General features: G+C 46.6%; 1 protein-coding gene and 1 long non-coding RNA gene across 6 annotated transcripts; one reads left to right on the plus strand and one right to left on the minus strand.

The window, feature by feature from the left end:
* Positions 1–15,372: 15,372 nt before the first annotated feature.
* LOC120247879 lies at positions 15,373–16,932 on the minus strand. Its single transcript, XR_005532436.1, has 3 exons — positions 16,763–16,932; positions 15,922–16,197; positions 15,373–15,814 (listed from the first exon to the last, which is right to left on the minus strand). It is a non-coding gene; the product is annotated as an uncharacterized LOC120247879 (long non-coding RNA).
* Positions 16,933–17,064: 132 nt separating this feature from the next.
* On the plus strand, positions 17,065–32,563 carry MFSD2A (major facilitator superfamily domain containing 2A). 5 transcript variants are annotated; one of them, XR_005532443.1, is made up of 15 exons: positions 17,065–17,293; positions 18,797–18,928; positions 20,384–20,508; positions 24,305–24,428; positions 24,562–24,640; positions 24,999–25,156; positions 25,576–25,666; positions 25,759–25,880; positions 26,124–26,207; positions 26,639–26,722; positions 26,818–26,930; positions 27,341–27,484; positions 27,577–27,753; positions 28,574–28,768; positions 32,333–32,563. XR_005532443.1 is itself a non-coding variant. In XM_039255968.1 (14 exons), exons 1-14 carry the CDS (start codon positions 17,201–17,203, stop codon positions 28,635–28,637), a joined length of 1,590 nt encoding a protein of 529 aa, XP_039111899.1. In that variant the 5' UTR covers positions 17,065–17,200; the 3' UTR covers positions 28,638–29,047. The 5 variants fall into 5 exon arrangements, 4 of the variants coding, with proteins under 4 accessions (XP_039111899.1, XP_039111901.1, XP_039111900.1 ...); XM_039255968.1 differs by lacking the exon at positions 32,333–32,563 and having other exon boundaries at positions 28,574–29,047; XM_039255970.1 differs by lacking the exon at positions 32,333–32,563 and having other exon boundaries at positions 27,678–27,753; positions 28,574–29,047.
* The last annotated feature ends 38,289 nt before the right edge of the window (positions 32,564–70,852 follow it).

Raw genomic sequence — 70,852 nt, forward strand, 5'->3', positions numbered from 1 at the left:
CAGGCTAAGTCACCCCTTGTGACCAGGAAGTATTGTGACTGTCACTGATAGAGGCCAGTGATCTTTCTTGGGAGACAGAAATCCGGGCTGGGGCATGGCTGAGCTTTGAAATATGGATTGACTCTTACCATATGCCAAATACCATCCTACATGTTCAAAAAACTCTATGAGGGAAATAAAAATCTCCCCCTTCTACAGAAGAGAAAACAGAGGCTCAGAAGGCGTAAATAACACGCAAGGACATGTAACTGGCGAGAGGCTGAGTTGGGAGGACAAGGCTGGAGCTCAGGCTCTGTCCCTACAGTCTCTCCCGGGGCGACCCCACTTCTGCAATTGCCCTCTCAGTCTCCCCGGCATTTGAGCTCTGCCCTGAGGGTCCCCCTGGGCTCATCCTCTCCCTCATAATCAAAAAGCCAACACCAAATCCCGTCAATCATGCCCCCTCTGCAGATCTTGCATCTGTCGCCTTCCCTCCAGCCCTAGAGTGACGGCCCCAGCTTGGGCCTCACAGTCTCCTGCCCTGACTATGACATTGGCCTCTTCCTTGGTCTCCCTGCCTTTCAGCTCTCCCATTCCCACCCCCAGGCCCTCATCCACACCAGCCGCCAAAGGGCTCTGCTCAAACACAAGTCTGACCCAGTCATCGTCCTTAACACCTGCCCGTGATGTCCTGTTGCACTCTGAATCAAGATCCAAATTCCCAAGCGGGCCATCAGGCCCTGTGGACTCTGGTCACCAGCCTTGCCAGCCTCTTCCTCACTGCTCCCCCCTATTCCAGCCAAATAGGATATTAGCTCCCTCTCCTCTGAACAGGCCCTGGGCTAGGCTTTGTCGTCTCTGGGCCTCTGTTTCCAATGCCAACTTGGCCTACCATAATCTCCCTCGTCCGTCCCTGGTGACTCAAGTTCTGGCTGCCCTTGAAAGCCTCACTGCAAGGAGGGTCCTTTTGCCAGAGCCTAGTGTGCCTTGGATTAAAGTTCTTTGTGTCCCCTGTCTCTCTTTCCTACTGAGTGGCATGAGCCTCTGTGCATCCTTCCCTTGGTGCCCAGCATAGTACCTGACCTAGTGGGGAGGCTCTGAAAGTGTGCAGTGGGAGCGCCTTCGTCTCCATCTCCCTTCCCTCTGCTCTGGCTCTGGCCTGGCCTGGAGTCACTGCAGAGCCAGCAGCAGCTGCAGGTCCAGCTTCTGGCTCGGACCCCGCTCTGGTTCCAGCTTGAAGCAGGTCGGAGATCTAGCTCCAGGGCTAGCATCAGCTTTGGTTTAATATCCAGGACTCACATGGGCTTAGTCCGTGGCATTGGGTCCACACTCTCAACCCATTCATCTGTTGCCTGCCTTCCCTTTTTATTTGTCTTCTTTTTTAAAGTAAACTCTACTCCCAATGTGGAGCTTAAGCCCACTGCCCCGAGATCAAGGATCGGATGCTCCAGCGAGCGAGGCAGCCGGGCACCCCGTGTTTCCTACCCACAATCCCTAGGTCCAGCTTCCCGGGCTGACGTTTTCCCCTCGGTTCCAGGTTTTCCCTGGATTCCAATGAAGCTTTTCTTAAGCTGAAATGGCGTAAAGAAGCAATTGCCATTAATTTATCTGGAAAAATCCTTCAGCATTCCCACTGTTAGGCTTTTCTGATACTTTAGGACACACCTTGCTAATGTATGTGCAAAATAAATTGAGATAAAGCATACATGCTTACAGACACAGTTCAGATCTCTAGGGACTTGATGCTGAGATGCTGAGGAGCGTACTTCCTGGGGAAGGAGCTCAGCGGGGCCACTCTGGCTGTCAGGGGTGCGCACTGCTACTGTGACAGCTTGATGCCAAACACTGAGCGCTGTTGTCACTATTTACCTTTTTTTTCTTTTCTTTTAGAGTGAGAGAGTGTGCGAATAGGGAGAGGGGCAGAGGGAGAGAGAGGATCTTGTGCAGGCTCCACGCTCAGCATGGAGCTCAATGTGGGGCTCCATCCCATGACCCTGGGACCATGACCTGAGCTGATATTAAGAGTTGGAGGCTCAACCAACTGAGCCACCCAGGTGTCCCGTTTTTTGTTTTTGGGTGTTTGTTTGTTTTCATCTTTTATAGAAGTGAAAATCCTCTTTGAATTTCTTCGTTTACCAAAAACAGGTCCTAATGTAGGTCTTTTGTAAAAGCAAAATGGCATTTCATGCAAATGTTTGAAAAGCATGGATGTCTGTATGCTCCAGTTAGAAGGAGGGAGAGAGACTAGGAAAAGACCGAAACAGGGCCCCGTGTGGCCTGTCTGCTTCTGGGATTACTCCTGCCCTAGAGCTGCCTTCTCGCAGCACCCTAGCCCAACCTCAGGGGCCTGGTGCCATAGGGACAAATAGTCCCAGATTTAAAGCAAGACCCTCCCACTTACTGGCTGTGAGGCTTTGAGTACCTCCTTGGGGCCCGATTCTCTCTCTCTCCCTTTTTTTAATGTTTTATTTCTGAGAGAGAGAGAGAGAGCGCAAGCAAGGGAGGGTCAGAGAGAGAGGGAGATACAGAATCTGAAACAGGCTCCAGGCTCTGAGCTAGCTGTCAGCACAGAGTCCAACGTGGGGCTCGAACTCACAAACCGTGAGATCATGACCTGAGCCGAAGTCGGGCGCTTAACCGACTGAGCCACCCAGGCGCCCCCCAATTCTCTTGTCTATAAAATAGGGTAACAGATGACATGAGACTGATAGGAGACAATGCTGTGGAGGTCTGGACGTGGCACCTGGCACACAGTAGATGTCAATAACCGCAATGGCCTTCCCTCCTCACTATTTCCCCAGATTCACCGGGTCAGCTCCTGTGGGTGCCCTGCACATTCCACAGTGCTCATTGCATAAGCAGTGAGTGTCCTGCCACTGTGACATTAGTGGGCCCGACACAGCCTTGCTTCTAGGCTTCTGGCTGTGACTGTTGTCCCTAGGGCATCTTGGGCAGAGTGGGCAGAGCCAAGGCACCACACTGGATCCCCTGCCTAGAACTCCATGTCCCTGACGTCAGGGGGCAAACATGGGTACATAGGGTACTGGGGGAAAGGCTGGTCTTCCTTCTTTGCTGTGGGCTGAGTATATGTATTTGGGTTGAGGAGGTAGGGGTACTTCCCTCTCCCCTCTGACTGCCTCCTGAGTTCTATCCATCAAAGCTTGGAAGACGAGGGCTCCTACGCATAAGGGAACTTGGGGGGCCCTGTACCTTAAACACAGGAACCAGTATCAATGGGGGTCTGGGTGTGATGTGTACCTGGGTAAGTGAATATGTAGGTATGGATGTATTTGTGCATGGTGTATGGTTAAATACAGGCATGTTAGACTGTCACGCATAACATGTATATGTGTGTGTGCAATGTACATGGGTCTGTAAGTGATGTGGGTAGTTGGAGGGCCACGTCTACTTGTAGCACGTATGTAGTGTGTGTAGGTGACTTTTGCGTGTGCGTACCTGGATGTGGGGTGACAGATGTAGATCGGGGTACGTGGTCTAAGCGATGTGTGTTGGTGTGTCTGTATGTGATGTATGTGTCTTGTGAGTGCTGGACCAGAGGGAGAGCATGAACTAGAGAGCTCTTGTAGGCAGGGTTGGTATATTTAGGATTCCTTGCTGAACTCCCTGAGGTGGTCCGGCCATTGTCTACTTGTTGCAAGAGCAGAGAAGGGCAGTAGGGGCTCAGTCAAGGGGGTTGGGTCTATTCTCCAAAGAGCCAAATGCTTCACACCCAGCTTATATCTTGCCCTGATGTCTGGGAAAGAAAAAAAAAAAAACCAGGGAAATAAACATAACCTTTGGAAGTCCTGGTGATGTGTCTGGGGAGGATGCCATGGCTGGCAGCTCATATGGGCAATGCCCTGCCTTTGACCAGCCGTTGAGGCTCGTGAGGCCAATGGCCTGGCTGCCACTAACTGTTCCTAGATGATTACCTAAGTACTGCAGCCCCATTCCAGACTTTCTCGAGTATTCCTGCCGAATCTCTGGTTCATCAAAGCTCACAAGGCACAGGTTCCTATGAATAAGAGAACTGGGGAACCCTGCTTCCCAAACACAGGAACCAACATCAATGGTTGGGGGGGGGGGTTCTGGTTGTGACATGTAGGCAAGCGAATGCGTAGGTATGGATGTATTTGGGGCATGGTTGTGTTGCACTTGCAAACTGGCGTCTCTTGGACCCCCAGGCTCAAGAAGGAACGTTAAGGGACTTCTAAGGCCATGCCACACCAAGGCTGGTTATCTCTGGAGAAACCTAATTATAACACAGGTTGGCTCCTCCCTGCCCCGCCTCTTGGTGTGCCTCTTTCCTCAGAATGGGCCGCTGTGACTCTCCCTCTCAAAATGACTCCTTAGATGATGTGATCTTGTCTGTATTTTCCATTACTCCCTAAGATGTGCTCCATGCTGGAGGCAGCTTGAACCACTTGCATTTCCAAGAATGCATGCTGCTGCCCACTACCTAAAACGTGCTACTCTGCCTGGCTGACTCTGATTTGTCCCTCAAAAACTCAAGTTGAGTGTCAGCTCCTCAGGGTAATTTCTGAGATTGAAACTGCTAGTTGTCCCCTAATAGCCAATTATTTTGCTTGCCCTTAGTCATAAAACTCTGATTTTTAGCTGGGCATCTGGCTGGCCTGGAGTAAAAACCCTATTTCCTAGAATTCCTTGTGGTGGGTATGACTTTGTGACTAAATGTTGGTCAAGAGCTTGTGGGCAGGACTGTTCTGTGCAACTTTCAGGAACTGATTTTTATCTTAGGTTTCATTAAAAAATTTTTTTAAGTTTTATTTTTGCTTATTTTTTGAGACAGATAGAGAGCAGACAGGGGAGGGACAGAGAGAGAGGGAGACAAAATCCTAAGCAGGCTCTGTGCCGTCAGCGCAGAGCCCGATGCAGGGCTCAAACTCACAAACCATGAGGTCATGACCTGAGCTGAAATCGAGAGTTGGAGGCTTAACCCACTGAGCCACCCAGGCGCCCCAGGAGCTGTTTTTTAAAGGGAGAGTGTGCTGTTTTTCACACCTTCCTCCTTCCGACTGACTTGGAAACCACGCTGGCCAACGAGACAGAAATGTGGTTAAGGACACCAGAGGATGATGGAGCAATAGAACATAAAGAACAGGGCCGTGATGATCACAGAGCCACCATAGTAGCTCGTGATGTGGCTGTGATTGGGAATTTTTGTCACCTACAGCCAAACTCAAGCCTAGCTGATACACTTCCCTGGTGTCAGCTGCCTCTTCTGTCCCTCAGCTCTCTCTGACAACACACTCCATTCCAGCTGCCTGGTTCTATCTGCTCATCCAACTGCGAGCTCACAAGGGCAGGGTGTGGACCATCTGTCAAGCGCGGTGCCTAACAGACCCAAAAATGTTAGTTGAATTAACAACTGTGTGAAATGCACGTTCAGGCATCCAGATTGGGTGAGGCTGTAGTTAGAGGAGTTATTGGTGTAAATATGGTCACTGATGGGGTGGAAGAGGATGGGGTAAAGAGGAAAGTGGGTTGAAGGAAGAGGTTCTCAGAGCTCTAACATCTAAGGTTGAGGAGGAAAAGCCCTCCTGGGTCTGTGCTGAGGCCGCCTCTGCCCAAAGTTAAGGGCACTAGCATTGAGGAAAGCAGTGGTCAAGGGTTCGGGGTTCTAGAGTCCAGGATATCTGGGTTCCCATCCACTCACTAGCTCTCTGACCTTGAGCAAGGTAACTAACTTCTCAGCCTCAGTCTCTTCATCTGCAGAGGGGAAAATAATAAAGAACTTACCTCACGGAGTTGTTGTGAAGTTAAAATTTGAGAATTCACGCACATCACTTAGCACAGTGCTTGGCATAGAGTGAGTGGTTAACAAATGTTGGCCATTATAATTCTTGTTACTATAGTCTTTCTTGCATTCATTAACTCACTTAACAAACAAGCTCTAGTCATTCTTCTACACGTGCCCAATGCTGCAGCCAAAATGTATTTCCTGAGATTTCCTAACACCATACTCCCTCACCCCCTTTGGCTTTGCACATGCTGTTTGCTCTGCCTGACATGCCCTTCACTCTCCTCATCTGCCTGGCAAACTTGCTCTTTGAGCCTCAGCTAACAATTCATATCCTTAAGGACTTGCCGAGACCTCCTGGGCTTGGAGGTTAGGAGCCTCTGGGCTTGCACATGACCAGGGCCAGCTCATTGCACAACTCCAGCGGGGGGCCAGTCATATAGACCCCTCTACTTGTGCAACGTGGCAACCTTGCCCGTATCCCTCCTCTGTTTACCTTTATCATAATTTTTTATCAGCCTTTTACTGTAATGACTTATTTACCTGTTGATCTCTCTAGACTCTGAACTCTGTAAGGACTCTGCCTGACACCGAGGCAGGGCTCAGAGAATTTTCATCTGAACAAAGGGATCCTGGCCTCATCCCTGCATCCTGGGGTTCCCAGTCTAGCTGGGGAGACAGAATGGACAAACGAAACATCTCAGGAACTGAGTATGACCAGGAGGTTCACAGCCTTGTGTGTTTCAGCTAGAGGCTTTCCCAGGCTGGAAAACAGAGCTCTAAGAGAGGATGCAGTGGTCAGAGCTGGGAACTGGAGTGGAGATGTAAAGAGTGAGTACATACTAGAAGACTCAGTGCCCCATCTGGATTGTTCTTCTCAGATGTGGGAAGATTTCCAGCCTTCCACTGCTCCTGATTTTCATTCGGCCCCAAAATGAGAATGCCATCTTTTCAAAGCTCTTACAAGGACAATTTATACCCAAGAGGGACTAGCATAGGTTGATGGTCTTTGCCAGGCCAATTGTTATGCTGGGCCACAGCTTGGAGCAAGAGGAGGTGCCCAGAGAATCTGACATTGCTCTAAAACTTAATTTGAGTTCATTATACCACGAGCAGGGGACCAGATTATGGGGCTCTTAGGAAAGCATTTCTCCTCTTCAACATGGATTTAGACTATATTGTTGCTGAGAATAAACAGTTGTGTTTTGTAGGAGAGAGAGAGAGAGAGAGACAGTGTGTGTGTAATTGATCTGCATTTAACTACTCTCCTGCCATTCCCACTCACCCCAAAAGGCCAAATCTGAACAATGAGGAGGAGGCATAGCTTGTCATTTCTCATTGGTGGAAAGACTTTAAAGAGACAGGACACTGAGACTCAAAATTTCCAGGCCCATCCTAGGCTGTTTGGTGAAGGCTATTTGCCTGTACCCCTCCATGCATCTGCTGGGATAGTCTTATAGACTGAATAATGTAGACTTTGGGAACTATTTTGTGAAGTGTTTTTTATCCTGCTGATCCTATCCCACGTGGCTTAGGGGGTGAGGCTTCCTGAACAGAGCGTGATGTAGATTTTGCCCAGGGGAGAACTGAAAAGGTGGTCTCTTTCAGTGGGTGTAAGGGAAGGAAGATCTGAGACAGGAGAATAAAGTTAGGAACTGAGTGTACTCGCAAGGGGACATCCTGTTAACAGGTTTGGGTTGTTTTCCCTTGGGGAGTCACATGACATGCACAGTTTAATGTTTGTTTATTTTTGAGAGAGAGAGAATCAGAGCATGAGTGGGAGAAGGGCAGAGAAAGAGGGAGACACAGAATCCAAAGCAGGCTGCAGGCTCCAAGCTATCAGCACAGAGCCTGACATGGGGCTCAAACTCTTGAGCCGCGAGATCATGACCTGAGCCGAAGTCGGATGCCCAACTGACTGAGTCACCCAGGTGCTCTGACATGCACAATTTAAAATGATTTCTTTTTTTTTAAACATATTTTTTTAAAATTTTTTTTATTTATTTCTAGGGGAGAGAGAGAGAGAGAGAGAGACAGCGTGAGCAGGGGAGGGTCAGAGAGAGAGGGAGACACAGATGCTGAAACAGGCTCCAGGCTCTGAGCTGGCAGTCAGCACAGAGCCCGACGTGGGGCTCGAACCCACGAACCGCGAGATCATGACCCAAGCGAAAGTCGGACGCTTAACCGACTAAGCCACCCAGGCACCCCTAAAATGATTTCTTCTAGTTGTATTTCCCTACAGGAATTCTTGTTCCTTGAGTGAAGTCAGTCACATGCATGGGGGCCTTGCCTTCATGGTTGTCTCATGGCGTGAGCATATCCAGCGGTGGGGTTGGGGAAGAGTCCATCTGGGTGGAAGGCTCCTGAGAAGGCATGGGAGGAAGACGACCTGACCTGAGGGGGAATCAAATGTGGAGCAGTCCATTGTAAGGGGCAAAGCAGTCAGGTTAAGGGTCAGGGTGCAAGTAAAGCTTAGGGTGAGCCCTGGGAATGACCTTTTCCAGGGACGGAAAGCTTCAAGCCCAACTTTTGGCTGGAACAGAGGGTGGGGTGAAGTTTCAGGAATGAGGTGGGAAATGTGGGGGTGGGAACCCCTCCGTCCCAGCTCCTGGTTGTGGCTTGCCTTCCCACAGGGAGCCAGGCTGTGGGCTGTATCTGTGTGTCCTCACTGTCCTTTGCTCTGTGGGGAAGGTCCTTGATAGCAAGCAGAATGGATCATGGCCACCTAAGGACACTTTCACGTGCCACCGGCCCTACCCTTCACCTTTCATTTCTTCCTGATTGCCAGGAAGTCTTTGGGTAGCTCAAGGAAGGCTACTATCACCTTCGCTTTGGCCCTGTCGCTCAGGAGTGAGTAAAGCCAAAAGTCTCCAGAAAGAAGCGGGGTGGTAAAGGGAGAGGCTTAAGAATTTGCTACTTTCAGTTCTGTGGTCTCCTGTTCCCACCCAACACAAGCCCAGAGCCTGGAGTTCAGAGGAGAGATCATAGGTTACCACTGAAGGTTTAGAATCTAGCCCAGCCCAGCCCCAAAGTCCAGCCCAAAGCCTAGAATGTGGAACCCAAACAAGCCCAGCCTGGGTCAAAAGTCCAGCTCAGAATCCAACGCTAAAGCCCAGAACCCAGGGGAGCTTGGGTGGCTCAATCAGTTGAGTGTCTGACTCTTGATGTGGGCTCAGGTCATGATCCCAGAGCTGTGGGATCGAGCACTGCACTGGGCTCTGTGCTGAGCATGGAGCCTACTTGGAATTTGCTTTCTCTCTCCCTCTGCCCCCCTCCCTAGGCCCAAAGACCAGAGCTCAGGACTTAGAAACAAGTTCTGGGCCTATAATCCAGTTCATAGCCTAGAACCCAGAGCCAGAGGGCCAGAACCTCAGAGCCCAGAATTCAGCTGAAAGCGAAGTGCAGAGCCCAGAGCGGCGCAGAAGCTACTCAAAAGCCTAGAACACAATACGGACCCATCTTAGCTCCAGGACACAGAGTCCAGCCTAATAGATATGGGGGCCTGGAACTGCACACCCAGCCCAGAGCCTAGCAGACCCTGGGTGTTCCTCCTAGTGGCAGCTAGGGATAGATCAAGGCTACAAGATAAAGAGGAGGAATTCCAGATTTCAACCCTACTCCTAGCAGGAGGGGTCAAGGAGCTGGTGTTTGTGGGGTGGCAATGGGAGTGTCCTGTGGTCCTCCTAGCTCTGGTCTGGAGGGTCCATACTGGGGGCTCAGATATCAGGCCAAACATGGCCTGGGGCTTTCTTTGTAAGGACTGCCCTTTGGTATCCCAATGGGATGGGAAGCAGTCCCACCGCTGCTGACTTGCTGTGTGACTTTGAGAAAGTCCCTTCCCTTCTCTGGTCTTACTTTTCCCAAAAGGGAAATCAGAAAGTGTTTTATGTAGACTCATAGACCCAGAAACCCAGAAGGGCTTATTACAGATAGCCCCTTCATTCATTTAATCTTTCACTCATCAAATATTTATTGAACATATATCATAGGTAGACTTTAAACAGGAGGATGAAATGGTCAGATTTTTTTTTTTTAATTCATCTGTTGTTGAAGATTGGATTAGAGGAGCCCATTAGAGCATTGTTGCAATAGTTCAGGACAGACAGAATGAGAGTCTAAGGACTGCAAATGCCATGTCATCTTTATAAAGTACAGATGTGGTCATGGTGCCTGGGTGGCTCAGTCAGTTAAGTGTCTGACTTTGGCTCAGGTCATGAACTTGCGGTTTGTGAGTTCGAGTCCCACATTGGGCTCTCTGCTGTCAGCACAGAGCCCATTTTGGATCCTTTGTCCCCCTCTCTCTGCCTCTTTCTTACTCGTTCTCTCTCTCTCTCTTTCTCTAAATAAATGAACTTAAAAAAAAAGTGGTAGCGGGGCGCCTGGGTGGCTTAGTCGGTTAAGCGTCCGACTTTCGCTTGGGTCATGATCTCGCGGTTCGTGGGTTCGAGCCCCGCGTCGGGCTCTGTGCTGACTGCCAGCTCAGAGCCTGGAGCCTGTTTCAGTCTGTGACTCCCTCTCTCTCTGACCCTCCCCTGCTCACGCTGTCTCTCTCCTAGAAATAAATAAAAAACATTAAAAAAAATTAAAAAATTAAAAAAAAAGTGGTAGGTAATTATTTAAAAAAATAATAAAAAAGATAAATTACAGATGTGGTCATTTTACTCTTTTGCTTAGAAACCTTATAATGGATTCTGCTTAGAATCCTCCCCACTGTCTTCAGCGTGAGGATACAAGGCCTCTTTCCATCTTCTCAGTCTCAGGGCTTATCAATTTCCCATCCAGCAAATGCCCAGTTCCCACCAAGATACTCACTGTTTCTACACCCACCGTGCTCCATCACTCTTCCATCGGTGGTGTTTCTTTTGGTTCACCTGCCCTTTCCTATCTCAGGAATTCTTACTCAGGGTTTGGGTTCAGGGTTTGGCTCTATCATCACCTCCTCTGTGAAGCCTTCCCAAACTTCCATCTCTCAAACAGAATCTGGTATTCTCAAGTCTGTAGACTCAGACAGATCTCCATTAGGCCTTTGCTACGTTTTGTAGCTTAGTCTGCTTATGTTTGTTTCCATGATTAGATGTGACTCCCTCAAGGGTGTCTGGATGGCTTAGTGGGTTAAGCATCCGACTCTGGATTTTGGCTTAGGTCATGATCTCAAGCCCTGCATCAGGTTCCAACTGACATTGCAGAGCCTGCTTGAGATTCTCTCTCTCTCCTCTCTCTGTCTCTCCCTCTCTTCCACCTCCTCCTCCCCCTCCCCCTTCCTTCTCTCTGTCTCTTTTTTCTCACATGCAGGTATGTGCACACACACTCACACTCTCAAAATAATTAAATAAAACTATTAAAAAAATGTGATCCCCTCAAAGGACAGGATTATCCATACCTTACTCACCTTTGTGTTGCTGGGTGGGTCCAGAGTAGGCTCAGTGAATGACTGACAAGGCCACCTTTATACCTCTTCCAAGTAGATTTTATTAAAAAAACAAAAAAAAATTTAAGTAAACTCTATGCCACACATGGGGCTTGAACTCAGAACCCTCAGATCAAGAGTTGCATGCTTTACCAACTGAGCTAGTCAGGTGTCCCTAAATTAAAAAAAAAAAAGTTTAAGGCCCCCATGTTTTAAGTTTATTCTAATTATTTATTTTAAAAAATTTCTTTAAAGATTTTACTTTTAAGTCATCTCTAATGCCCAATGTGGGGCTCGAACTCCTAACTCCGAGACCAAGAGTTGCACACTCCAACTGAGCCAGCCAGGTGCCCCTCTACTGCCTCCTCATCAGAGACATCCTGCCAATCAGAGAGGATGCACAAAGGAGAGAAATTAACATATGGTAACAGCCATCTGTAAGGTTAGATTTGCACATCTATATCTCATCTCACCTGATCCTCAGGAAAACACTAGGAGCTATTACTACTGATCAAAAAAATGAAGTTCAGGGAAGTAAATGATCTGCCTAAAGTCGCAGACGTAGCTAGAAACAGATATATTCAAAACCTGACAAGACTCACTCCAGGCCACATGCTTCAAGGGCCCCAGTGATGCTCTTCTCTTGTTCCTTATGAGCATGAGACCACAGGGTTGCAAGTCTGAGTCTGAAGGTGGCCACCAAAAGCCAGGTCTCCACATGCCAGTGAAAGGGAAAGAAGCCAATACTTGGTGCTAGGCTGTCCGGCCTGATTTTTTGTGCAGATGGGTAAAAGGAGGCCTAGAAGTGGGGCGGAACTCAGGGCTTCCCGGGGCAGGCCCTGCTTCTGCCATGCTGGCCTTAGTCCAGCAAGTCACTTACTCTGAAAATCTTACTCTGAGAGGGTCAAGGCCAGCAAGCCGAGGCAGGGCCTCCACGTGGGAACATGGGGTGAGCATAAGGAGAGCAGGGCAGAGTCCTGGCCAACCAGGAAGGGAGGGGTACTGTTCAGGCTTCAGCCTCCACTCACCCCTTCTTCTTCTTTATTTTTTTTTTCAAAGTTTACTTATTTATTTTGAGAGAGACAGAGAGAGAGAGACAGAGAGAGAGAGAAAGAGAGAGAGAGAAAGAGAGAGAGAGATGCAGGAGGGGTAGAAAGAGAGGGGGAGAGTGAGAATCCCAAACAGGCTCCACACTGTCAGCAGAGAGCCCGATTTTGGGCTCCAACTCCCAAACTGTGAGATTACAATTTGAGCTGAAACCAAGAGTCAGATGCTTAACCAACTGAGCCACTGAAGCGCCCCTCCCCCTTCTTCTGAGGCCAGACTCTAAGCTCCTGTCCAGAAAGCACCTCACCTGATTTTGTGGACCTTGAGGATGCCTGGCAGTTTGGTCCAATCCCTAGGGCTGTTTCAGATGGGGTGGCTCTCTGAGCCAAAGCTGGCCTACTCAGCTTCTTCTCCTGCATCGTTCTTACAACTCCTCTGCAGAGTCTTCCTGGAGGGTAGGGATGTCTCTCTCTTCTGGGAAGAAACTTGAACTTGGGGGAACCCAGAATAAGAAGATACAGGGATAGTGGCTGGCTGATTAGGGGAGGCACCAGGTATCCCAGGGAATCTCTGGGCACTCTCCATGCCCCTGACACCTGAGGCTCAGAAGTCAGACCTATCACCTAGCCTCATCCCAAAGCCCATGATAGGGAGCCTCCCCCTGGAGGGGTCTATAGCCTCTTGTGATCAGATGGATCAGCCTTGGGGATTCTCCTACCTTACAATTTCCCAACCACCATACGGGCAGGAACTAGCAGCCTCCCTGTAACTTCAAGGGCCCTCAGATACTTCCTCCCCAAAGAGCCTCTCTTTGGGACCCTCAAGAGTCCCTCCTGCCTACTTTCTGTCCTGCCTCCTTCCCACAGGACAAACAATAGAGGCTCCAGGGAGAGTGGCTCTGGCATCCCCATCAGAGCAGCTACTCCAGGAAACCCTTGCGCCAGGGCCTGCCCAGGCCTTAACTCTGGCCATTTCCTGGCCTCAGAGCACCACCACCCAGAATGTAAACTTACTAGTGACTCTTGAGCTAAGTATACTTTAAGGTATGGGCTGGTGCCTTTTTTTCAGAAGTCACGGTGGTGAGTCTGCCAGTTAGGCACTGAAGAAGCCTTCCACTGGATAACAAACTAGAAGCAATCACACTTAGCTCTGAAGCCTCAAGAGCTCCACCTGATAAGCATGCCCTGACCCGACAGCATCCGATTGTGCTTGAAATACCACCTCGTGGAACCAGACCTAAATCTAGCCCCTAGCAATTTACATGAAATTTTCTCCCCTCTGACTTAAGCAGCCTACCTACCTTGGTGAGGTTTTACCCAGGGTACTAATAAGGATAATAACAATAATAATCCTTTTAGTTTTTCTTAATGGTTATTTATTCTGAGAGAGAAAGAGCAGGGGAGGGAGAGAGAGAATCCCAAGCAGATCCATGCTGCCAGCACAGAGCCCAGTGAAGGGCTTGATCTCACAAAACGGTGAGATCATGACCTGAGCCGAAAGCAAGAGCCAGATGCTTAACCAACTGAGCCACCCGGGTGCCCCTAATAATCCTTTTAAAGTGCTCACTCTGTGCCAAGCATTGTTTTAAGCACCCCACTTAATCCTCATGCCAACCCAAAAGATAGGTACAATTATTATCCTCATTTGACAAGTGGGGAAAGTGAGGCTCAAAGAGATTTGGTAATTTGCCCAAGAGTACACTGTAATGGGAGAGAGAGGCTATGCGGCCAGGTAACCTGTTTCTGAGATCTTTGCACTTAACTCTGCTGCTCTGCCTCCCAGGAAGCTCTAGGGACTGCTGGCCTTCCTGAAGGGCTCTCAGGGATTATGCTAGGGCATACAAAGGAGCCCACCAGGTTTGGGCAAGGTGGAGAGCAACAAGGGGGGCAGGGAGAGAGCTCTGAAGTCCATTTGCCCTAGGCTGTGAACTTGAGCTAGACCCAGAAAAGGTCAAGGATGGGTCGTCAGAGCACAGAGTGGGGAGGTATCTGTCTACCCTTTAGGGAGAAGCCCTTGTCCTCGCTGCTGTCCGAGATGGAAAGAATGTTACTCTGAAGAATGGGCCCAGGCCCCTGCTCCAGGCTTTTCAGGCTAATAGAGCCCTCTGCCCATTGTGGACTGGAGCCTCAGGACAGCCCCCTTGGACTCCAGGCCTGGTGGTGTGGGGGTAAAGGGGCAGTAGGAAGGACAGTTGTCAAGGCCAGCGGAGACACGTGGGGACTGGAGGACATCTCTTAGTGACAAGTCTACAACCACACCCATCACCAGAAAAAGGGGCCTGACTCTGAGTTTATAAAACTAGTCCCTGCTTCCCCTCTATTAGCCTCAGGTTCATCCTCTATTAAATGGAGTAATAAAAATGACCCTTGCCAGTGGTGCTGTGAGGAGTAAATGAGATGGTATACACCAAAGCACTTAGCACAGTGCTTGCCTAGCATACAATGAGTGCTCAATCATTGGGAGCTTCTGTATGAGCAGTGCTGTTTCTGTTGCTGGTGAATGAGTGTCTCTGGAGGTATATTCCAGGGGCTCTGTCCTCAGCAACGCCATGGATGGTGGAGTTGAAGTTGCAAGGAGCAGCCCGGATCTAAACTTAGACAGGGAGAGAAAACAGTGGGCAACAGTACGGCATTCAAAAACAATTTCTACAGGCTGGAATAAGCAAGATGACATTGTCCTTCTGTGAGCTCGAAGACATTCACACAAAGCAGAGGGTGGGGGAGAGACCTGACTTGACCCCGGCTCTGGTGAAAAGGATCTGAATGATTTAGTTGATCACAACCTGATGGGAACTAATCATGGGAGAGAAGGGCTCTGGAGCCCGGCAGTCTTAGGCTGCATTAACAGTGCGTCGCGTCCAGACTGGGGAAAATAATAGGTCTATTGTGCTGGCGTGGTCAGGCCATATCTGGAATCTTGCATTGCTACACTGACAGGCTGGAATCAGGCCAAGAGGGGGACCAGTCCAGCTTCAGCTCCCAGGTACTTGTGCTAAGCAGTTCCTGTGCATTTTCTTGTTTCATACCCAAAGGAACGCTACCGGGGAGTCACTTTACATACAGGGAGGGTAACTGAGTTAACTGCGCAGGACCAGCCACTCAGTTAGTAAATGGAGGAGCCCGAGGCTTTCCCAAATGGGCTCTTCTTGTACTTGTACCGGAAGAAGACTGAGCACGCATCACTGAACACATATTTATTAGGTTCCTTCTAGGAGTCAGGTCCCAGCTAGTCTGTGGGGGCACAGCAGTGAAAAAGATGTGATTCCCGACTTCCTGGAGCTCATGGTCTGGGGGCGGGGGTCTAAATCACTTGTGATGTGGCATGATGCTACAGGAGAGAAGATTTTAGGGGGCTGGAAGCGATCAGAGGCCACCACAGCCAACTCAAGCCTGGGGAAGGGAAGAGACAGAACAGTGTCACATAGCTCCTGGTGAAACCAAGTGGGGGGTGGTCAGCCCGTGCCCTTTTCACAGCATCAACAGCCTCACTTTGGCTCTCTCTGCTCAGCAGGGACCGAGAGCTGTGTGCCAAGACAGGAGCTGCTGGGGCACAGGAGGAAGCTTGGTGTGGGGCCATCCTGGGTAGCCAGACCTCATCTCTCCTCCCTGCAATCAGAGATCCTAAGAAAGAAAACAGGAGCTGGAGGCTGAGCAATCGCAGGCACAGGAGTAAGTGGCCTTTGAGATCCCAGCATCCCCTTCACTAATTAGAGCAAACGGGCCCCCACCTGGCCTCTTGAGTGTCCAGGGGGCCTGGGGGTGATGCTGGCATAAGGGACCCAGAGGTGGTAGAAAAGCATGTTTTCTGGATCTGAGTCTGGCGTCTGTTCCAGACGAATGTCCTCCTGAAGACATCTTCTTTCAAGGACCAGATTATACAGTGCTGTCTTTTTCAAATCCTTCCTTGACTGTCGTCAACCCAGAGTGCCACTGCAGTTTTAAAACATCTCCCAGGGCTTTTTGTTGGAGAAACATATATACCCTGTTCAGCGTTCTGTTAATTTCTGCTGAGAGAGACAGAGCAGGGCTGTTAAGAGAGAAGACTCTGGAAAGGGACAAAACCTGCCAGGCCTGGCTTTGCCACATACCAGCTGTTTCACTTCTCTGAGTTTCCATTTCCTCACTATAAAGTGGGGATGATAGTACGTGCTCATGTCGTTGCCTGAGGACTGGATGAAATCATTTTAAGCACGGAAGAAGCTCTCCATAAAAGGCCACAGTTACTATCATAGTGTGCTAGTGGCTATGGTCTTGTTCCCCTCTGCACAACTTGGGCGCTCCCTGCCAGCAGGGGCAGCGACTGCCATACGTCATCTTTGTCCCCCACTGCCCGGGGTCCCAGAGGAGCCAGTGTTGGGAAGAGGGAATGGTGGGTTTTGGGAGATGAAAGAGGGACACCGATACTGGAGGGTGCCAGCGCTACATCATCCAGGTTTGGAGGACAGGGAGACTCGACCTGACTCGCGATTTTAAAGAGGGGCGGGGCGCAGTGGGCTTCCCAGCCCCTACCGTTTCTAGCCGTGGGGGTCAGAAGTCACGGGCTGTGGGCCCGACTCAGGGGGAACTCACTCTGGGGCATCTCGGGCAGGTCCCTTCCAGCCTTAGGCTTCAGTTTCCTCGTGCGTGTCAGGTGGGTCTCCCGGTCTTCTCCGGGGTTTGCGAGGAGCACGCGCAGCCGGATGCCGGCTTTAGAGAACGTGGCTCAGTGGCAGAGAGGCTGGGAGGCTCAGGCAGGCGGGAGGACCGGCCGCGGGGGAGAAGATTGGCTGCAGGCAGGGCAGCGGGCTCGGCGATTGGATCCGAGTGGGCAGGGCCAAGCCTTTAAGAGGCGCGAGGGGGCGTGCAGGGGAGTGTGCGCCTAGCCCGCCCGCCGGGTTTACGAGCGAGAGGCGACCGTGGAGGCGGCGGCGGCGGCGGCGGCCACGGCGGGACCCCGGGCAGAGAGGAGCCCCGCGGAGCAGAGGAGCATCCCGGCTTCCCGGTCCCAGGCGGCGTGGCCCGCGGGTCATGGCCAAGGGAGAGGGCTCCGAGAGCGGTTCCGCGGCGGGGCTGCTGCCCACCAGCATCCTCCAAGGCGCTGAACGGCCCGCCCAGGTGAAGGTGAGACCCCTTCCCCCCCGGGCGGAGGGCTGGGGGGTTGAGGGCAAGCTGAGATGGGGACGTCGAGGAAGAGGCTTGGTTCTGGACGCCTGGGACTAGCCGGGGACAGGCGGGCCCAGCGGCAGGGGAGGGCCCCGGGGGTACCGGCCTTGGGGACGGGGGGTGATGGAGAGGGTTTGGAGGCACCGGCGCCCCCTTTTGCTCATCCCCACCCCGCCTCTCTGCCGAGCGGCCGCGCCGGCAGCTTTACGTGGTGCCTGGCTGTGTTCAGCCGGTTTCTGTTCTTCTGTGACGAGCGGCTTAGGTTTGCCGCCCTGGAAGCCAGAGACCCCAGAAATCCGGGAAACCCCCCTTAATTCCCCAGCTCTCAGCCCCAACTCTCCACCCCCACATGCCCGCGCTGGCGCCTCAACCCTGCGGTGAGGGCCGCTCAAGTTCATTCATAAGAACAAGGGCTCCCTCCTCTTAAAAGAGCAGCACTTCCGAGGCCTCCGCCGTTGTGTGAGTGTGGGTGTTGATGAGCGCCGAGCGCGCCTTGCTTTGCGTGACTTGACCTTCGACCCTGTCCCCAGCTCTCTGGACCTAGTGAAGGACCCCTTTGAATCAGGCGGCTGGTGGGGGGTGTGGGGGGGGGTGAGATCCCAGGCAATAGATATCTGCCTGGGAGGTGACTGTTTTTCCTTTAGTTTTATTAACTGATCCTTGCAACAAGCAGAGTGGGGGGTGGGGTGGAGGGAAATGAGCAGTTATGCTCTACTACCTATGAGTAATCTTCACTTTCCTGGGCAAACTTAATCTCTCTAGTAGTGCCCCACCCAGATAGGGCCCAGCCCTGTGCCTAGAGGCCTTCTCCAAGGTTCCCTAGGAGCTGGGGATGGCGAAGGGCAAGACAGAGGGTAGGACAGCTCCCAGGTCTGCCTGAAGCTCTGGCTGACTACAGGGGCCAGGGTCGCTCTGGGACAGATGGAAGGAACAGCTGTGCCCGCAGCCAGCTGGGCTGGGCCCCTCACCCAGGCGCAGGTGGGTCCTGGCCTCTGAACTTAGGCGGGAGCAGGGGCTGGGCTTAGGCGGCTCTTGGCAGCCAGAGGATTTTCAGGTTGTGGCGGTTGGTGGTGCCTGGTGGGGACAAGTCCACAGGTCGGCTGCTGGAGCATGCTCCCTCTCCAACTTGAACGGAGCATGGTTGAGGCCCTACGCGAAGTTTTTTTTTGTTTTTTGTTTTTTTTTGTTTTTAGGGACCGTGGGCTGCTAAATTAACTCAGAATCTGGGGGTAGGGTGGTTTAGGGGCAACTTCCTCGGTATGGATTCCCCCTTTCCAGCTTCCTAAGATAGACAATACCTTTCTTTTCTTGTAGGAAGCGAGATCTCCCTGGGTGGGAACAGGGCAAGGCAGACTTGTTCCTCCTGGCAGAGTGGGCCAGAAAGATGGTCCTTCCTCTGGAACCTTCTAGGATGGAGGCCAGGAACTTGGGTCTCTTTTCATCCTTTCCTCTTCTTCCCAGAAGGAGCCAAAGAAGAAACAACAGTTGTCCATTTGCAACAAGCTTTGCTATGCGGTGGGGGGAGCCCCTTACCAGGTGACGGGCTGTGCCCTGGGGTTCTTCCTGCAGATCTACCTGTTGGATGTGGCTCAGGTAAGTGGGCTGAGGCTGCTAGGGCTCCTCTAGCATCCTGAGGCAGGAGGGTAGATTGGTTCAGTTCTTCCCATCTGTGAAATGGGACCAGGAATCCCTACTTTGCTGCCTCTCAGAGTCAGCAGTAGATAAGAAATTAGAAGGCTTGTTTTGGAACGTATCCAGCAGCGGAGTCTATCTGCCTTAGGAGTCTTACTTAGCAAGGTCAGGCCACTTCGACTTGCCTGGCAAGAGTAATAGAGCCTGGAGGGGTAGATGGTGGTGTGAAGAAGAATGGAGCCTGTTGCTGACCCTGTTCTTAGAAGAGCCTGGCACACCATGTCCCCAGCTGGACAAGAGTCAGCTGGCCCCGCTCAGGGGCTGGTAGATGTTGCCAGGCTTGTAGACAAGACGTTTACCACCTTCACCTGAAAGGCTGAGGCATGTCTGTGGGCAGAGAGGCCCCCCAGTGCTGGGCTACGTTAAGGCACCCTGTGCATGGGGTCTTTGACTGAGAGAAGTTCTTAGGGTGAAGCAGGGTTCTTCTCTGTTCTGGGAAGCTATGGCCAGCAGCCTGGCATCCTGAGAATTCACCTTGTCTGGATGGGAGAGTGGGAGGCTCAGAGCCATGGCTCTCAGGGCTCACCCACTGCAGGCAAACATCTTCTTTGTATCCATATCTAGGTGGGGAACACTGAGCCCCAGAAAGGACAAATAACTTCATTCAAGCAGCTAGTTTTCCCATGGGCTGGGTCCTGAGTGGGGTGCAAATACGAGGAACCTGCAATCAAAGTGTAGAATTGTCCTCATGAGTGTGAGGTTAGGGAGAGTCAGTTTGGGGAAACTACAGTGTGATAGAGGCTACCCGTTTCCCTATTTCCTGGAGCAAAAGCAACCTAGTAGAGCCTTGACAGATATAAGGAAGAGTCCAGAGAAACTGTCTATTTAGGCCTAAAAGGTTTGCGGGGAGGGGGACAGCTTCAGTGAATAGTGACAGGCCACTTTTTAAAAGCATCTAAAGATTCCTTTTCCACATCCAAGATAGAACTTGACCTGTAAGACAGGGATCTTAAACTCCAGTCCTGGAAGATAGGGATCATAATTCCCATTATACAGATGGGGAAATTGAGGCCCATGTGGTCACCCAGCAAAGGCTCATTCTGGTATTAGGTGGCTGGAGTTCAGTGATTCAGTATTTATTCTAGTCGACGGGAGTGTTTTCAAGGGCAGTGGAAGGGAGTACGTAAGGGAGCAGATCTGGGAAAATTTCTAAGGCACACCCTGCACTGACTGCTATCAGGGAACTGTTATCATTTTGAACAAGGCAAGAGGAGATGATGAAGGCCTGAGTGAGAGCAGCCCAGGGTCCCAAGGGCCTGGCTGAGGTGGGGAGGGAGCCCCAGCTTTTGCCTACCATTGAGGGTTGAGATGAGTAGAAGGATAAAGGGGTCACCTTTCACCTGTTCCCCATCCTAGGTGGACCCGTTCTCTGCCTCCATCATCCTGTTTGTAGGCCGAGCTTGGGATGCCTTCACAGACCCCCTGGTGGGCTTCTGCATTAGCAAATCTTCCTGGACCCGCCTCGGCCGCCTCATGCCCTGGTGAGTAGAAGAAGCTCCTTTGAGGTGGTAGAAGACAGGGCTTCAGGCCTGTCCACTAACTCTTGAAACTTCCATCTGGCTTGTCACAGGCTGGGGGGGTGAGGAGAAGAAATGACGCAAAAACCCGAATGTTGAAACCCAGCCGAGGCCCCAGCTGCCCTGGGCAATGGGCAATGGGATGCCCAGCCAGTTTGTCCCCAGGCTGGCTAAACTGTCAGACTGAGCAGCTTCCCCTACCTCAGGCCCCATTGTTCCCCGAGGTCCAGTCCCTCCGGCGAAGTTGGAATTCTAACTTCTTCCCCTCAGTCATTTCCCATAGTGGCAGAGATAGTGCTGCATGATGGTTGAAAGGTTACACTCTGAAGCCAGCCTGCCTCGGTTTCAGCACTCACAGCTGTGCAACCTTGGGCAAATCGCTTAACATCCCTGAGCCTCAAGTTTCTTCATCTGCAAAATGGCGATAATAATTATGCCTATCTTTTGGGTTTATGGCGAGGATTACAAATTTTTTTAATGTGTAAAGTACTTAGAATAGTGCTTGGGCATATTAAGTAATATATAATTTGGCACCCTTTCAGAGTAGCTCCTGGCAGTCAAGGGTTTGGAGAGTAATACCAAGAATGGGATTAGCAGACCCGTAACCTCTGGCCCCTTGGATGATGTAAACTACCTTTTCCCTTGATACAAAGCCTACACTACTTAGCCTCAGGCTATACAGCGAAGTGGGGGGAGGTAGTACCACAGATCAGACAGCAAAGGGAGACGCTGGACCAGCTGCCAGGCTGGAGCTCTAGTTCTCTCCAGGACATCCTGCTTGGTGGGGGGAGGGAGGTGGACATACCCCTTTCATCTCCAGCCCATCCAGGCTCAAGTGGGCGCCTTCCTGCCCCAGGGGTGCCCATACCTGGTCTCCGGCCTTCAAAGCTCTTCCCACAGCTCTCACCCCACCCCCACAACTTCCTTTCCCACGAGGCCCCCCTCCCACCACAAACGCACCAGCCCCTGGCTAAGGCCCAGATTGGGGCCTTTGATCCAGGCTTCAGGGCAGGGTGAGTGGGGAGGGAGGGAGGATTCGTGGAGGGGGATGGGAGGGAGATGGTGGTGGGGTGGGGGTGGCTGGAAGGCAGGACAACCTGCCTTACCTGGACAGGCCGCCCAGGTAGGAGCCAGCCCACAAGGCTGGGCCCCAGACCCGAGGCCCTGGCAGCCTGTGGGAGGTGGGGCTCCGCTGCCACATCTCCTCATGAGGCACAGCCAATGGGAGGCGGCTACCCTGGACAGCCCTTTGCGGTGGCGGCAGCAGCTGGGTTACTTCCAGTCACATTCGGTTTCTCAGCGAAAGGAGAGGAAGGAGTGTTTGACGAAGGCTGACGGAAGGAGCCCTTGTTCTCTGCGGAGACACGTGGATACGGGAGGGAGGAGGGAGGGCAGCGAGGGAGAGGAGAGGAGGCCCTGCCTGTGGGATCTGAGGGCCTGGAGCTGGGCAGGTGTGGCAGCCAGCTTGGTAAAGTTGCTGAGGGCCCTTCAGGCAGGTTTCTGACTTAGCACAGTGTGTGTGTGTGTGTGTGTGTGTGTGTGTGTGTGTGTGTGTGTGTGTACATGTACATGTCCTCACCTGCCTGGGTGTAACTCCAGGAGATACTTCTTGCATGGCACCTCCCCCACTGTGTCTGAGCACACACTGGATCGCTGGTGGGCTGGGGGGCTTTCGTGTAGGCTGTGGGACCTCCCCTGGTCCGGACCACAGTTAGGACCTAGGTCCCTCAGGCCTGGGACCCAGCACCTTTTTTTACTGTGGGAAGAGACTGGGCCTTTCAGGGCTCATCAGCCGTGTGGCCCACTATCTCCTCAGGCCTCAGAGCAGCCCCTCAGCTGGCACTTAAATCCACCTCTCAGACCAAGAAGACTTTGACAGACACTTTCCCTGCAGTTTCCAAGGCCACCTGCCGAGAGGCAGTGTATCCACAGGGTCACAAGGGCAGGCTGGGATGCAGCGGGGCTGGGCCCGAGGTCTGCTTCCCTGGCTGTGGACCTGTATTCTCCTGCTGGGCTTTCCCGGTGTGGTAGTCACAGCAGGCGCTTCCTCTGTCCCCAGCACTGTTCCACATTTTAATATTAACTTATTAAAGTCTCAAAACGACTTCAACTCTGGTTCTATTTCACAAAGTCCTCACAGTGGCCCGCAAGGCCTTGCGTGACCCGGTACTCCGTGTCATCCACACCATCTCCTAATCCCATCTCCCGTGCGCACTCCACTCCAGCCCCAGTGGCCGCCTTGCTCCTCTTCAGCCCGCCTGGGCACCTCTGCGCCGACTGTTCTTGCCCGACACGCATTTGCCTCGACGACTGCCCCAGGCCACCTCCCTCCTCCCAGCCGAGTCTTGGCATAGACGTCCGCATCTCTGTGAGGGCTACCCTGCCTAGTCTTGTCAACTGTATCCCTTCTGGATGGCTTGCTTCTCTCTGTGGCGCTCAGTCATCTAACATATAACCTTTAGAAAATTGTGGGAAAACGTACAGAACATCAACTTTTGCCATCTTAACCATTTTTAAGTGTACGCTTTAGTATCCTCAAGTACATTCTCCTTGCTGTCCAGCCATCACCACCGTCCATCTCCAGAACTTTTGCATCTTCCCAAACTGAAACTCTGTCCCGGTGAAAAAATAACTCCCGCGCCTCCCTCCCCATAGCGCCTGGCAACCGCCATTCGACTTCCTGTCCCTGAATTAGGCTACTCTAGGTAGGTGTCTTGGAGAGCAGGGCCCTGCAATATTTGTCCTTCTGCATCTGGCTCATTTCATTTAGCATAACATCTCAAGGTTCGTCTGTGTTGTAGCCTGTGTCAGAATTTCGTTCCTTTTTAAGGCTGAAAAATATATATAACTTTTCAATGACGCTTATTTTTCATTTGCCAAGTAGAACATAAGGCCCACCAGGGCAGTAACGTTTGTCTGTTTCATTCACTGATACATCTTGAGTAATAAGAACAGTGCTTAGCACATAGCTGGCACTTGAATATTTTTTGAGTAAATGTTGAATGTAAGGGAGGTGCTGTTACTAGTGTCATTTTACAGACAAGAAAATGAGCCTCAGAGAAGTTAAATAACTTGCAAGTTATTTATAGTTACTGGTAGAGCCAGAATTGGATTCCTGAAGGATGGCTCCAAAGATGTTTCTTTAGCCACTGTTCTCTGCTGCCTTTCTATACCGATGATGGGCAGGCAGTCAGTCCATCCTGAGGTCTACCCACTTTTGCGATGGTGTAGAATGCACAAGTGGGAAGGCAGACAGTTACCCTCCATTATGGTTATTTCACTAGGCCTAGTCCTTCGCTCGGAGTTGGCCTCCCCCACCCCTGTGTGTGTGACAACGGTATGTGTATGTGTGCTGACTGTGTGTGTCTGTGCGCACACATGTAAAAATACCGGTCCTGGGCCTGCTCCTCCCTGCTCTCCTACCCGAGGCTTAGCTGCCATTCTCAGTGCCCCCCTCCCCCCCCGGCCCAACGGCCCGTAGGAAGTCCCTGCCTCTGGGGCCCTCTCCACTGGGGAGAGGTAGGCAAGATGCAGGGGCTGACCTGCCCCATGCTCAGGATTTCAGTCCGGGGGTCCTGTCGAAATCGGCCCTTCCAGGCTTGGCCATTAGCCTCTTCCCAGAGACCCTAGGGTGGATAGATTCAGGGGGAGGAATTTCCTTCCCGGCAGGCACCCCGTGGGACTACAGAGCCGTCCAGGCTGGGGCCCAGATCCCGTGGTTTTGGCATCCAGCCCCGACTCAGACCCTCCCCTTCCTTAGGATCATCTTCTCCACACCCCTGGCCATCATTGCTTACTTCCTCATCTGGTTCGTGCCCGACTTCCCACGGGGCCAGGCCCTGTGGTACCTGCTTTTCTATTGCCTGTTTGAGACACTGGTCACGGTGAGTGTGGGCACCTCCCCGGGGTGTCTGGGGGGAGGAGTGCGGGCAGTCCCTGGGGCCTCCAGGGTTGGTGCCCAAAGTCACATCTGCCTGTCCATCGTCTGACTGGTCAAGGGCCTCTCTTCCATACCAGTGTTTCCACGTTCCCTACTCAGCTCTCACGATGTTCATCAGCACAGAGCAGAGTGAGCGGGATTCTGCCACGGCGTATCGTAAGTCTCTCTCTGGCCCACTGATCCATCCACTGGGGGCCGTGGGTCTATTGTTCCTGACCCTCCTGCCACATTTCTTCCCTTGACGGGAGTGGGCGTAAAACCATCTCAAAAAGAACTTGATCCTTTTATTGCTTTGGTGAGAACAGAGAGAGGTGCAGGGACTAATCAGCCAGAGGGCAGACAAAGCAAGGCCATATAGTTAGGCCAGGGTGCCACCTGCCTCACCGCCCCGTATCTACCCTCCTGGAGCGGCCACCATCACCTGGGGCTAGAACTGGGCATCTGTCCACCTGACCTTCTTCCCTGGGGGCCTACAAGCCACAGGGCCCCTCCAGAGGACCTTTTTACCATTCAGGAATGACTGTGGAGGTGCTGGGCACAGTGCTGGGCACAGCGATCCAGGGGCAAATCGTGGGCCAAGCGGATACGCCTTGCCTCCAGGACTCCAATGGTTCTGCACTGGCTTCGGAAGGTACCAATCACACACAGAGCGCCACCTCACTCAAAAAAACGGTGAGGCCCTTGGCTGTGCAGGGATGTGGGGAGATGAGGCGGCACGATGGGGTGGTTTGCAGTCATCCTCAGCCTAGTAAACATCGGGCACTTGATCTATAAACTGTTAATATGCCCCCTCTTCTCATCATTCTAAATAATTTGGCCAGGGTCACAGAACTAGTGATTTACAGAAACTAGATTTGGGGAGATTTGAATTGTGAGCTCTCATACTCCATAGTCTGGCTTCTTAACCTTCTGTTCTCTGTGCTCCTCTGGATTTTGCCCAGCCATGGGGAAGCGGCAGCCAGCCCCGGATAATTCTCCCATTTCACCAGTGGAGACAGGTCCCAGAGAAGGGACTGGCCCATTGAGTGGAGCTGCTGAGAGTTGGCATGACATCATGCTGATAGTCCCTGTTGCCTTTATCCCCTTTGCAGCAAAATGCGTACCTGCTGGCGGCAGGCGTTATCGCCTCCATCTATGTCATCTGTGCTGTCATCCTGACCCTGGGAGTGCGGGAGCAGAGAGGTGAGGGATTCCCTGGGCTTTGTCCCTCTGCCTGGGCCTCAGGCTTTGGGTGGGGTCTCTGCTCCTTCCTCACTGTCCCCTCTGGCCCCCAGAACCCTATGAGACTCAGCAGGCTGAGCCGATGTCCTTTTTTCGGGGCCTCCGGCTGGTCATGAGCCATGGCCCCTACGTCAAACTTATTGCTGGCTTCCTCTTCACCTCCCTGGCTTTCATGGTGAGTGGGGGGCCTGACATGCTCAGCCTGAGAGCGGGCGGTGGGGGGAGGTTTGCGGGGGTTGGAGGTAGAGGGGAGTGCAATAGGGATGGGATAAAACAAGGACTCAGGATGTGATGAAGCCTGAGGGACAGATGGGATGGGGTGTGAGGTGAGCAGAGGTCCCTGGAACGTGGGGAAGCCTGGGCCTTGACATCACATCTTTCCTCGCGTTTCTTTTCCCGTACCCTGCCTATCCCCCAGCTGGTGGAGGGGAACTTCGCCTTGTTTTGCACCTACACCTTGGGCTTCCGAAACGAATTCCAGAACCTGCTCCTGGCCATCATGGTGTGTGTGGGGCCCCGAGGGTGGGCAGGCAGCCTGGCCTTCTAGATGGCTCTGTGGCTAGTCAGAGGATGTCTCCCAGATTGGCTAAGGTTAGGAGAGCTGAGCGAGGAGTCTCAGAATCGTCAGTCCGATCTGACCTGGAATTGCTTAAATAGGACTGGGGAAGATGTGGGGCAAGATATTCCGGTAGAGAACATAGCAGGAGCCAAGCACTTTGAGAAGATGTGCTTAGCTGAGGTCAGAGAAGGCAGGCAATAAGTTTGGGACTAGCCCTCGGCTCCCCTGGAGAGCCATCAAAGGTGCCTGTCAGCTTCCTCGCTGCCCAGATGGTGTCATCTCCGGCAAGGCTAGGAGTATCTCTGAGGTCCTGGGAAGGGCAGCCAGGGTTCATGGCTCACCCACTTCCCTCACCCCCCACCGTGCATCCACAGCTCTCGGCCACATTCACCATTCCCATCTGGCAGTGGTTCCTAACCCGATTTGGCAAGAAGACAGCAGTTTACATTGGGATCTCAGTGAGTGGGGCTGAAGGGGTAGGGCCTGGACTGGGTTAGAGGTTGCCGGCGGGAGTCTCCAGGCTGACCCATCTTCCTGTACCCACCCCTTCTAGTCAGCGGTGCCATTTCTCATCTTGGTGGCCTTCATGAAGAGTAACCTGATTATCACATATGTGGTAGCTGTGGCAGCCGGTATCAGCGTAGCAGCGGCCTTCTTACTACCCTGGTGAGTGTATATAGGGCCACCTGGCTATGTTCTCCAGCCCCCTAGCCCCCATTCTGAAGCTCCTTGGGGAGAATTCTGCAGGGACTTCTCCCACAGACCATTCTGTGGGTTCAGGTTGGGGGTGGGACAGGTCTTCCCTGTACAGTTGCACTGGTTGGGAACTGTGCAAAAACACCTAACCAGGATGGGAGATGGGGGGCTTAAATCTGGTTTGCACTCTATTTGCCAAGCCGCACACCTAGACTGGGGCAACATCCATGCAGTTGCCATGACTTCGCGGAGCTGTGTGCCCTGGGCCTACAAAGTCCCAGAGGGTCACCTCTTCTTAATGACAGAGAGGTACCACATGGGCTAGCGGGGGCCCTGGAGTGCTGGGTGGCTGGGTCTTCACGGCTGCCACCACTCTGCAGGTCCATGCTGCCTGATGTCATTGATGACTTCCACTTGAAGCAGCCCCAGTCTCATGGAACCGAGCCCATCTTCTTCTCCTTCTATGTCTTCTTCACCAAGTTTGCCTCCGGAGTCTCACTGGGCATCTCCACCCTCAGTCTTGAGTGAGTGAGGTGGGGTCTTGGAGCAGGGCTGGGCAGGGCTGGGCCCCTGGTGCCCTGCCCTCACCACTCCCTCTGACCACTGGGTCCCACAGCTTTGCTGGGTACCAGACCCGTGGCTGCTCGCAGCCGGCACGTGTCCAGTTCACACTGAAGATGCTGGTGACCATAGCTCCCATCGTCCTCATCCTGCTAGGCTTGCTGCTCTTCAAGCTGTACCCCATTGATGAGGAGAAGCGGCGGGAGAACAAGAAGGCCTTGCAGGCTCTGAGGTGAGAGCAGGGGGGCGGAGGAGGGGGCATCACCCAATCTAACCCCTTGGCTGGTGCCTCCTGTGGCCAACCCATGACTTACCTGCTGCACATCTCCCCTTGACGACTCCTCCTCTGTTGCCCCTTCTCACTTCTGATAGTTAATGTCAGCTGACATCTCTAATGCTGAGTTGCATGCCAGGGGCTGTGCATTTATTCATTCAACAGATACTTATTGGAAGCCTACTATGTGCCAGGCATTGCTCTGGTGAAGGAAACAAACGGAATCCCTGTGTTCGTGGAGTTTGCATTTTAGGGAATATGCATTCATGATCTCCCACAGTCCTTCAACAACCCCACGTGTCGGGAGATTCCTACAATTCCCACTCCGTACACAAAGAAACGGAGGCTTAACCAGGAACAGTAACTGGCCCAGCTGATAAGGCTGGGGTTTGAACCCTGACATTCTCACTCCAGAACCTGTGTTCTTCACAGCTCTCTTGGCGTGCAGAATCTCAGGTGTGGCCTGAGCCTGCCTTTCGGGAGCCCAGAAGACAGGGTCAAGTGAATCACGCCAGCCCATCAGCAAGCCCAAGTCAAAGCGTAGTCCCAGGGCTTGTGGTGCCCTGTGGGCAGTTTCTGGGTTGAGAGAGGGAGTGAGCAAACTGTCTACTTCCTGTGGTTTAGACTCACCTGTACAGTTGCACTGGTTGTGAGCTGTGCAAAAATACCTGACAGCTGGCTAAGACTGTAGGACCAACGTCCTGTGCGGAACAAGGCAGCTGGGAACAGGGGAGGGGTAAGGGTGCGTCCTCCAACCCATCTCCTTTGGCTCTTGCAGGGAAGAGGCCAGCAGCTCCGGCTGCTCTGATACAGACTCCACAGAGCTGGCCAGGATCCTCTAGGGCCTGCTGTGTTGCCTGAAGCCTCCACCCACAGCGCCTGGGTTCCGGACCACAGGAGGAATCGGGGCCTACTTGCCTGATCCCCGAATAGCTGGTCTCCAGGTGCCAGGAAGGGAGCCAAAGACTCGAGAGTAAGTGGTCCAGGATAGCTCCTGTGCCTACCGTTGTGGGGGGAGGGTGCTGTTCCTACGGCCACCTGCCTCCCATCTGCCTGCCTGTGGGGCCAAGCCCTGGGGCTGCTACTGTGAATATGCCAAGGACTGATCGGGCCTAGCCCGGAACACTAATGTGGAAACGTTTTATACGGAGACTAATTAATAACTTAATGACCATGTACATAGCAATGTGTGTGTATGTATATGTCTGTGAGCTATTAATGTTATTAATTTTCATAAAAGCTGGAAACCAGACGTTCCTGTTTCTGTCTTTGCCCTCAGCCACTCACTGACCCCCTTCTGTGCCAAGGCTCAGATAGTGAGAGGGAACACTACACTGCAGGTGACCCGGCGGGGAAGAGAGTGTGAGGTGTGATAACAGCACTGGCTGACATTTACTGAGCACCCGTCTGTACCAGGCATGGCGTGGAGGCTTTGCATTCCCTTTTTTGCTGTTCGCGTTTAATCCTTGAAGCTGTCTTGCCTATGTCAGGACTGTTCCACTTTAAAGATAAGAAAACTGAGCTCCAGTTTAGAGAGGGACTTGGCTAAGGTCCCATGGCCAAGAGTTACCGCACCGGGATATCCTCGCAGGTGTGTGAGACTCCAGGACCTTAACCGCCACCCTCCGCTCCCCTGTGTCTGAGAGCGACCTGCTGTCAGACAGATAGGCTGTTCTGCCTGGGCTTGTGCCCTGTGCCTCCTGCCCTAGGCGTGCCTGAGCATGTGGAGCTGGTACATATTCTACGTGCTTGGGGCCGTGTGGGGTCCCAGAGACCTGTGATTCTTTCCCCGTAGCTGCTAATGATGGTGTTGGAAGGTGAGACTGTACCTGGCTGGGTTTGTGGGAAGGGTTCGCCCCACAGGTGTGCTGGTGAGAAACCACCTCTGGTGGGGAGGAGGCTGCTGGGGAAGACCTAGTTTATAGCACTTGTCTATTTCCATGGTGTAAATGCTCCTGAGGTAGCCAATTTCAAGTTACCAAATGGATGTACTAACATAGATTGCTGAAAATTTAATAATCGGCTCTCAAGAGCTGGTAGGAGCTTGTTCCTCCCCCCCACCCCCCCAGGACCTCACTGGGGCTCATACACTTAGGCCAGCCTGGCAGGATCAGGGGTACCAGTCCAACTTCTCTATTTTATAGCTGGATAAACGCAGGTCAGAGAAGAGAAGTGTATACCCTCTTTAGGCTTGGTTTTTACTTTGGGTATAGGGCTCCATTTTCGGGGGGAGCAAGGGAGGCTCTATTTTTGCTCTGAAGTTCGGCCAAGCCACTTTCATAAATTTATCAAGTGTTACTAACAGGCACAATCAGATGCATAATTTCCCTATGTATTCCCAGTACATTATTATCCCCAGTTTACAGATAAGGAAACTGAGGCACAGAACAGTAACTTGTCCGAGGTCATCAGACAGAGGCGCTGATGTTTGAATCCAGTCTGTCTGGCTATGAGGCCAGTGCTCTCACCCACTACTTCAGGCCGTCATGTGAACCAAGAGTCTTGTCACCTCCAAGTCGGGTCCTGGTGCCTTTACAGCTGCCATCTCAGGGTCAGGCTGCCTGGGCAGGCCAGGGGCCCTGGGCTCTGGGCTGGCCTCTGTAGGTGGAGTGCTCAGGGACTCAGATAATGTTTGCGGAAACTCACTCCTACCTCCCCTCTCTCTGTACTCCAACACCCACCAAATCCCATCTTAAAAAAAATAAAAATTATTTTAAACTTCCTAAACCACTCAAGCTTGCTTCTTTCCCATCCCTTCAATTACTTCTGGTCTCTCACCGGGAGGATTATACCAGTGGCCTCACTGGTCTCTGTCTTTGCTTTAATCTCCCATTCCTTCTGCAAACTATCCAAGATAACCACAGTGGCCATCCTATTTAGAAACCCTTCTGTGAGTCCCCATTGCCTTCAGGAGGAAGTCAGAGGCCCCTGCTGATTTCCCCAGTCCCACAGGCCTCCTGCCCAGCCCTGGGACATACTCTGGCCCCTGGTCCATCTGATAGACACTGGTCCAATGCACCTTGGCTCCAGAATGCCTCTCTAAAGCTGTTCCTGCACCTCCGTTCCTTGGGGCAGCTCTTGAGAATCCATGCCCCTTCCCGTTTTAGTCTCCCATATCGAGCCCAGGGCTGGGCACGGTGGGGTGGGGTGGGGTGAGGTGGGGTAGGGTGGGGCTTTTGCGGCTGAGTTTTTCAACAAGAGCTCTAACAAAGTATTGTGAGCCACATCCAACTGGCACCAACCCACCACGATGCCTCTCTCTTGGCCTCCTTTTCCCCCAGCTGTACAACGGGAATTGGGAATTGAAAACCCCCTCTTTAGTTTCGTGCTCACAGAAAATTGTTCTCCTCAAAGACCCCCTGCTGATTTCTTGGAAGATGATATGGGGAGTGGGGGAGTGAGTAGGAAAGCATCGCGGGGATCCCAGAAACTCCTTGGGTCATTGGCAACTCCATGTGACTCCTGGACAGCTCATATCCACCCATCCTTTGGGAGAAGTGCATTCTTGAGTTCCTCTCTGCCTGGATCCAGCATTACTACAGAAAACCCTGCCTGTCTCTTGACTCTTCCCTGCTGCCCTCAGCTATGCCAATCACCCATCCCACCCCTACTCCTGCTAAGAAACAGGTGTGGCTTTGGCTCCACCTGCTGGAAGAAAGGGGCAACACCTTTCAACCCTGCAAAGAAGGAATTCCAAGATCTGTCACTGACTATGACATTGGCTATCGATTTATGGAACATAAATATTTCTATCGGGCCTACTATGTGTCATACACTGGCTCTGAGGATAGAGTGGTAAATAAACTTGAGCTTACATGCTCAGTGGGGTCCAGTGACAAATGGGCATATAAATAAGATAATTTTGGATTATAAGAAGCACCATGAAAGAAACAGGGGTGATGTCATAGAGGGAATTGGTGTGGAGACTATTTTAAGTTGAGTGCTCAGGAAAGAATGTTCTGAGAAAATGCCTTTTGACTTGAATCACAAAGGAGGAGAATTAGCAGACATTCAAAAAGCTTGGGGGAAAGGATTGTAGGTAAAGGAATTGACTAATGCAAAGACTCTGAGGTAGGAAAGAGCTCAGTATATTTGAGGTACTCAAAGGAAACAGTGCAGCCAAAGTGTAGTGAATGAGAGGGCAGGTGGTATGAGGTGAGTTTGGAGAGGTCTACAGGAACTAAACCATCCAGGGCCTTGTGGCCTATAGTAAGAGTTCAAATTTTATTTTGCAAACAGCCGAAAAACTATTGGAGGGATTTAAACAGAAAAGTGATTTCTTTTTTTCTTTTTCTTTTTTTTTTAATGTTTTTATTTCTAGGAGAGAGAGAGACACAGCGTGAACAGGGGAGGGTCAGAGAGGGAGGGAGACACAGACTCTGAAACAGGATCCAGGCTCTGTGCTGGCCATCAGCACAGAGCCCGACACGGGGCTCGAACCCACAAACCGCGAGATCATGACCTAAGTGAAAGTCGGATGCTTAACCGACTAAGCCACCCAGGCGCCCCTGATTTCTTTTTTTTTTTTTTTTTAAAGGCAGAAGCAAATGGTTCAAGGCTTTGTGGGCCATGTAAAACATTTTGATCTTTACCTTAAGAGAAGAGAGAAGACATGGACAAGTTGTAAGAAGGGGTACCACAAGATCGATCAAGACTTTAGAAAGACCATGCCGTCCGCTTTGTGGAGAAAGGATGGCAGAAGTGAAAGTGGAGAGAGGGTGGTGGGTGGCTCAGTCAGTTAAATGCCCAAATCCTGGTTTGGGCTCAGGTCAAGATCTCACAGTTCTTGGGATTGAGCCCCGCATCAGGCTATGTGCTGATAATGGGGAGCCTGCTCAGGACTCTCTCCCTCTCTCTGTGCCCCTCTCTCACTAGTGTGTTCTCTATAGAAAATAAATAAACATTAAAAAAAAAAAGTGGCAACACGGTGACTAATGTAGCGAGTACTCTGATAATGTTTCTAGGCAATGAAGAGTACCAGATGGGTGGTGGCAATGGAAATGGAAAGAAGACAGATTTGGCAGCTGATTGACCCGGATAATAGAGAGAGGGAGGGGGGAGGGGAGGAAAAGAGCAGGGAGAAGAGAGGGAGAAAGAAATGAAGGTGATGCCTAGATTTCTAACTTGGGAAACAGTGGTACCTCAACTCAGTAGCTCAGGGAGCACCAGAGGAGCAAGCTAGGGGGACAGAACAATTCATTTGTCACCTGTTTATATCACTTATATAAAAAAGAAGAGACCATTAAGCCGGGAACAAAAAAACACACTATCACCAATATTTCTATATAACCTTTAATTGGAGGCATTAGCTAATGCAATTAGATAAGAAAAATAAATAAAAATTGGAAAACAATAGGTAAAATTATCTTTGTCAATGACATGTTTGTATTCTGAGAGAATCCAATTGAACCAACTGAAAAACTACCATGAACAACATTCTGTAAGGAAATGGGGTATGAAATTAACATACACAAATTAATACCTTTTATATATACAAACTACAGTCAGTTAAAACTGCATTTTTCAACATGATAACCATGAGGCTCTTTGAATTTAAATCTGAAATTGCTAAAATTGGGGCAAATGGCTGGCTCAGTCAGAAGAGATTGCAACTTTTGGTCTCAGGGTCATGAGTTCAAGCCCCACACTGGGTGTAGAGATTACTAAAATAAAACAAACTTAAAAAAATAAAAACTGGAGCACCTGGGTGGCTCAGTCAGTTAAGCATCCAACTTTGGCTCAGGTCATTATCTTAGGGTTCATGAATTCATGCCCCACATCTGCACTGTCTGTGCAGAGCCTGCTTAGGAGTCTCCCACTTCTCTCCATCTCTCTCTGCCCTTCTCTCTCTCTGTCTCTTTCTCAAAATTAATCTTAAAAAAAAAAACGTAAAAAAATAAATAACAAATAAAAAAATAGCTAAAGTTAAGTAAAACTTAAAATTCAGTTTCTTGAGGCAGCTGGGCAGCTCAGTTAGTTAAGTGGTTAACTCCTGGCTTTGGCTCAGGTCATGATTTCAGTTTGTGAGTTCAAGCCCTCAGTCCTGGGATTCTCTCTCTGCTCCTGACCCCCTTGCTCGTGCTCTCTCTCTCTCTCTCTCTCAAAAAAAAAATCTTAAAAAATATTTAAAATTCAGTTTCTTAATCATACTAGTCACACTTCAAGTTCTCAATGGCCACATGTGATTTGTGGCTATTGTGTTGGTGTAGTTATAGAACAAATCCATCATTACAGAGAGTTCTGTTGTTCAGTGCTGAGTTAGAAGATACAGGAAAGAGAAGACCATATTTATGAGAGCAATGAAATGCCTAGGAATGAATAGGAAAGAAACGGTTCTTTGTCAAACCACATGACCTAGTTTGCGGTCACAAGCCCCCTGTCTGGACCTCTGTATTACAAGAACAGCCAAAGAAGCATCTCTTTGCAAGTCTTCCTTGACTCTTCCAGGCTGCCCTTGGACAACATACAGTTGATTCTCATTATTTGAAGATTCTGTATTTGCAAATTTGCCTACTTGCTAAAACTTATTTGTAACCCCAGGGAGGGAGGCAGGAGAGAGAGGCGAGAAGAAAGAAGCAGCAATGACAGAGAAAGAGAGCCAGGAAAGGTTGAGGTCGGAGTGTTTTGGCTTAGATCCAGGCCTTCTCCTTTTTCCTCCAGGGCAGCTGGGCAGAGTTGGGTGATGCTCACATCTCCAGGGCAATCAAGGAAGTCCCTGATTGCTAGGGCCAAAGGACCTTTCCGGGGTGAGGCCCAAGCGCTAAAGAGGCCAAGCCCAGAGTGAGTTCTGATTGCTCATTATCCAGGAAATTGCCTTCTGTCTGGCAGAGAGCCTACTGAAAACCAGCCTAGGTGGGTGTACTGGATCCTTACCCCGAGGTGATCTAACCTGCCCTGGATAGTTGTGAGGGAGTCTGGGATGTCCTGCAGGTGACTTCAGGCCAGAGAAGCAGGGAGGGGGTAGTTTCTTGGGTCAGTGACTGTTAACTGGGGCAGTAACCGTAACTGTTAACTTTAATGGTAGTTTAAGAGACGAGGAATGAGGCCTGGAATCTCTCTGACTCCTGTTTCCCACTGTGGTCATAGCGGCCACTCATCCCAGTGCCTTCCCCTCTTGGACCGCTGTGCAGCCTCAAAGGATGCAGATCTGTACTGGGGAAGGCAGGGGAAACACCCAGCCTGGCCCCCAGGCTCAGAGATGCCAAAGGAGTTGCACAACATCACACAGGCCTCCAGAGCAGAAGCAAGATGTGATTATTGGGTGGGGGGAGGGGAGAGTTTTACTTTACCCTTCAAGGTTCTTCTGGCTGGTTTCCGAATTAAATTGGCATGAGACAGATTAGCAGGAGAAAACTAAATTTAATTCATACCTATAGGAACTCATAGAAATGTGAATCTCAGGGAAGTGACCAAAGTAGGAAGCTTTTATACCTTTTAGGCAAAGAAACATAAATCTGCGAAGAATTGACAGGACAAAGAAAATCTTCTGTTTAGGAGCTTCAATTAGTAAGGAATTCTAAACAAAATGTGGGCTGGGTCGTGAATTAGTAAAAGTAACAAGGTGTGTTTATAGAGCCTGTGGCCCTGAATTCCCTTTTCTGGTGATAAGGATGTCTCTTTACCTCCTGGTAATCTTTCACATAGATTTATTTCCTGCTTTCAAGGGTACAAAGGAGGGTCAGAGTGTCCCTTTTGCGCTGGCTGTTTCCTAAGTAACTTTAATTCAAAATAATCAGTATGCCAAAGTGGCATATTTTAGAGCAAGCCTGCCCTGAAAGCTATCAGAATTGAGCTTTCACTCCCAGCTCAGAGTTATTTTTGCTTTCCCACCAAATTGTCAGTTTCTTAAGGACCAACACTCTTGTCCTGTGTCCTTGCCTGCCCTTTCATTTTCCCCAGGGCCCAGACTCAGAGCTGGTTCCTCAGCCGTCTAGGGCTGCCAACAGATGGACACGGTCATCTCGGTTAACAGAAGTGGCATCACAGTGTGTGAGAGGAGCTGTGCCACCCACTGCCACTTCTTTTTTTTTTTTAAATGTTTATTTCTGAGAGAGAGAGAGAGAGAGAGAGAGAGAGAGAGAGACAGTGTGAGCAGGCGAGGGTCAGAAAGAAAGGGAAATACAGAATCTGAAATAGGATCCAGGCTCTGGGCTGGTAGTCAGCACAGAGCCCAACGCAGGGCTCGAACCCATGAACCATGAGATCATGTCCTGAGCTGAAGTCAGAGGCTGAACCGACTGAGCCACCCAGGCGCCCCTGCCATTTCTTTTTAAAAATTTTTAATGTTTATTTATTTGTGTGTGTGTGTGAGAGAGAAAGAGACAGATCATGAGCAGGAGAGGGGCAGAGAGAGAGGGAGACACAGAAGCTGAAGCATGTTCCAACCAGGCTCTGGGCTGTCAGCACAGAGCCTGATGTGGGGCTCGAACTCACCAATGGTGAGATCATGACCAGAACCAAATTTGGATGCTCACCCCACTGAGCCCCAGGTGCCCCCACTCGCTGCTAATTCTTAAAGGGACCCAGTGGCAGAGGCCACAAGGAAAGAGACCTAGGCTCGCTAATCCAACCCCCATCTAGTATTGGATGCCTTCTACAGCATCCCTGACCTGTGGCTGGCTGGGAGCCTTCCGTTCCTACACACTGCCATTGCAGACTGTTTCCAGTCCGCCTGTTTCATTTCTGGAGTAAGGTGTGAAAAAGATCTTCCTCATCTCGAATGGAAACTATGTCCTTGTGGCTTGTCCCTATGTATCCTGGATCTGCAATTTTGTCATCTGCAGAAAACACGCCCTCCCTCTGTCCCATCTCAGACCTGCAGGGAGTTGAAGAGAGACCCACATCTACAGAAATGGATTCAAGTCTTGGTTTCATCTTTCTAGTGATATTTGTTTTAATTCCTGTAAAAAGTATCCATTTATTTTGCTTTAATAATTAAAAAAGAAACTCTTTATTTTAAAACTTGGTATTAAGGTATTTCATATAGGAAAGTGGACAAATCCTAATTATATTGTCTGATTTATCTATATATACACACCCATATAACCTCCACTCAGTTCAAGATATAGAGCATCCATGTCCCTGGGAAGTTCCCTGTGTCCCATTCAATCGATACCCAATCCACTAGAGGTAACCATTATTCTGATTTCTATCACCATAGATTAGTTTTGCCTATTCTTGAACTTCTTATGAAGGGAATCATGTAGTTATCTACTCTTTTGTGTCTAATTTCTTTGTCTTAGCACAATGTTTTTGAGGTTCATCTGTGTTGTTCTGCACATCAGTATTTTTTTCATGTTGAGTATTGCTGATAAAATTACCTTTTACAAATATGTCACAAACTGTTGTATTCTCAGGGGCACGTGGGTGGCTCAGTCAGTTAAACTGACTTCAGCTCAAGTCATGATCTCATGGTTTGTGGGTTGGAGCCCGGAGCCTGGCTCTGTGCTGACAGCTCAGAGCCTAGAGCCTGTTTCAGCTTCTGTGTCTCCCTCTCTCTCTGCCCCTCCCCCATGCAGGCTCTGTCTCTTTCTCTCTCTTAAGAATAAATAAAAATTAAAAAAACCCAAATTGCTGTATTCCTGTGCTGTATATTTGGTTCTGTCCAATTTTGGCTATTGTGAATAAGGTTGCTATGAACATTTTTATTTTATTTTATTTTGAGAGAAAGAGAGAGAGTGTACAAGTGGGGGAGAGGGACAGAGGGAGAGAATGAGAGAATCTTTTTTTTTTAATTTTTTAATGTTTTATTTATTTCTGAGAGAGAGAGACAGCATGAGCAGGGGAGGGTCAGAAAGAGAGGGAGACACAGAATCTGAAACAGGCTCCAGGCTCTGAGCTGTCAGCACAGAGCCCGAGGTGGGGCTTGAACCCATGAACCATGAGATCATGACCTGAGCTGAAGTCGGACACTTAACCAACTGGGCCACCCAGGTGCCCCAAGAATGAGAGAATCTTAAGCAAGCACTACTGCCAGCACTAAACCCAACTCGAGGCTTGGCTCAGGGCTCTATCTCACCACGTGAGATCGTGACCTGAGCCAAAATCAAGAATCGGATGCTAACCAACTGAGCCACCCAGGTACCCCATGATATTTTAAAATTTTAATTAAGTCCAATTTATCAATTTTTAATGGTCAGTGCATTTTCTGATATGATTAAGAAATCTTTACCTACCCCAATTAAAAAAAAATTCTATGTTTTTATTTAGAAATTTATTGAAGTGTTAATGTTTCGGTCTATGATCCATCTCAAATTAATTTTTTGTTATAGTTTTGAGTTAAGGGTCAGGGTTCCTTTTTCTCCACAAACATCTAATTGTTCCAGCATCATTTATTAAAAGATCATCCTTGTGGTGCCTGGGTGCCTCAGTTGGTTAAATGTCCAACTCTTGAATTCAGCTCAGGTATGACCTCACAGTTGTGGGTTCGAGCCCCGTGTTGTGCTGATAGCCCACTTGGAATTCTCTCTTTCCTCTCTCTTTGCCCTTTTGCTGCTAGCACTCACTCTCTCAAAAGTAAATAAACTTTAAAAAAAGTTTTAAAAATTAAAAAAAATCATCCTTCCCCTACTTAATTACATGACACTTTTTTTTAATTTTCTTTCTTTTTTTTTTTTTTTACAAATAGTTTATTTTCAAATTAGTTTCCACATAACACTCAGTGCTCATCTCCACAAGTGCCCTCCTCCATGCTCACTTTTGAGGTAGTCAAAGATAGTATATATGTGTGGGTCCATTTCTGAAATCTTTATTCTGTTCCAGGGACTTATTTACTTGTGTATTGTTCCTCCCAGGGTGCTTTGTATTATTTATTATTGTAAATCTTGAAATATGATGATGTAAGTCCTCCAGGTTTTTTCATCAAGAGTTCTTGAGGAGCACCTGGGTGGCTCAGTTGGTTAAGCATCCGACTCTTGGTTTCGGCTCAGGTCATGGTCTCACAGTTCAGGAGTTCAAGCCCCACATCCAGCTCTACGGTGAAAGTGTAGAGCCTCCTTGACATTCTCTCTCTCTCTCTGCCCCTCCCCGCCTCTTTCTCTCTCTCAAAATAAATACATAAACTTAAAAAAAAAAAAAAGAGTTCTTGATATGCTAGGTCCTTTGATTTATCATATAAATCTTGGAATCAGCTTGTTAATTTACACCGACACAGACACACAGACACACAGACACACACACACACACACAGCTTGCTGGAATTTTGATGGAATGCATTGAACCTATAGACCAACTTGGAAAAAATGGATATCTTAACAATATTGAGCCATCCAATTCATGAGCATGGAATATCTGTCTATTTACTGAGGTCGCCTTTAATTTCTCTCAGGAATGGTTTGGAGTTGTCAGCGTTGAGGTCTTGTGCATCTTTCAATAGATTTATCCCTAGGAATTTGATATTTTCCATGCACTTATACATGCTATTGCTTTATAAATTTCATTTTCCAATTGTTACTTGCCAGTATATAGAAACACCTTTGTTTGTATGTTGACCTTGTACCCAGTAGTCTCATCAAATTCACTTACTAATTCCATGAAACATCCACATATTTAATTTAAATATATATTTGTTCATTGATCTTAAATTTAAAGCTAGTATTTTCTTTATTTTTAAGCATCATTTTTGACCATCACCCCTTATCTTTATGGTTCACTCCTGTTAGTATCCTGAATCCAATAACTTTTCAACTTCTTTAGGACATCCAGCCCATTGACCCTACCACCTTTTTGTTTTGTTTTGTTAGTTGAAATTATGATGAATTATATTTTTTTAAATAGTTTATTGTCAAGTTGGTTCCCATATAGCACCCAGTGCTCATCCCAACAAGTGCCCTCCTCCATGCCCATCACCACCCTTTCCCTCCCCCCCTCCCCACCATCTGCCCTCAGTTTGTTCTTGGCATTCAAGAGTCTCTCATGGTTTGTCTCCCTCCCTCTCCCCCATGGTCCTCCGTTAAGTTCCTTGTAATCCTCCTATACGTGCAAACATATGACATTTGTCCTTCTCTGCCTGACTTATTTCGCTCAGCATAACACCCTCAAGTTCCATCCATGTTGCTACACATGGCCAGATTTCATTCTTTCTCATTGCTATGTAGTATTCCACTGTATAGATAAACTACATCTTCTTGATCCATTTGTCAGTTGATGAACACTTGGGCTCTTTCCATGTTTTGGCTATTGTTGAGAGTGCTGCTATGAACATTGGGGTCCATGGGTGCCTATGCATCAGCACTCCTGTGTCCCTTGGGTAAATTCCTAGCAGCCTACCACCTTTTTGTTGCCCTTCACCTTGCCTATTTACCTACCTTAGGGTCCATGTTCTCATGCTTATCATTATTTTCTTGCCCCCTTCCCCCCTCTATAGATCTTGCCTGGATACACTCCTGTTTCAATTCAAGTCTCTTGTTTTCATCTCCTGCCTTCATCGATGCCCTGTATTAGACACAACGTCCCTTTCAAATTTAATCAAATTTAATCTCAAAATGTTTTACCATAAAGAATTTCAAACATACAAACAAATATAGAGAGAACAGTACAATGTATCCCCATATATGTATCATCAACATTTAATAGTAGTGAATTTGCTTTATCTATACCCTTTCCCCCATATGCTTTGTCTATCCCTTTCTCTTTTTCTTTTTTCCTCGCAGAAGTACATTTCTTTTTTGAGAGAGAGAAGGAGAGAGGGTGAGGGAGAGAGAGAGAGAGAGACAGAGATGGAGAGCGAGCACATGCCGGTGGGGAGAGGGGCAGAGGCAGAGAGATTCTCAAGCAGGCTCCACTCCCAGTGCAGAGCCTGATGCAGGGCTCCATACCATGACCCTGGGATTAAGACCTGAGCCGAAATCGAGAGTTGGAGGTTCAACTGACTAAGCCATCCAGGCACCCCTTGCAGAAGTATTTTTTAAATATTTTTTAATGTTTATTTATTTTTGAGAGAGAGAGCAAACACAGGAGCAGGGGAGGGGTAAAGAGAGAGAGAGAGGGACAGAGGATCTGAGGCAGGCTCTGCACTGACAACAGAGAGTCCCCATGCAGGGCTTAAACTCACCAAATGTGGGATCATGACCTGAGCCAAAGTCGGGCACTTAACCAAGTGAGCCACTCAGGTGCCCCCAGGAGTATTTTAAAATTTTTTATGTTTTATTTTATATTTGAGAGAGAGAGAGAGAGAGCAAGGAAGGGGAGACAGTCAGACAGAATCTGAAGCAGGCTCCAGGCTCTGAGCTGTCAGCACAAAGCCTGACGTGGGGCTTGAACTCATGAGCAGGGAGATCATGACCTGAGCTGAAGTTGGACGCTTAACCAACTAAGCCACCCAGGCGCCCCAGAAGTATTTTTTTAATGTTTATTTATTTTTAAGAGGGGGGAGGGGCAGAGAGAGAGGGACACATAGGATCTGCGGCAGGCTCCATGCTGATGGCAGCAAGCCCCATGTGGGGCTCCAACTCATGAACCGTGAGATTATGACCTGAGCCAAAGTAGGACGCTGAACTGACTGAGCCACCTAGGCACTCCCCCTTGCAGAAGCATTTTGAAACAAATCCCAGTCACCATGTCATTCCACTCCTACACACTTCAGTATGCATTTCTTAAAGAAATGGGCCATTTTCTCACACAACCAGGATGCCATGACCATACCTAACAAAGTTTAAAACTGTTCTTTGGTATCATTTAAATCCCGTCCATAATTACACTTTCCCTCGTGTCTCATATACGCCTTAGTACACTGGCTTTGTCCCAAATTCGGATCCAGACAAGGTCTACACATCACATTTTGTTGTCATGCCCTTTCAATCTTTTTTAATCTCTAGCAATCCTCCCCCTCCCTTTATTTTTCATTCTACTGACTTATTGCAGAAACCAGCTCAATTGTCCTCAAGAATGTTCCACATTCTGGATTTACTCCCTTTTATAACAAATCTTTTGTAATTTGCCCTTTACTGTCCTACAATGAAATTCAGAAATAATGTAACTATTGTATTATTTAGGGCCTGGCAGGAAACAGATGGCACACTCACGCTGAGTCCAATTGAACCAGTTTAATGAAGGGATTATTGAAAACGATGTGGGCAAAGTTAAGGGAACCGACGAGGAATGAGGAAGCACTGGAAGGATTGGTCTGCCATCCCCAGGTCTGAAGGGCCAAGATGAGGGAGTAGTATTTCCCTTTGGCTGAACTCAACAGGAAGCCACTGGGCAATGGAGCTGACTGATACCATTCATTAAAGTCTGCCTCCTGGGGCACGGAGCAAGTAACCCAAGGGCATAGACTGGATCAGGTCTGGAGGGGCAAATAGAAAATACCTTTCACACCAATCAACACACATAATCTCAAAATAGTGAACTTAATTCCCTATATCATAAGGAGAAAGAAGAGGAAACAAGTGTCATATACTCGAACATGTATAAATTATGCACAACTTCACCAGAAGCCCTAATGTAATCATCCGATGCTTGCAGCCATTCCTAGAATCACTACGCTCGCCAAGGCCACACATACAGGCGGATCCGGGAGAACTGGCCTGGCATCTCGAACACAGAGAGCAGCTGTGCGTCCGATTTTCTGAATAAGACAAAGCACCCTCTTCCATCAATTAATTACACGGAAGTGGTGATCCTGGGAAACTCTGTATATATTAAGACCATACAAAAAAATACTCTGTTTATGTGGAGAACAGATTGAGGCTCTAGGTCGAGATAAATAATAAATATAATTTCCACCAAATGGATGTCTGATAGGACATTTGAAACTTACGTGGAATGTGGGACAATTTCTGTTGTGCGGGATTGTCCTAAGCATTACAGGAAGCCCAGCAGCCCTGGTCCTACACACTAAAGCCTTGCAGTGGTCCCGACCCCAATCATCATGCCACCCTCTCCCCCCAAAATGTTCTGGCAGTTTTCCAAATGCTTCTCTAATGGGGGGAACATCCTAGTGGAAGATCATTGGCTTGGGTGATCTTCTCTGATCCTTTGGATTTAAATATACTGACAGCTGCCAAACTATTCATTCGGCCTCATCCTCTCTCTTGAATACACACTTGTAGATGCCATTTCTACTTGATGTCATCATTTATATCAGTAACTGGCATCTCAAAATCTACATGTCAAAACCAGAACCTCGAGTCTGCTCCCCAACACAGGTACCCCCACCCTCTTCCTCTCCCAGATTTATTTTAGTGTAGCAAGTGGCAATTTGATTCTCCTAATTGTTTGGGCCAAAAAATATTTGAATCATCCCTGACACTTTTTTTTTTTTCTCATGCTCCACATGGGACCCATCAGTCAATTCAGTTGGCCCTACCTTCAAAACACATTCCAATCTGATAGCTTTTTACCTCCACCAGCACCATCAACACCGCCTTGATCCAAGCCATCATCTGAACTGCTACCACAGCCTCCAAAATGGTCTCCTTGCTTACACCCTGTTCCCTATTTTCTATCTGCAATATGGCGGCCAGTGTGATCGTTTAAAAAATGTGACATCGGCTCATCCTTCTATTCAAAACCCTGCGAGGCTGTAAGGAAATTAGGACACCCAGTGTCTCGGTGTGTTCAAATGTCCTCTTCTTTATAAGGACACCAGTCAGACTGAATTAAGGCCCACGCTCATGCCTCATTTTAACTTAATTGTCTCTATAAAGTCTTCATTTCTAAGTATAGTCAAATTCTGAGCTACTGGGAGTTGGGCTTCAACATATGAATTTGAGGGGACCACAACTTAGCCTATAACAACATCTTTATTTATATGAGGGATACTTGCACCATATTAAGGGGAACTGTAATGTTGTTTGACAGTTAAATAGGGATAGAAAAATGTACGTAAACGTCACTGACTAGCAAAGAGGTAAAATAAACCATACCAGATTGTTGGCTAAACACCATTCTTTCTTACTTCCATGATTTCCCCTATATTTAGGGGGAAGCTTCAAAACTACATTTCCCAGATTCTCATGACAGCAGGCTCCAAGGCTGTATCCTGAAAATGAGAGGTACTTGTGTGAGTTTGGAAGGCAGAAGGAAAGGAGAGGCCATTATTATTCTATCAGTGGTGACTAGGCCTAGGACTCTGGCAGACAGCAGACAGAGGTTTGGGGTGTATATTTAGGCATTCTCCTATGAATCACCCACTTTGGTGTCTCTGGCAGCTGAGATCATTGATGTTGGTTCCTTGTGATTCTGCACTTCCTGATTTCCTAAGGATTAGCAGACATATCTTTGGCAGCAGGATTCTTTGCAAAACACTTCTCAAAATTTTACATTATCGTTGCTAAACGCTCTTCCTCTTCCTCAATTGTACAGGCACGGAGGCCTAGCCGGGCAGGCCAAGTTGGAGTAGCCTTGTTCTCGAAGCAGGAGCAGAGGCAGGGAGCTCCTTCCTAAACAGATTTCAAAATACCCTCAGGGCTTGAGTACTAACATTTTCCCCAAGGAAACTCTGTAACAGGTTGTTGGTTATGGGACATTTAGGGTGATGGACCAAACGTTGAACTCAGTATCAGAAGACTTCAGCTCTGGGCCCAACCTTACTGTGTAAATTGCAGCATGGCCTTGGGCAATACCCTTGATTTCTTGGGTTTTAGTTTCCCCATGGAAACTAAACAGGAAAAAGGAGAAAAAGAAAAAAAGTTGAGTAATATCTAACATTTACATACTATTTTCTATGTTCCCATCATTATTTCTGAGGACTTTCCATATAACCACTCATTTAATCATCAAGAAAATCATACGAGAAAGGTACTCTTTCTATTTCACAAATGGGGAAATGGATATTAAAAAACTTTCCCCAGTCATTCAGGAAGTCTGTGCCCTTGTTGTGGTTTTGGCCATTAAACCATTTGGCTTCTTGTTACATGGAAATACATATAAATGGCCATTGATTTGTAGTTTTTAGAATTTGGAAGTGACTGGCTGGGGATGTAACACCCTGTCTCAAGTTCTTTGGACTCCTTCGACAAAGTAGGCATTTACTAGATCCAGTAACTAAAAAAGACATCAGGAATCTCTGTTTCTTCCTCACACATGTCATTCTCCCTCTCTTTCAACATCATTGCTTAGCTTTTTGTTCCACATAACAGATAGAAGATGGCCAAACCACAGCTCTCAAGCATACTTCTCTGTTTGAGGGACCTTCCCGTATTGAACTGGATACCCTTGATTCTAATTACAGTTTTCCCTGAGACACAGAGAGATCCTATTAGCTCCACTAGGGTCAGGAAGTGATCATAGCACAAATTTGGTACACAGGGCTGCCTGCTTAGGGGTGAAGGGATGGTTCTCCAGCTCTCTTGACCGTAGAGATATTTACATCCTGTATCGTATTTTTCAACGGCTGAGGGACAATAATGTGTCTCTCTCCTTGTGGGAAAACCTCTTTCTACTCCAGGCCTGGCAGCCAGCCTCAACCTTCTGGGGACAGCTCAGCTATAGTGGAAAGAACCCTACATGCGATCTGAAGGCCTGAGCGGGGATTGACTTCCAGACCACCATTTACTAGCTGTGTGACTTTGGGCAAGTTATATAACCTCCCTGAGCTTCTGTACATTCATTTTAGAAAAATCAGAAAATGCAAACAATTGTTAACCTAGAAAAAGAAAACCACACTCTTTGTCCCCTTCTTTCTTTCACTAGGCTCCTTTTTATGTAACGCACAGGAGCACAGACTGGAGGAGTCTCAGGGTTTAGTTTCAAAGCTTTGGCAGGGCCTTCGTGTTTTTGTGTAGGAAAGGGAGAAGCTATTAAGAGGTACCTGACTCTTCAATAGGCCTGCTCATTATTCTCAGCAGGCCTAAGAGAACAGCGTTTGGAAGGCCAGGGATCAAAGAGGGAAACAAAACTGTTCCTCATTGCAAATAGAAGTCCTAATTCTACTAGGGTTGAGAGAGGCAGCTTTGCAAATTATGGGGGCAGAGAGAGGGAGGTAGCTAAGGCGGGAACAATTAGTGAAACCCAAGAATGGAGAATTGTATAAACCCGGGGGGGAGGAGCGGGTAAGGTAGGTGAGGAAGTGTTATACAGGACAGGTATGGGAGGGGTAGGCTTCTCCTTCCTGTTCTGACACAGCCGCTCATAGTAGGACCATCTCTATCCAATGGGGCCCCTTAGGAAGTCAGTAAAAGGACCCCCTCCCCGCCTTCTGAGTGGATGCAGGTCTCTGCCAGTGTGGAGGGTTTGGTGAGTGGGGTGTGGGCTGGGCACTTAGACTTAGAGAATGATCTCTAAGCCTATGCTCAGTGGCCCAGAGAGCCAGCTCTCACTGTAGGCTAGTAGGCTGTGAGGAACACTTCTGAAAGGAGCAGACCTAAACAGAGACAGAACAAGGGTGATGCCCAGGACTGTCCTCATTTCCAGACACACTTGTTGGGATGACAAAAAAGGAAAAGCCAAGCACACAGGTTTTATATGAAGCCCAGATCCCTACCCTCTGAATTTACTTAGAATTGCCTCCAACTTCCAATCCCAAACCCTCTGGAGGAAATCCACAGACTCCTTACGAATCCTGTGAATTCGTAGAGATTACAAAAACTACTTTTCCAAGCTTCACAAAAACTAACTCAGCATTCATTTGAGTAGCAGGTATTATAGAAGATTGGGGGTGCTGGAGGGCAGGGAGAAGATGAAGCAAGTGTTTTACATTGAAGTGATGTACACTTTAAGTTTGCATAAGGGAAAATTCCAACGTTCAAATTCTTTCCAATTATTTCTTTACCTGGTGTTTAAAAGAAGTCAATTTAATGACTAGGGAGCTTTAATTGTTTGTTTGCTTGTTTGTTTTTTGCTTTTAACCTTTGATCAAATTTGTATGTTTGCCACTACATTAAGAAGTTAAAAATTAATTGGTTGATTAAATGAATTATGCTATTGGATAAATATCGAAATAAAGATTGCAAAATGAAAAAAACTAATACATTCATGAAAAAATTATTTTCAATTATCCTGCCATTTCCACTGACATTCAACCTTCTGTACACCCAATCCTCCAGCATTTTGCTGGATCCTATCTCTCTTCATTTCCTATCTCCTCATTCATCTAGAATTGCCTTCTGTACTTCAAATTTCTCTTCCGCTATTATGCAGAACAATTTATTCTCAACTCTGAATATGAAACATGGATATTTAAGCTCACCGAGTGGAGGTATTACAGTTAATGGAATCCGTCTTTCTTTTTTCTTTTCTTTGTTTAAAGGTTATTATTTATTTTGAGGGGGAAGGGGCAGAAAGAGAGAGCGAGAGCGAGAGTGCACGCGCGAATTCCAAGCGGGCTCCACACTGTCTGTGCAGAGCCTGACACAGGGTTCGAGCCCATGAACCCTGAGATCATGCCCTGAGCCAAAAATCAAGAGTCAGGTGCTTAACCAACTGAACCACCCAGGCGCCCCTCTTTTTTCTTTTTTTAAACTTTATTTTTTTTCCTTAGTTTATTGTCAAGTTGGTTTCCATATGACACCCAGTGTTCATCCCAACAAGTGCCCTCCCCCATGCCCATCACCCCCTTCTTTTTTCTTTTTTTAAAATAATTTTATTTTTAAGCAATTTCTCCACTGAACATGGGGCTTGAACTCACAACCCCAAGATAAAGAGTCTCATGCTCCACTGACTGAGCCAGCCAGGCACCCCTCCATCTTTCTTATAATACTGTTACATATGACACAGTTGTAAGAACCTAAGGGGGGAAAACTGTTAGATTTATCTGACCATGTAGTTTTCTGGTGAACCTCTTGGACAATGTGATACTTAATAAGTAGGAGGCATAGAATACTAGGTAAAGTTAGAAGAAAAGTGAGTTTTTAGCCAGACTGAAAACTTGAGTTGTTAGTTTGACTTCCACATTGCTGGGAAGTGTGGAATATTCTCATACCTAGTATAGTCAGGAGTATACTGATTTTAAATTAACTTGATCTTTTTTTTTTTTAATTTTTTTTTTATTTGTTTCTAGGAGAGAGAGAGAGAGAGAGAGCGTGAGCAGGGGAGGGTCAGAGAGAGAGGGAGTCACAGACTGAAACAGGCTCCAGGCTCTGAGCTGGCAGTCAGCACAGAGCCCGATGCGGGGCTCGAACCCACGAACCGCGAGATCATGACCTAAGCGAAAGTCGGATGCTTAACCGACTAAGCCACCCAGGCGCCCCAAATTAACTTGATCTTTAAATAGAAAGTAATGAAATCTTTTATTTCTCACTCCCTAAATTGTGGAAGAGATGTAGTTGGGTTTTGTGGGGTCTGAGAATCATTTAGTTTTTATGGGGTGTTTTTATTTAATTCTTAAAATGTTTATTTATTCATTTTGAGAGAGAGAGAGTGGGTGCATAAGGGGATGAGGGGGTGGGGGTGGGTGGGTGGAGAGAATCCCAAGTAGGCTCTATGCTCTTAATGCAGAGCCTGATGCAGAGCTCCATCTCATGAGCTATGAGATCATGACCTGAGCTGAAATGAAGACTTGGACGCTCAACTGACTGAGTGACCCAGGTGCCCCTTTTATGGGGTATTTTTTAAGTGGTGGTTCTTAAACATTAAAAAAAATGTTATTACTATTTAAAGTTTTTATTTATTTAGTTTTGGGGAGAGGGGACAAAGGATCTGAAGTAGGCCCTGCACTGACAACAGAGAGCCTGATGTGGGACTCGAACTCATGAACCGTGAGATCATGACCTGACCCGAAGGCAGAAGCTTAACTGACTGAGCCACCCAGGTGCCCCTAAGAGTATTATTAAAGATGCAACTCAGTAAGACTTCAATGTCCCACTTTGGAAATGATGAAGAAGAAGGGTGCAACACCTGGGAAGGGCTAATGCTTGTTCAGTTACTTTGTTCAATTTTGCCTAAAAATGAGGCTACCTAAGTCAATGCAAATCTACAGTGTTTTGATCATCCATGACTTGGGGGCAGAGATCATGGGGGCAGAGATCAAAGCAAAGGGTCTCATTGTTAGTTAAGTTTATTTATACATTTTTTAAATGTTTTTATTTATGTCTGAGAAAGAGAGACAGCGTGAGCAGGGGAGAGTCAGAGAGAGAGGGAGACACAGAATCTAAAACAGACCCCAGGCTCTGAGCTAGCTGTCAGCACAGAGCCCAACGTGGGGCTCGAACCCATGAACCACGAGATCATGACCTGAGGCAAAGCTGGATGCTTAACCGACTGAGCCACCCAGGCACCCCTAGTTCAGTTTATTTAATAAGCCAGAGAGTCTACTGTGTTCCGAGAAGTTCAAATGCATCCTGACAGGACTTCAGTGAATCTCAGCTCTTATGTTAGATGGTAGATGAGTATGCCATGTGGAAATACTTACTACAAACTGGTCTCTTGCTCTTCTGGAGAGAAAAGATGATCAAAATGATATATAGTTCCATAATTAAGATATTTAAGATTATCTTTTCCAGTGGGATCTCATGGAGGTCCACACAGCTGGCAATTTGCCAGGATTCTTTGGAAGGGCAAGAAGCAGTGACTGCTGAGTTAAGCGTGTAGATGTAGAGTGACTTGGAATGGGTAGGGACAGAAGGTCTCTCAGGGGGCCAGCAAAATAGAAGGTCCCAGGGACACAGCATTTGCTGCTCTTTTCCCTTAGCTCCTCATGTTATCAACACCTGGAATCTCCTTTTTCTGGCAGTTGTCACAAAACCTGGGAGGAGGGGTTGTAAACTTGATTGCAAACAGGTGGGGTTCTTTTTAAGAAAAGGAATACATGAGTATAAATATAAAATTATACCCTTGGAAGGATGTCATGCAAGGAAGAGGTCCTAAATCTTAAGCTTTATTAGCTTCATGGTAAATCTGTCTCTCTACCTGAGATTTAGAAAACCTTTTTCTGCCCACTGGATTTCTGGCCATTGGTTCTTCTGGAAGGCATCATGGAAAAGGATAAAAATTCCCCATATTCATTCCTGCGGAGTGATGGCATAACATCAGAGGAGCAACTCTGGGTCATCATAGGAACCAGCCTTTCACTAGCTCATCAAAGGTCAACTTTGTAATGAGAGAAGCAAGTAGAACAGGAGGGGCCTATCTGAAAAACATCAGGTTATTGTGACTATTTTTTCCCACATTCTCAGGCTGATTGCTCAGAGGTTGTTTGCCCTGGCTGTTCAATGAGGTGTGGAGAAGAGCCAAGATGATTAGGCCAAACTCTGCTATTTATAACTTCCCATAGCAGCAACACCTCCCTCCTTTTTTTTTTTTTTAATTTGCTAGGAATGGAACATACATCATTTTTATGAAATGGCCCCTGGCTTTCCTACAGTGTGGCCAGGGTAGACACAGGAAGCTAAGTTTTCCAGGTGCCTTTTACATTGGCCCATGACTATATATCTGATGGGCTCTGATTTATATTTTGGAAAAGTTCCCTGTGGCTGTTGAGTGAAGAACTGATAGTGGGGATAAGAGAGAAAGCAGGCAGATGAGTTAGGGGACTGTCAACAGTAAGCGAGGTAACAGATGACGGGAGTTTAGACTTGGTTGGGTAGGGCTTTCTAAACAGGGCTGGATTCTCAAAATCTTTTGAAAGGAGAGTCAACAAGACTGCTAATGAGTTGGATGTGGGGTGAGGCCTGGGGTATGGAAGAAAAAGAGGATTCATAGTTGTTTCTTAAGGTTTTGGCCTGTATACTAGGTAAAATTTTAGGAAAGGGAAAGACGTGAGCAAGTGCAGGTTTGGAAAAAAAAAAACCAAGAATTCTCTTTGGATCATGAAATTGACCAAGTCAAACTTCACAGACTAGGGGACACCTATTCTAAACAATGCAAATTTTCATGCCTGAAATAGCCATCCATTAAAGAACGATTCTACAAATACCAATGCAAAATTTATATTTATGTAAATAAATGTTGTTTCTTTTAGCCCAACATGGAGAAGTCCGTGTCTGTCAGTGTTATGACTGGGTCAGCATAACCAAATTCCATTTCCACTAGAGAATTCCAAGGTTTAAAAAAAAATAAATATAAGAAGAAGTAAAACTCAAATGACCACCATGTCTGCAGGCCAAACACTGGTAATCCTAAAGGCAAGTCCAAGGTCTAACTATCAGCAATAGACAATTCTGAAATAGAATCTTGTTAAAGGAGGAAAGTCTTCTATGTGACTTCTCATTAATTGTTTAATTAATTAAATAATTTCACATACAAATACAAAGTACACTTGACTCCTTCCAAAGGGAGACAACCACGTCCAGTTATGGCATCTGTTTCTTCTCTGCTTGCATTCATTCATTTAACCAACATGTAATGAGTGTCTATTATATACTAGGGGCAGTGCTAGATTGTGGGAACATAATTATGAATAAAACACCCTCTCTGTCCCTATAGAATTTGCAGTCCAGTCGGGGGGTGGGGGTGGGATGGAAAAGTAAACACACAGGGACTTCCAACCTCAGCCATCTGAAACATTAGAAAAACCAAAAGTGTTCATATGATTAACTAGAAATGCTGACTAAAATGTAAAGAAATGCATAACTGAATTGGTAAGACGAAAGAGAAATCTCCAGGGTCCAAAGTGGAGAGAGAGCTGAAAACCAGAGTAGGAAGCATGAGAGCTGATGATGTAGCTACCAGAGGGAAGAATTAATCCCCAGTAATCTAAACCATTCTAGGATCTATTCAGTGTGGCAGGGGACTATACAAGGGCATGAACACCAGGAGTTGAGAATCACTGGGGGCTACCTTGAAGGCTGCTACCACAACCCACCTGGCAAAGCACTAGACACTGAGGTACTGGCCAATGACAAGAGAATGTGGACAGGTAGGGGAAAAGCCATAAATACTATAATCAGTTCCATAAGTGAGGATTATTGCCTCTATTTGTATTTCCTTCTGCTGTGTCACATATATTTTTTCTTTTCTATTGAGGTATAACTTTGTGAGATCATATATATATATATATATATATATGCACACACAAACACACACACACACACACACACACACACACACACACACACACACCTGGTTCCCGGCACAGAACTCCTAATACCCTCCTAATTTCTACAGTGATAAGAACACTAAGAACATCTTTTGTTCTAGTATTTTGTCTTTAGCCCAAGTCCTGACACAAAGTCCCTAAATCCCTGGAATTTCCTGGGCAGTAGCAGTGGCTTTTGTTCTGATAAGATGACGCTCGTGGGCTCCTTCCTGGCTTGCAGCTGGTCACTGGAAAAACCAAGCGATGATTAGAAGCTTGGAATTTTCACGAAGAGGAGAGAGGGGCTAGGAATGGAGCTAATACTGGTCATGCCCGTGTGAGGAAGCCTCCACAAAAATCCCCATAGTGTAGGGTTAGTAGAGTGTCCCGGAGGGTGAACAGGTGGAGGTGTGGAGAGAGCGGTGTGTCCATAGAACACATGGAGGCTCTGTGCTCCTTCCCACACACCTTGCCCCACATACCTCTTCTATCTGGATGTTCATCTGTGTCCTTTACCATACCTTTTGTCATAAACTATTAAGCAGTAAGTGAGTGGTTTTCCTGAGGGCTGTGAGCCACTCTAACAAATTAATTGAACCCGAGGAAGGGTCACGGGAGCCTGTGATTTACAGCCAGTTGGTCAGAAGTGCAGGCAATGATCTGGGTTTGGGGTTGGCATCTGAGGTACGCGTGGGGGTGGGGGCGGTCTTGTAGAACAGAGTCCTTAACCTCCGTGATCTGTGTGATCTGACACAGATACATAGCAGCAGAATTGAGTTAAAATAGTAGGACGCTCAGCTAGTGTCACAGAGATATCCCCACATCTGGTGTCAGAAGTGCTGTGAATGCGGTAGTCATGCGAGAGTAAAGGGGAAACACACGAGGAAGACTGGGCTTTTCCTTCTCTAGCTTACACGTGGTAATATGCAGAAAGTCAGATATATATAGATATTTTTTTAATGTTTATTCATTTTTGAGAGAGAGCGTGGCTGCGAGTGGGGGCAGGGCAAAGGGGGGGGGGGCAGAGAGAGAGAGGGGACACAGAATGTGAAGCAGGCTCCAGGCTCTGAGCTGTCAGCACAGAGCCCGAAGCGGGGCCTGAACTCACCATGAGATCATGGCCTATGCTGAAGTCAGACGCTTAATCGACTGGGCCACCCAGGCACCCAGAAAGTCAGATATATTGAAAAGTAGTTCTCCTTCTGCTTCCTATTGCCGTCCCGTGGAATTGTGTACGGTGTTGGCTGGCAAAGGTTAAATTTGCCATTTTGTCACAAGTTGCAAAGTATGGAGGGGGATCTTGATGAAACCAGGGCAGGAATGGATGCCATAACTGGACATGAGTTGTATCCTTTTGGAAGGAGTGGAGTGCATTTTTTTTTTTGCTTGCATGTGAAATAATTATATTATGTTAGGCAGAGGCATTTAAAAAATTGTGTATGGTATGAAAAAAGTGGGAGGGCGTTGCTTGGCAACCCATGGTTGGAATGCAAGGACATCTGTTGTTTTTCTCTATCAGCATTCTAGCTCCTTCTTTTGGAGAGTGTCTCCTCCCCCACCACTCACTGGCTTGGTGGGCTCTCAGTCATGGGTCTCTGCCCTTCCCTTGTCAGAGGATGGCATCAAATCCCAACAGGACACTGGAAGACTATTTTAGCGGGAGAGAGGAGGACAGAAAACTCCTGGAGCTGATTCGTTCTGGGGCAGCAGCCTCAGTTGGCTTTCTCTTACCTACGTATCCAGCACTGCCCTGATTTCGGAATATCTTGACCCTTGGTTGCTCAGATTGTCTTTTGGTTTTGTGAATGTTCCCATTTTCTTGCCATCAATTCCTCTATGTATCCCTTTAAGTTAGCCAGTGTTGGTCCCTGTTGCTTGTAGGCAAAGGACTTTAATCAGTAGATGATCTCTTAGCATTAAGCTCAAGTAGGAGGGGCCCGTAGCAAAAGGACAATAAACCCAGAAGAGGGCCATAGATAGTAAAGAGAACCCCCCAAATGAGATGTTATTTAGTGATCCAGCCTTTTCAACACACGCATAGAGCAATCTTCTCCCCAGTGATACCTCCATAATGTCTGGATGGGAATGGTGTCAGGAAGGGTACTACTAGTTATCAGTTACTAGAATCCAGTGTATTCAGAACCACTACCTAGGGTACAGCTTACAGGTTGTGCCCTACAAATAATGCCATGGAGTGCCATTCACATAGAGTATGAAATGAATGGTACCCTTGGTGCTGTACAGTGCAGTGACCTGGTATTCTCTTCTCATGGTGCCTGTTGCTGGATTGGCTTTTTGTGCCAGCTTCATGCAGCCACCTTCTCGAATTATCCCTCAAGTGCACAGCTGAGCTTCCCTGCAATCAGTCAGGGCCATACCAATCCATCAGATGGGTTTGTATGTGTCTGAATCAAATAGTGGATAGAAATCAACACTTTGTTTCTCAGGGAGTTCCTAAGAAATACACTGAATGTTTGTGTACTCCCACCCCCCGAATTCATATGCTAAAGCTCTAACCCCCTGTGTGGCTGTATTTGGAGATAGAGCCTTTAGTAATTAAGGTTAAATAAGGTCAGGAGCATGGGTTTCTTTCTTTTTTTTATTTAAAAATTTTTTTTTTAATTTTTAAAATTTATTTTTGAGAGAGAGAGAGAGAGAGAGAGATCAGGGGAGGGTCAGAGAGAGAGGGAGGGAGATACAGAATCTGAAGCAGGCTCCAGGCTCTGAGCTAGCTGTCAGCACAGAGCCTGACGCAGGGCTTGAGCCCACGAACCGTGAGATCATGACCTGAGCCGAAGTTGGATGCTTAACCAACTGGGCCACCCAGGCGCCCCGGGAGCATGGGTTTCTGATGTTAGGATTAGTGTCCTTACGGGGCGCCCGGGTGGCTTAGTCGGTTAAGCATCCGACTTTCGCTCAGGTCATGATCTCGCGGTTCGTGGGTTCGAGCCCCGCGTCGGGCTCTGTGCTGACTGCCAGCTCGGAGCCTGGAGCCTGTTTCAGAGTCTGTCACTCCCTCTCTCTCTGACCCTCCCCTGCTCATGCTGTCTCTCTCTCTCTCTCTCTCCTCGAAATAAATAAATAAAACATTAAAAAAAAAAAAAAGGATTAGTGTCCTTATAAGAAGAGATACAAGAGAACTTACATTGTCTGTCTGTCTATCTTCCTGTCTCCAAGAGCATCCACTGAGGAAGGCCATGTGAGGACGTAGCAAAAAGGTGGCTGTCTGCAAGCCAGGAAGAGAATCTCATTGGAAACCAAATCAGTTGGCACCTTCAACTTAGACTTTTCAGCCTCCAGAACTGTGAGAAAATTAATTTCTGTTTTTCAAGCCACCCAGTCTATGGTATTTTGTTAAGGCAGCCTGAGTCAACTAAGCTTTAAATAGATATGTGGAGGTGGAGAGAAGGGTATTAATGAATTTCACTCATGAGAAGCACTGACTCCCAAACTGGGCCTAACCTAGCAACCTTGCTACACTGAAGAGGTTAAAATGAATTGATCGTGTGTCTTTTTGTTGCAGGGGAGAACAGATGAATGAAAAACATGGGAGAGAATAGAACGAACTCTTTCTTTCTTTCTTTCTTCCTCTTTCCTTTCTTTTCTCTTCTTTCTTTCTTTCCACACCAAACCAACCAACTCTTTCTTTGTTTTGTGTTTTCTTCAACATGTACTCCATAAACACCTATCGCTGTAAGAAAGTAATTATCACATTACCACCATCAACACACACAAACATTAAAATAGAAATAATATTAATCACCAAATTGAAACCACAATGAAATACCACCTCATACCCACTAGGATTGCCATAATCAAAAAGATAGATGATAACAAGTGTTAGAATGTTGAGAAATTGGAACTCTGATACATTGTTGGTGGGAATACAAAATGAGACAGCTACGACGGAAAATAGTTTAGCAGCTTCTCAGAAAGTTAAACACAGAATTGCCATATAACCCAGCAATTTTACTCCCAGGTATATTCCCCAGAAAACTGAAAACGTATGTTCGTGCAAAAATGTGTACACAAATGTTCACAGCAGCACTATTCATGATAGTCAGAAAGTGGAAACCACTCAAATGTGCATGAGCTGCTGTATAAATAAACAAAATGTGATCTTTCCGTAAATGAAATAGTATTCACGCACAAAACGAATGAAGTAGTCATATATGGTGCAATGTGGGTAAACCTTGAAAACATTGTACTTACTGAAAGAAGCCAGACACAAAAGGCCACAGATTGTAGATTCCATGTCTATGAAATACACAGAATGGGACAATTCATAGAGACAGAAAGTCCATCAGTGGTTGTCAGATGCTGGGTGGGGGACATGAGGAATGACTGCTAAAGGGTACGGGGTTTCTTTTAGAGGTGATGGAAATGTTCTGGAATTAGTGGTGATGGTTGAAATATATTAAGTTTTTAATATGTATGAAAACCTACTCAAGGATGAATGTTACAGTATGTGAATTGTATCTCAATTAAGAAAACAAGCTGATTCCTATATTTCTACATCTTGGACAACCAGTCATTTGGTAACATCATTCAACTTTGCATTTTCTACAAAAATGTTAAGAAGGAATTACTCAGAGGGGCGCCTGGGTGGTTCAGTCATTTGGGCAGCCGACTTCGGCTCAGGTCATGATCTCACGGTTCGTGGGTTCAAGCCCCGTGTCGGGCTCTGTGCTGACAGCTAGCTCAGAGCCTGGAGCCTATTTCAGATTCTGTGTCTCCCTCTCTCTCTGACCCTCCCTTCCTCACGCTGTCTCTCTCTCTCTCAGAAATAAATAAAAGAAGTTAAAAATTGTTATTTAAAAAACATGGAATTACTCAGAGAATGCAGACAAAAAGTAGATTATAAATTATGAAATATTAATTTTAAAAGTCTATATTGTATGGAAGGCTAATTATAAATGCAATATAAGAAGTTGCCTATGGTTTAACTTTTTAAAATCTATATTGTATAGTAGGCTAATTACAAATGCAATCAAGAAGTTGCCTGTGATTTTTGCCATAGCTTGATTGTCTCGGGTTGCAATTCTCTGCTATTCCCAAATAAACCCATTTTTGTTGGGGCACCTGGGTGGTTCAGTTGGTTAACTTCGCCTCAGGTCATGATTTTATGGTTTGTGAGTTCAAGCCCCACATCGGGCTCTATGCTGTCTCCCTCTCTCTCTGCCCACCCCCTCTATCTCTCTCTCTCTCTCAAAAATAAAAAAAATTAAAAAAGAAAATGTTTATAATAAATAAACCCATTTTTGCCAGTTAAAAAAAAGAAAGTACATTTTAAAAAAGAGAGAAAGTTCTACAAAACGCAAACAATATATAACTAAGTGTATAATGCAGAAAGTTAAAGCCTCCTAAATCCTACTGTCTGAGTAAATGTGTGCTAGCAGTTTACAAATCCTGACATCTCAGATGCCTAATAAATTAAAGTTTATTTTTTCCCTCTGAAATCCAAAATAGGATTTCATCATTGATCACTTAACTGTTCTCTTCTAAACAATGATTCAGGTGCCCAGACACCTTTCATCTTGTGTCTCCATACTGAACACAGACCTTCCAAAGTAGCCACACAAAGAGCATGGAGATTGTCAATTCTATTAGCCAGATCTCAGGCACATGGCAATTCCTATCTGCAAGGGTGCCTGAGAATGTACGCTAATGAGTGCCCACAAGGAACAAGAAGGAAATTTGTTGAATTGTTGACCGATTTCTGACATGCCCACACCACGGGCACCTCTGTCAATGGTTTAGAGCAAAGTCTTCCAACTTCTTTTGTATGCATCTATGTATTAATATATAATGGTACTTAAAAATTTTTTTAAGTTTATTTATTCATGTTGAGAAGAGAGAGATCATGTGCACATGAGAATGAGTAGGGGAGGGGCAGAGAGAGAGAGAGAGAGAGAGAGAATTGCAAGCAGGCTTTGTGCTGTCAGCACGGAGACTGACTTGGGGCTTGAACTCACTAACTGTGAGATCATGACCTGAGCTTAAATGAAGAGTTGGACCCTTAACCAATGGAACCACTCAGTTACCTCAATGGTACTTTTTAAGAAGATTTTATTTTTTTCAAGTAATCTCTATACCCAATGTAGGGCTAAACTTTATGACCCTGAGTCCAGGAGTTGCATGCTCTACTGACTGAGCCAACCAGGCACCCCTGTAGTGGTACTTTTTAATGAAAATGGAATCATACTATGCATATTGGATACTATGCATGGGTAGGCAGACTCAGATATAACCCACACTTATTTCATTGTCATCCATATACATTCAGAATTTTGAATACACAGATTCAAACCTTGGTAATCTCAAACAGACATTGCTCACTCTTATTCAGATGTTTTTCATGTTGACTCAGATGCTACCCAGCACATGCTTTTACATGCTAGTCTGTGTGGATGGTAATCCCAAGTAAAAGGAACAGAATGTGGAGTTCACCGCTCTTACAAGATTCATCTTCCTATGGAGTTGCCTTCTTTACTCCTTCAAAAGAAAACTGATACTCTCTGGCTTTTTATATTACCTGTTATTTTTATTTATTTATTTATTTACAACACATTTCTATTTTTTTAACAATTTATTTTATTTTATTTTAGAGACAGAGTGGGAGAGTGTGCGTGAGTGAGGAGAGAGGCAGAGGGAGACAGAAAGAGAATCTCAACCAGCCTCCATGCTCAGTGTGGGAATGCAGGGCTGGTCCCCACAACCCCAGGATCATGACCTGAGCCAAAATTAAGAGTCGGACACTTAACCCACTGAGCCACCCAGGCACCCCAAGCAATATCTCATTGTTAATTTATGTTTCTCTGATTATAATTTAGTTTAAATGTCTCTTCTGTGCTTAGAAGCCTTCTCAGTTTCCTCTTTTGTGTATTGCCTACTCATACCCCTTTCTATTTTTAAGTTTTTTTAGTGTTCATTTATTTTTCAGAGAAAGAGAGAGAGTGTGTGTGTGTGTGTGAGTGGGTGGGAGAGTCAGACAGAGAGAGAGGGAGACACAGAAACTGAAGCAGGCTCCAGGCTCTGAGCTGTTAGCACAGAGCCCAACGTGGGGCTCGAACTCACCAGCCATGAGATCATGACCTGAGCCAAAGTTGGACGCTTAACCAACTGAGCTACCTAGGCACACACCCCCACTTTCTATTTTTAAAATTGGAGTTGCTGTATTTTTCCTGTTGATGTACAGGAGTTCCTTGTCTTTTCTAGATCAGGGATCAGCAAACTGATGATGGCTCACAGACCCAATGTGGCCCACCTCCAGTTTTGGTAAATAAAATTTTATTAGAACATGGTCACACCCATTCACTTTCTGCCTGTGGCTGCTTCCCAGCAACAATAGCAGAGTTGAATAGTTGCATCAGAAAACAGCTGGATCACAAAACCAGCCTAAAATATTCACTCTTTGGTTGTTTATGGAAAGAGTTTGCCAAACTCTGCTCCAAACAATAATCTCTTATTGGCATTAGACATTGAAAATCTCTTTTCTTATTTTGTCATGTCTCTTAACTTTGCCCACACAGTCCTCCACTGAATCAAAGGTCTTGGTTTTAATATAATCAAATCCATGAAAGTTACTTTTTTTTTTTTGGAGTTAAAAAAATTTTTCTCCCTGCCCCTTGGTTACAAAAATATCTTTCTACTTTTTTCCTATTACATTCATAATTTTACCTTTTATGCTTAGGTCTTTAACCCATTGGGGGCTCACCTTTATATGTGGTATTAGACAGGGATATAGTATTACTTTCTCTGTACAATGAGCCAATTTATCAAACACTATCTGCTAAACAATCCAATTAGTCTTTGAGCCAGTTTTGATGGATTGCCTCCCAGTTCCAAATATATCCTTCATTGCCTGCTCAGCTAAAATTAAGATGATCCCTTTAAATATTTCTTCCTTGCCACCTGGCATGATATTAAGCTTTGTTAGTGGAGGGTACTGGAGGGACACCGGAGGACAAGGAGTTTTTCCTCTTCCTGGTTCATCCTCTTGACAGGATCTTGCAGAATGCAGTTTCTGTGGTGCTGGACTTGCCGGACATGGTTCCTATGGTGTGCAGTATCTAGCAGCTTCTCCCGGTAACCTCTTGAGTAGATTTGCAGCAAATTTCACTGTTGTGGCACCTTAGCAACTTCTCCACCATCCAATGAAGAGGCCACTCCCTCCTTAACCCCCTCTGGATCTTAGGCTGGAGGGTAAGGAAGACTCTTCTTTAGGCATTCTCTCTTGCCCTAGAGATAATAGCTGCTCCTTGAATCTGAGATTGTTGTATCCTTTACAGCTCTCTTTATTTCTTATTATTTAATCTCCTGTTACCTTCATCCCTGGTTATAGCTAATAGTTCTTAATACTAAACTTTTCCTGTTCAAATTGTTATGTGATTTCTGTCTCTTGGTTGGACCCTGATTGATAGAGTCATCTCATTGATTTGTGCTACACTTTTATCATATATTAAATTCCCATATTTACACATGGGTCTATCTCTGAGATTTCTATCTCTATTTGGTGCCCCAAATTCTATTGGCCTATTGGTTTAACTTAATCTTTAAAAAAGTTTTTAATGTTTATTCAATTTTTTGAGAGACATAGAGAGAGTGTGAGTGGGGGAGGGGCAGAGAGAGAGAGAGGGAGAGAGATAGAGAGACCCAGAATCTGAAGCAGGCTCCAGGCTCTTAGCTGTCAGCAAAGAGCACGATGCAGGTCTCGAACTCATGAGCCATGGGATCATGACCTGAGCTGAATTCGGATGCTTAACTGACTGAGCCACCCAGGCACCCCAGTCTAACTTAAGTTTAAATGAGATAATAGCTTCAAAGTACCTAGCCATTACCTAGCACATAGTAGGCATTCATTAAATAGTAGCTATATTGATCATGGTAGAGACTGTCAGAGTACCTGTCTAAGATCAATAATCTGCCTTTAGCTTAATTTTAAGGGTTGGAAGAGGGAGGCAGCCCCAGGAGGGGAGAAGAGCCTGTCCCTTGTTCAATCAGCTTATGAATGAGTGAAAATCCAGAAATCACTGGATTTTTCTGACGTTAATCCACTGCTTTAGTCATCTTTCATAATTCATATTCATGTAAGCATTTGTTCTTACAATGATTCATAGGTTTATACTCTAATTTCTATAAAATTTTTTTTAAATGTTTGTTTATTTTCAAGAGACAGAGTACAAGTGGGGGAGGGGCAGAGAGAGAGAGAGAGAGAGAGGGAGGCAGACACAGAATCGGAGGCAGATTCCAGGCTCTGAGCTATCAGCACAGAGCCCAAAGCGGGGCTTGAACCCACAAGTTGTGAGATCATGACCTGAGCCAAAGTTGGAGGTTTAACCGACTGAGCCACCAAGGTGCCCTATACTCTACTTTCTAAAAATTTGTGGACATAATTAATAATCATAAACTCATACAGTACCGCCTCATATAGAAATTCTAGTAAAATGTTCCAGCTATACACAGTACTTGTTCCAAAAGCGATGATTCTCTCACCAACTAAATATAACTGAGTTATAAGACAAAATCTAGACAAATAGAAAAACATCTCCTATTCTTGGAAGGGAAGACTTAAAATGTCCAATCTACCAAAATAAATATTCAGTACAATTTTAATTGTAAATTTAATTGCTTTTTTTTTTTTTAATGCACAAATAATCTCTAAGTTGATTTTGTAGCTGGTGTCCAGGGACAAACATGATTAATTCTTTCTCTGATGTTATCCCTCCCCTTAAGTCTGGACTGGATTGAATGACTCACTTAATCAACAGAATGCTGACTTGCTTAATCAGTAGGATGCACAGGAAGTATTGTTCTGGGACTTCTTTAGATCATAAGAAACACTGTAGCTTTCATCTGGATATCTTAGAATGTTTCTTCTTAAGATACTCCCTCTCACAACCCAGACATCAGAATGTGAGAATCCCAAACCCTGTGGACAGGCTACCTGTAAGCACTCCAATTGACAGCCCCGACTCAGCTCCAGCAGCCAGCCTGTATCAACCTCCAGCTCTGTGAATGACTCAGCCTGGATATCCAGACCAATCAAGCCTCCGATGGCTCCAGTCCCCGCTACCATCTGATCGTAATCGTATGAAACACCCCAAGTGAGGATTGCCCAACTAAGCCCAGTCAACCCACCAGGGCTTAAGAGATAATAAGTTATTGGGTTTTTTAAAGTTTATCTATTTTTACTTTGAGAGAGAGAAATAAAGAGAGAGAGAGAGAGAGAGAGAGAGAGTCCCATGCAGGATCTGTGTTGTCAGCTCGAGCATACGAACTGTGAGATCATGACCTGAGCTGAAATCAAGAGTTGGGATGCTTAACCACTATGCCATCCAGCAGCCCCAAATTACTATTTTAACTCACTAAGTTTTGTTTTGTTTTATGAATTAATAGATGACAAAAGCAGAAATTGGTACCCAAAGCATCTTGCTGCTGTGACAAAAACCTGTGGCAATGGCTTGGGACCCAAAGTGGTTGGAGGCTGGAAGGGCCTCAAGGAAATGGTTTGTGAAAGTTTGAAGAAGAGACAGGAAACTGTTCCTGGAGGCGGGAGAAAGACAACGCCTGCTGTGCCATAGCAAAACGTTCAGAAGAAGGTCCCCTGTGGTAAAGCACAAACTAGAAAGTATGTGAATTTGGCTAAGGGGATCTCCAGGCAGAATGTTCAAAGCGCCAACTGGTTTCTTTTAGCTGTCTCTGATAAAGTACAGAAGAGAGAGATAAACTAAGAAGGAAACTGCTCAGCTTAGAAGAATTTAGAAGGTATATGAAGGGCTCAGGACACTCTTTTTAGCCACCAAAAGTTTCCCAAAGAGGGTCGTCAGGGTGACTCAGTCGGTTAAGTGTCTCTCTCTCTCTCTTTTTTTAATGTTTATTTTTAAGAAAGAGAGAGAGACAGAACATAAGTGGGGGAGGGGCAGAGAGACAGGGAAACACAGAATCCCAAGCAGGCTCCAGGCTCTGAGCTGTCAGCACAGAGCCAGAAGCAGGGCTGGGACCCACGAGCAGTGAGATCATGACCTGAGCCAAAGTTCTACACTTAACCAACTGAGCCACCCAGGCGCCCCAAAGGAAGAATACTCTAAGATAAAGATGGAGTTGAGAGCACAGTTTTCAGGCTCTTTGTTAAGAATTGTAAAAGTTGTATTTTCTTTAAGTTTATTTATTTTGAGAGAGTGAAAGGAAACACAGGTAGGGGAGGGGCAGAGAGAGAATCTCAAGCAGATTGCATGCTGTTAGAGAGCCTGGTGTGGGGATAACTCACGAACTATAAGATCATGGCCTGAGCCGAAATCAAGAGTCAGACACTTGGCCTACTGAGCCACCCACATGCCCCTAGAAAGCTTTTTTTTTTTTTTAATATTTTTATTTTTTTCTAGGAGAGAGAGAGAGAGACACCGTGAGCAGGGGAGGGTCAGAGAGAGAGGAAGATATAGACTCTGAAACAGGCTCCAGGCTCTGAGCTGGCAGTCAGCATAGAGCCCGACGCGGGGCTCAAACCCGTGAACCGCGAGATCATGACCTAAGTGAAAGTCGGACGCTTAACCGACTAAGCCACCCAGGCACCCTGCCCCTAGAAAGCTTTAAATGCATGTTTCATAGATCCACACAATGAAATGAAGTGGCTTCTAAGAATGCTAAAATGTCTCTTACTTTTTTTTTCTAGACAAGAGAACTTTCAAGAATCTTAAGAATGTTTCCTATTGTATATTGAATCTCAGACCAAGGCAGAGAGGAGCCTTTCTTTCTTGAAGAAATTTTTTTTTAAGTTTATCTATTTATTTCTGAGAGAGAGACAGAGAGAGTGAGTGGGGTAAGGGCAGAAAGAGAGAGAAAGAGATATATATGGAGAGAGAGAGAGAGAGAGAGAATGTCAAGCAGGCTCTGCCCTGTCAGCCCAGAGCCCGATGTGGGGCTCAAACTTACAAACCATGAGATCATGACCTGAGCCAAACCCAAGTGTCGGACGCTTAACCGACTGAGCAACCCAGGTAGCCCTTAAAGAAATCTTAAGTGTGGCTTTTGAGAACCCAAATGTAATTTACAGAAAACGTAACAATTTAAGAGAACTGCATTGTAGAAGCACCTCCACCTTCAAGTGAAAAGGACAGTTCAAAATGAAAAGAGCCCTGGAAGCTCCCAACTGTCTACGGGCAAGAAGCATGCCGTGAAAGCCACACAGCAGCAAATATGAGCCACCTGCTTTTTAAAAAATTTAATTCCAGTATAGTTAACATAGTGCTATATTAATTTCAGGTGTACAATATAGTGATTCAACAATTCCATGCATCACCCAGTGGAATATGAGCCACTTCCTGTGAGAAGGGAAGGATGACTCAAAGTGAAGAACTGCGAGTCCACAAAGCAGAGTCCACAGACAGCTGGGAGCAGGACTGGGTCACAATCAAGGAAATAGAAACATGTTCATGGCTGGGGTTTCAGTATTGCTACAAAACACTGCCTCTTACGTATCTCCCCTCCACCCCCCCCACCTCTTCTAAACAGGAATGTTTATTACAATAACCCTAACCCCGTAACACCGATGTATGCTGTTTGTGTTGACTTTTCATTTCACAGATCAAGAGGAACCACATCCAAGGAGCCACATCTAAAGAGCCTCATCTACAACTAGACCTCATTTAGATGATGAGGTCCTGTACTTGAGCTGACACCATAATGTGATGAGACTTTGGGCATCTGGGCGGGAGGTTGAGTATATTTTTCACATTCGGTGGATGTCAGTTATGTTGGCTAGAGGGTGGACTGTGGTAAATGTCAGTTACACCATCAGTCCCTATTGTATCTGTAGCACGTCTTCTTTCTTATGTCAAATTTTTTGTTCCTTTTCTTAATCATTTCACCAGAGTTTTATTTTATTATTTTTCTCAAAGAATCGACTTTCGGCTGTGCCAGTCTTTCGTTACTCGCTTGTATTTGCTTTATGCTTGTTTAGTTTCTCCTCCTATTTTTATATTTCACTACTTTTGTTTGTTTGGATCAGTTCTATTGCTCTTTGTCTAACTTCTTGCATTTAACACTTAGCTTTTTATTTTTAAAAAAGATTTTTAAAAAGATTTTTAAAATATTAAGTAATTAGTCTGTGTATTTATTTAATTTACTTTTTTAAGTAGGCTCCATACCCAGCACAGAGCCCAACACAGGGCTAGGACTCATGACCCTGAGAGCAAGACCTGAGATGTTCAACTGACTGAGCTATCAAGGCACCCCTAAAAGATTTGATCTGTAAGCAATCTCTACACCCAACATGGGGCTCGAACCCATGACTCTGAGATCAAGAGTCACATGCTCTATAGACTGAGCCAGCCAAGGGCCCCAGCACTCAGCTTTTTATTTTTATTTTTTTTTAAATATTTTTATTTATTTATAGGAGAGAGAGAGACAGCGTGAGTAGGGGAGGGTCAGAGAGAGAGGGAGACACAGACTCTGAAATAGGCTCCAGGCTCTGAGCTGGCAGTCAGCACAGAGCCCGACGCGGGGCTAGAACCCACAAACCGCGAGATCATGACCCAAGCAAAAGTCGGACGCTTAACCGACGAAGCCACCCAGGCGCCCCATCACTCAGCTTTTTAAGTATTGGCTTTCTTTCTTTCTTTTTTCTTTTATTTTCTTTCTTTCTTCTTCTTTTTTTTTTTAAATGTTTATTCACTTTTGAGAAAGGGAAAGGGAGAGACAGAGCATGGGCCAGAAGGGGCAGAAAGCGAGGGAGACACAGGAACAGAACCAGGCTTCAGGCTCTGAGCTGTCAGCAGAGAGCCCAATGTGGGGCTCGAACTCACAAACCATTAGATCATGGCCTGAGTCAAAGTCGAATGCTGAACCGACTGAGCCACTCTGTCACCTCAATAGTGGCCTATCTTCTAGTATAAGCACTCAAGGCTATGCATTAAGCACATCCCACAAGTTTCAATATACTGTATTTTATGAGTCATTCAGTTCTAAGTATTTTTTGATTTTATTTTTTTAATGTTTATTTCTTTATTTTGAGAGAGAGAGTGCACATGTGAGTGGAGGAGGGGCAGATAGAGAGGGAAAGAAAGAATCCGAAGCAGGTTCCTTTCTGTCAGTGCAAAGCCGGACATGGGGCTCAATCTCACAAACCATGAGATCATGACCTGAGCCGGAATCAAGAGCCAGACGTTTAACCGTCTGAGGCACCTGGGTGCCCTGTTTTCTGATTTTCTACATGCTATCTTCTTTGATCAGTTTAGCAGCATGTTTTAATATTTCCAAACATACAGACTATTTTAAGGTGTTGCTATTATTGTCGTCTAATTGTCAGGAAGACACACGATGGGGTCAGTAAAATACTGATTCTTGGGTATCTGAGACTTGTTTTAACAAAGGTAGAGCCTGGTCTAGAGTTCAGACATTTACAAAAGCTCTATGGAAATGCTTGATGAAAATATATACTTTCTAATATTTGGTAAAGTTTTCTAAATAAAATCTATTAAATCAAATCTTTTTTTTATTATATATATATATTTTTTACAAATAGTTTATTGTCAAATTAGTTTCCACTAAATCAAATCTTTAAAAAAAGTTTCTTAGTCTTGGATCCCTCTGTCATAATTGCATGCCACCTGTAACATCTTTTGCATGGCATAATCTAGTTTTTTAATTTGTTGTTAATGGGATATGATGTATTTGAAATTTCTATGGGACATAGATCCCAGGGTATATGAAGATTTTAGGAATGACAAAAATTGTGTTTTAATTCAGCGAGGAAGATATGGTTTATTTAATAAATGGCACTGGCACAATTAGCCATCCACCAGAAAGAAGATAAGATTGGACTCCCAAATTCACTACATTCAGAAATACATTCTGGGTGCATTAAAATTTAAAAGGTGGGCACTTGGGTAGTTCAGTCGGTTGAGCATCTGACCTTTGAGCATCTTCAGCTCAGGTCATGATCTCATAGTTCACGAATTCCAGCCCAGCTTCGGGCTCTGTGCTGACAGTGGGGGAGCCTGCTTGGGATTCTCTCTCTCCCCCTCTCTCTTCTCCTTCCCCTGCTTGCTCTCTCTCTCTCTCTCTCAAAACAAACAAACAAACAAACAAACAAACATTTTTCAAAAGTTTGATGGTTAAAAAATTTTTTAATTTTAGGGGCCCCTGGGTGGCTCAGAAGGTTAGGTGTCCAACTCTTGATTTTGGCTCAGGTCATGATCTCATGGTTCCTGAGATCCAGGCCTAAGTGGGGCTCTGTGCTGAAGGCATGGGGTCTGCTTGGAATTCTCTCCCCCCTCCCCTGCCCTCTCTTTCTCTCAAAAATAAATAAACTTAAAAAAATAAAATTTTAAAATAATATTTCGGCATCTAAATATATTATTTGAGATTTAGAAAGAGCTTGCAAACAAGAGAAAAGCTCAGAAGATCAAGGAAAAGTTAGGTTTATTTGACCTCACAAAAATCCACTGTTTTAATAAGGGAAAAGATAAAAAAGGCAAAGGATGAATTGGAAAAATGTTTGCAAAGCATGGAATTGAAAAGAGATTATACTTGTAATATATAATAAGAGTCTATACACTAATTTAAAAAAAAGACAACCATCTGCAGCAATAGGGGCTATAGTTCATGCCATCAACCTCCCTCTTCTAAGTTTTCTCTCAATAAAACGGCCTGAGAGAACCAGAGAGAGGGAGCTGCTTCCAAGTGGACTGTGGGAATGACCTCTTAGATTTACTGTCAGCAAAAAACTGCTGTTAAGATTGTAGGGAGCTGACATCTTCCAACTATACTGTTCAGATTTGCCAGAGCATTCATGCCAAGGCACACTTTGCCTGGAAGTCTCAGCTGATGACTAAGCCCAGTGGGCATATTGGAGCTGGGCTATTTCTCCCTGATGTGGGGGCTCTAACAGGAAATTCGCCTGGCCAAGGCTTCCTCAGAGCTGTGCTGCACTCTTATAGCATCTTCTACCCAATGGTGTCAGTCCGCCTCATGGTCTGAAGATTCTCCCTGTTTACTCCTGTTCCCTCTCATCTTTATCTTTCACAGGCATTGCCCCTTTGAACTTCTGATTTCATCCTTGGCATCTGCTTGTGGAAGGACTCAAATTTATACAGGTTCTAAGTTTTGGGGTGATTCACACTATGTAGCAACATAACTGCCATAAAAAAGCCTAAAATATGTGGTGTTGGCTTTGGAACTCATGGCAGAGGGCTGGAACGGCTGTTGCTAGCTCAATTTTCTTGCGAGAAAGGAAGGATGATTCAGAGGGTGGGACCAAGAGCTCAGATACTGGAGCCAAACACCACAGTGAACACAGTGAAGAATGAGTCTCAGGCAACTGGACTAAACTCTATGCAACATACGCTTGCTGGATTTCATGTTGACTCTGCTGCGTACCTTCCATTTTTCCTTTTTGAAGGGGAATGAGTATAGAGTTTGTCCTACGCCTTTCTAACCATTGTATTATGATGTTTGTAGGGGAGAAAGAACTTGCCTCTGGAGTTCCCAGATCTGCTATGTAGGGAAGGGGTGTGAGGGAGAGACTGATTAGGAGATAATTTAAGAGGCTCTTTAGATAGCCCAGGCAAGAGCTAATGGTGGTTTGGAACACGTAGCAGCGAAGAAAGGGGTAAGTGGTGAGATTCAGAATATATTTGAAAATTAGAGCCAATAGGCTTTGTTGATATTTTGGAAGTAGGACATAAGAGAAAAAGAAGAGTTGAACACGACTCTACAATCTTTAGCTGGAAGAACTAAGTGAATGAATGTTTTCCTCCAATCCTTGTTGTCTGTTTCCTTTCAGAGCAGGATTTTTAAGAGTGACCTACACTGCTGTCTCCATTTTCTAACCTCCCACTTCTCATCCCAGTCCTGTGTAGTCTCTGCCTACTACTACTCTACAAAATTGCTGTTGATAATATCACTGGCAGCCCCCATATTTTTCAATCCAATGGATGTCTTACCATCTTCTCTTTATTTGATGAGGTACAGGTTGCCATTGCCTTTTTGAAACATTATCTTCCCTTGGCTTTCTTGAACCATGTAGTTTCCTGATCTTTTGCTACCTCACTGGTTGCTCCTTTAGTTGTTGCTGTTGTTAAGTTTATGTATTTGTTTGTTTGTTTATGTAAGTAATCTCTATACCCAACATGGGGCTTGAACTCATAACCCTGAGATCAAGAATTTCACACTCCTCTAGGGGCACCTGAGTGCCTCAGTTGGTTAAGTCTCCGACTTTGACTCAGGTCATGATCTTGCGGTTCGTGGGTTTGAGCCCCACGTGGGCTCTGCGCTCTCAGCCCAGAGCCTGGTGCCTGCTCTTGATTCTGTGTCTCCCTCTCTTTCTGCCCTTCTCTCACTCACGTGTGGTCTCTCTCTCTCTCTCTCAAAAATAAATAAACATTTAAAAATTAAAAAAAAAAAAAGAAAGAAGAAGAATTTCACACTCCTCTAACTCAGCCAGCCAGGTGCCCTGAGATTGCTCCTTTTGAATCTCCTCTTCCGGCTTCTCTTCTAACTTACTATTTATGTAGCTCTTCAGGAGTTCTAGCTAATTCTTTTCATGTCTCATTTTATACTCCTTTGATCATAAGACTCCTAAATCCACACCTTCTGGCCGGACTTGTTATAAGCTCTAGTTCTGTGTGTCTACTTGCGTATTGAGGAAATCTAAGATACTTCAAACTAAGCAAACCAAAATAGAACTCATCACCTTTCTCCACCAAATTTACTGTTCCTCTAGTGTTCCCGTCTCTGCTAGGAAATACCATCTATTCAACTGTTCAAGCTAGAAAACTGACAGTCTACTTGGCTACTCATTCTCTCTTACAAACATTCCCATAGACAATCAATCAGTAGCTTCTGTAATTTCCACCTCTTAGATCACTGACTTTCAAATCTGTCCATTTCTTTTCATCTACCGTTGCCACTCTAGTCTAAGCCATCATTATCCCCTGCCTGGACTTCTGCATTAGTCCCCCACCCCTATCCCTCTAGCCTCCGAGCATTCATTCATGCTATGGCCAGCAAGTTCTTGTTCAAACACAAATAGGACCATGCATTTCCTTAATTTAAAGGCTTTCAATGATCTCCTATACTCTTGGAGTATATTACGAAACCCTTAGTATAGCTCATAAGATCTTGCGTGATCTGGACCCTGCTATCTCTTTCACCTCAATCTCATATCACTTCCCTTTATTTTCTGTAGCCAGTCAAACTGATCTTTTCTCAATCCCTTGAAACTGCCAAGCTTCTCTTACCTTTGGCTTTTCACGCTTTCTCTCTGTTCAAACAAGTCTTCTCCATTCTTTTTGTTTGGCTAACTCTTACTCATCCTTTAAGTCCCAGATTAAATAACTTTTCCTCAGGACAGCCTGCCCTAATCACCCTGGATTAGGCCAGCTCACTGTGTTGTGCATTTCCTTAACTTCCTGAACTTCTCTTAAGCAGCACTTTGCTTCTGATTCTTGTAATTATTTAGTGGGCTGTCTGTTTCTTGTCTCTCTTCCATACTAGACTGCTAGCTCCATGATGACAGACTGTGCCTATTTTATTCACCATTGTGTCCACAGTGCCCAGGAGCACCTGGCATGTACTTAGATGCACACTAAGTATTGCTGGACCAGCAACAATCAGGGAAGGCCCAAGTAGCACCAGCCTTTGGGCACAGGCTAGAATTGCCTAAGGCGACGCTGCAGCTCCTTTCCTCCCTTAAGGGAAGTTGTAAGGGCCAGATGAAACGGAAGTACTAGATGATTTCATGCACTGTCTAGTACAATATGAAAGAATAGGCATCACAATTTTACCTATTAGAGTGAAAAATTAGGAAAGCCCAACAGCCCTAAATGTCCAACAACACAGGAATGGCGTCAGATATTACACTAGTGGTTTAAAAGTATTTTCTAATGTATCTAATCTTTATTTTTCAAATAGAACCTGAGATGGAGGCCCCAATAGGTAAAACGCATTAAAACGGGACTATTCTAGTTGAATGGGTAATGGGGCAGAGCTTAATCTCTTAGGCTACCTCAGCTCTCCCTTTCTCTTCCCATCCCCCATTTTTCTGTCCTTCTTCCAAGTCTTGAAGGCTTTCCAATTTCTGCCTTTTAAAGCCAGGACATCATTTCCTTTTCGGCTTCTACAAGGCACTCCCAAATGCCTTATTGTGTTGTTAAGCTGGCTCAA

The sequence above is a fragment of the Hyaena hyaena genome, unplaced genomic scaffold (assembly GCF_003009895.1).
Source record: "Hyaena hyaena isolate Hyena2069 unplaced genomic scaffold, ASM300989v1 scaffold_551, whole genome shotgun sequence".
Classification (NCBI taxonomy): Eukaryota; Metazoa; Chordata; class Mammalia; order Carnivora; family Hyaenidae; genus Hyaena; species Hyaena hyaena.

What these genes read in the sequence shown, in the direction of transcription:
- MFSD2A (XM_039255968.1), top strand. Translation starts at nt 17,201, where the DNA reads ATGGCCAAGGGAGAGGGCTCCGAGAGCGGTTCCGCGGCGGGGCTGCTG. An exon ending in TCACCTCCCTGGCTTTCATG is followed by an intron (nt 25,881 to 26,123) that starts GTGAGTGGGGGG and finishes CCTATCCCCCAG; the next exon opens with CTGGTGGAGGGGAACTTCGC. An exon ending in ACCTGCTCCTGGCCATCATG is followed by an intron (nt 26,208 to 26,638) that starts GTGTGTGTGGGG and finishes GTGCATCCACAG; the next exon opens with CTCTCGGCCACATTCACCAT.